A 72,089-nucleotide genomic window follows, 5' to 3' on the forward strand; every position below is an offset into this window, starting at 1 on the left:
CCTCATCACCCAGCCCAAATTCATAAATTGATGGTCTGTGGCAGGGCTGGATTTTTGGCCCTGTCCCCAACTACCAGGGGATCGATAAATTGCAGGACCACTGCCCAATAAACATCATAAAGTATGGCATACCCCGGCCACCACGATCTTTTGGCAACACCGTCTTCTTATAGGCCTTTCACTGACGGCTATACCTCCACAAAAATCTAGAACTGATCCTCTCTAGCTTCCTAAAACACAACACTGGAAATTCGATCGGGATTGTTCTAAAAATGTATAAAAACGTAGGTAGTACCATCAATTTTAAAACGTTTGATCTGCCATAGAGATACGTGCAGGTGATCCAACCTCTCCAATACTGAATTCACCATAGTGTGCACAGGATTCATATTTAGCTCTGGGATCTTACTAACTGGCACTGTGATTTTAATTCCCAAATATTTAACTTCTGAAACAGTTGTTATATTTGTTATATTTTCAGGAGGATCCCACCTATATAGAGCACCTGTGTTTTGGAAATAATTAATTTATACCCAGAGAAGGGCCCAAACTGAGACGCAAATTTATTTATTGCTGGTAGTGCAGTGAGCACAAAAATATCATCAGCATATGCCAGTGTTCTATAGTCTGCAGTTCAGCTGGTTTTATATATGTAGCCTGATTTAACTTGTTCAAAAAAACATCAATATATAATGCAAATAATAAAAGTGAACACGGGCATCCTTGCCGTGTACCTCGACCAATCGTAAAAGAAATTTGTATGCTGGCTTTCGGAGTCATATATAATGTCTTAAGTGCTGGCCTGTTCGTAGAGCCAAATCCCTTCAGTCTTGAAACCTCCCACATATATGGCCAGGAAACCCTGTCGAATGCCTTCTCAGCATCCAACAGGATTACCCTCATTGTGGAATTGGTTGCTTGTGCACAATCCACAAAAGATATCACACGCCTCACGTGGTCTGCTGTGTCCCTGCCAGGTATAAACCTGTATTGGAAATTTGACACCAGTGCAGAGATGACACCAGCTAGGCGCATCGCTATAATCTTAGGATAAATTTTACTGCCGGAGTTGATTAATGAAATCGGTCTATATGACGAAGGTAGTAGATCAGGTTTGTCCTTTTTCAAGAAAACAATGATGGTAGTCTTACGCCAAGACACTGGTGCAATCCCTTTTTGCGCTGCCTGAAATAAGAACATCAATGATGCTTTCAAAACATGCCGAAAGGTCCTATAAAATTCAAGAGGGATACCGTCTGGTCCCACCGCATTACCGACAGCCAATGATGTTATTGCTGCCTCCACTTCCTCCCAAGTAATATCAACATCCAGTTCTTCTATTTGATCCTGTGTCAATTTTTGAATTTCGATATCAGCACAGAATTCCTCCAGTTTCCCTTCAACTCCAATATTATCATCCTCAGTATACAGTTGATGATGAAATTTGCCAAACACCACCAGCACTTCACCTGGCTTATCCCGAATCTGCCCCAGATGATCATCCTGAATCTTATTTATCCTATTGGCAACCTCTTTCTGATGTAATCTTTTGGCCAATATTCAGCCAGAATTAACACCAACTTTGAAAACTTCAAACCAATAAACTGCAATTTTAGCAGCTAATTGATTGACAACATTCTGATATAACCTAATTTTTTTGACAGCTATATCCCTTAAGATTTGTTCAATGTCTTGACCATTAATAACTGCCCCCATAAGCTCATTTGTAAAAGCCGTAATTTGTTCATCTCGTCCAGCACTTCACACGGAAGTTTTCGCTGTTTATTGATAGAATAACTTAGGGTTTCTCCACGGACCCCTGCCTTGAATGCATCCCAAACCATAGGACCTGAGGCAGAGCCCCGATTATTGGTAAAAATGTAATTGATCCAATTATACATATGTTCACAATATAAAGGATCAGCCAATAGTTTACGCTCAAAGGTTCAATTTGTTGAAGACGATCTGCAGTTGACATCTAGTTCTAACACAATTGGGTTATGATCTGATATTATCGTGGGCTTAATATCAACCCTGGACGTTCTTACTTGCTCTGCTGTTATAAAAAATAATACAAATGCAGAAGCTTTCTGTGGGGTACAGAATAAAAGGTATCCCCCGAGCTCCCTTACCTTTCACCCACCATACATCCACCAACCCAAAATATTAAACGAGCCCTCTGGTGGCTTTGAAAACTTTATTTTTCGTCCCATCATAAGGATGCTCACTGTTATATCAAAACCACCCGCCAAAAGGAGATTAAAGTCTCCACAGAGGATCAGTGGAGCTAGCCATGCCACTAGCTCAATGCTCAAACCGTTTATCATATCTGGATCATCCAGATTGGTACCATATATTGAACAAATCATCATTGGGACACCCTCTATCCATAATTCAATGATCACCCACCCTCACAAAGATCTTCCTTAACGTGTTTACACTCCCTTCACCCAAATCTTTTCAGGATTTCTACCCCTCTTGTCATTGAGCCTTGCCAAGTACAACCCAAGAGCTCCACGCCCAAATCCTTCAGCCACCTCCTGTTGTTCCATCCAATATGAGTCTCTTGTACACAGAGCAGATCCACCTTAATTGAAATAAGAATCTGGCCCATGATCCCTTCTTTTGTTCGATCGCTCAGGCCACAAACAATCCATGAACTCACAGAAAATGTACCCATCATTATTAAAAATGTCTTTAAAAATACCTTGATTGCTTTGTCCCAACTCTAGAATGTTTTCCAATAATAAAGAAATATGATTTTGAAAAGTTCATTCACCATACCCTTACTACTGCATCTATACCATAGCCATTTTGTACTATTACTTGCCCCACCGCCCTCACCACCCTTACCACCCCAAGAGGGCCCTCCCCCACACCCACCTGCATGAGGCATAAGGACTGAATATTCCCTATTGGTGATGGAGAGAAAGGATTGTGTACACTCCACTGACCCCCCTACCTCCTAGCATGAAAACAAAAGCGTGAAGACTGACTATACCACAGCCTTCCCTCTATATTGTACCCAGAAATTCCCTTGCAGCAATCTCGGAGATAAATAACAGCATTTTGTCTGTGTGAATAATTTTAAATTTCAATGGTTTAAGTAGGTAGGCCTGTGCCACTTTGGCTTCAAATAAAGGAATCAGCTGGCGCAAATGCCACCTCTGCTGAACTGTGGCCTGACAAAAATCTGGTTGCACAAAGAATTTGCAACCCTTTCCCCTTCTCTTATGATCCGACCTTGCTAAATCATACCAAGACGCTCGGAGCAGAAAGTTATTCAAGCAAATCAGTATAGCCCTAGGTTTACTATCTGGCCCCCTTGTGCCTCCCCGCACATGAACAGGGAATATATGTACTCTCTGCAGCTCAAATTCCCACTCCCATTGAGTCAATTTAGGGAAGGCTTCTGAAAATTAGTCAATGACAAATTGTAGAATATATTTGCCTTCTTTTCCCTCCAGAACACCAAGTATCCGTAAATTGTTCCTTCTAGAATGATTCTCCAGGTCGATGAGCTTCCAATTGATATCATCCCTCAAAGAATGTAGAGAATTCACATCCGCTTTCCGCTGCACAATCTCATCCTCGATTATAGAAATTCTTGCCTCCGCTGCCCCGATCCTAGCAGATATCGCTGTGCAAGTCTTAATGACATGACGCACGATATTTTGGAGTTTGCGGACTGGGCGCTGTGTGGAGAAACCCTCAGCTTTAGACTCCTCACGATGTGTCATTATGGCTTGATAGATAGTAGACAAGGTGACCTCCTTCTCTGGAAAGACACCAGAAATATTGGTCTCTCCATTTGCTTCAATGCAGCCACCCAGACCGCTTTTCATCTCACCAAGTTGTGGTGAAAATGAATAATTCCACATTAGTGACCCAGCTTTATTGGGTCCTTCCTTGGACACTGATTTGGTGACTTCCCATGCCTTCCGCACCGTTCCTTTTATCTGAAGAAACTGCCAAGCTAATTTCATCATCATCCTGCAAGACCAAGCTAGTCATACTTCTATCATCTGCCCCCTCCTACACTTTAATTCTCTGAGGAGTTTGATGTATCTGACATCAAATAACATTTTCCAACGAGTCACCAGAGTCAACATCTTTTGCCACTTCTCTACCAATATTTTCCATACTAGCACCAGTCTCTTACTGTACTTCTCTAGGATTGCCACTGGCCATTGTTGAGGGCGGAACCCCCTGAAGATTAACTACGACCTCCGGTGTCTGCTGAAATAGAGCAGCCATTTCTGACTCATTATCCGTATCATTATCCATATTGTGATTGTGATTCCCAGCTGGGGATCTTCTATTTGGCAAGTGTCTAATCCAGCTCTTTCATTACTGCATCCTGAATCTGGCACACTTATAGTCTCTGCATTCACTGTTAACTCTGTTGCCCCTTGCTGTATTGACAAAAGGGGTGAATTTTGATTTGTACTGGGCACGGATATGTCTATTGATAATGCTGGTGCATTTGCTACTTTGTCAGCAAATGGAGAGGTTACTATCCCTTCTGGTGAGACTGTTTCCAGGCTTTTACCTTTCATTTGCAGATTTTTAAAGATCCCGGGAACTTTTAAATTCACAGCGGCGCCATCTACAGACCGGGTGGCCCCCAAAGGAGAGGTGACCTTTTCTTGCCAGACGCCAGCAGCACTGGTGCTTACGTTACCAGCAGAGGCTGATACATGTAAAGGAGGAGCCGATGTGGCTGCTGCAGCCGCCCTAGTCTAAGGGGACTTAGTGATTTTGGCTGCCATTACTGGCTGCATGTTCTGGCCTGGGTTTTCCAATAGACCCTCTACCTGAAGCGCAGCTTCGGCTGCAACCTCCGCCTCTCGCGCCGAAAACCAAGCACTCCAATGCGCGACCAACACCCACAGAGAAGTACAGCACATGGAGACCACAGGGATCCTCTCTTATACAGGTGAAGTAAGAACCAAAGCATTCCCCAATGTTTGACAGGCATTCCAGCGCAGTTTCTTACTTTCGATAGCCGCCAGGAGGTTATAAAGGGGGTTTAAACAGCAGAGAGCATACACAGCCTGTCTCACTTGGTCACTTAGTGACCGCCATCTTGCCTCTGTGCTCCCGCTGGCCTGCAGTGTGTTGCAACATATTTACAATGTGATGCATCTAGGGAGATGTGAAGCACGCACTACATTATTCCTGAGTCACTTTTACAACGGTGGAGAAGTGTGGCTCACTGGTTAGAGGAGGCAGACCTGGAAGCAGAGGTCAGCCCGGAACCAGGGTTCAATTCCCGGCTCGGCGGGGTCTTGAGTCCTAAAATGTCCATGGACTCGACAATTCTCGCTCCGGTGCCTACTCGATTCACGGGTTCATACTCTGCGACTCTGGGCAATAGCTTGCTTAATCTCCACAACGGCCCCTCGTGGCGGGATGCCTGGCTTTCACCTTTCACACATCTGTCTATCCTTGCGCCATGGTGGGCTGCATTGAAAGTGTGACACATCCATGGTGGCGCAAGGATGTTGTCACAGGACACAATGAACTGACACTTCTCAGCTAATATGCAGAAATGCACCTGTTCTTGTAAATCTGCCCCTCAGTACATTTCTACTGGGAACAAACCTCTGGGCTTCAACATGCATCACCATGTTGATTACTTGCATTGCTTCTTTTCCTGGTAGCAACAGGGCTCTGAATGCACGCCTGGATTCCCTTTCAATAGGTAAATCCCCTATACCAGCACCGGAACAGACCGGGACGCCCCTTTACTGGGGCAGCTGTAGCCGCTTTATAAGTCACTAAACAACAACAAACAAAAAAACTTGCCCTACTTGTCCATCTTTGTGCAATCCTAAATGAAGCTGAAACAAAGAGTAAGCAGACCATTGGAACAATGTTAGTTGCTAAGTTGATTTGAAGGTGGGTTTGTGCTTGTTCACAAAACGACTTCATAAATACACAAAACCCCTTTTTTTCTGCTCACACCTGTCGGCACCCACCACCTGAATGAAGACTGCAGTTTTTGGTCTATCATTTACTACTGTCACAGATTATACTGCACAACAAGATTGCAACTTTTGGTCTACCTGCTCAGGCCTGGGAGACTACATGCCCCAGAGAGATCATTGGACTTTTGTTAGGGTCTTAATATATCTTCTTGAGTCCTGTTTGTGTGTAAATACAGTTTTATACAGCCTCAGACATCAAGACTCCCTGCATAACAAAAAGCTAACTCTCTCCACCTAACCTTCAAATTTCAAGACTCATCATAAAACAATCATACTAAATATGTTTGCCCCATCACAACTTGCTGTGTTTGATCATTTTTATGATTGTGATGCTCCCACAGGATATTAGCTCTGCCTGCTAGAGCCATGATACAGAAAATTAATGTATACAATACACATATCCACCATGCCAAGCAGGAAGTGATGTCTGGCTTCAAAGTGCTGATTGAGAGACTTATGATTAAACACAAACATTAATCAACTCTTGTGCACAGCCCTGCAATGCAGAAAAACTGACAGCAAAAACGCCACCCAAGTATCGAGGTGCTTCACAAAACACTGGTCAACCAGCAGATTTTTGTAAACTATCTTGCATGGTAGGGCGCTGATCCCACCCGGGACTAGTGGCGGGGCACGCTGTGTCTGACTGGGCCATAATTGGTCGGCCGCTTCGCTGCAGGCATCGCCAGGGAGCCCATGGCTTGGCCGAGTCTCTTCCCTCGACCAACCGGAGCAGAGGCCTCGTCTCTGAGGGTCCTGGTATGACGTCTGGAGTGGCATGGGGAGATAGCTGCCCGCTCCCAAAGCCCAATCGGCACCCGCAAATGGAACGACACAAGGCTGGGGATTGAGGCCTACATATCGTAAGTGAGGCCTGAGTACCAGCGCTGCCCCTGCTGCACACATACTAACCGGCACCCCCCCTGGCATTTCAGTGGCAGGCCTCAGGGGAACGAGTAACACAAGCTCCAAAACAGGGAGAGACATCATTTATGCCCCACTGAGCTATCTAATCTGCCTACTACAGGCTGGGGTCCCCAGTACGAGGCATCAATATCCAAAACCTGCACTGAGTGAGCCGCCGCCACTGCGTGCCTTGCAGACCCAGACATAGTGGGCGAGTGTGACTGCCCGAAGTGCTTGAAATCTTTTGAAATTGGGCACACACCATGCCGGTGGACTTGTGAGCCCACAGAGAACATCGACAGTGGCAGTGTGTCAGTATTCGGGGATCAAAAGGAGACGAAAACAACAGAGCGACAATCAGCTCTGCAAAGGAGGATGTCCGCCTTCCCCCCCATGCTACAAACTCAGGGCAGCCACCATCACGTTTCCATCTCGGATTACACATTCTCAAACATCAAATTAAAAACTTCACAGAAAGGAAGGTCGTTCGTACCTACCAGTCATAAGTACTGTTTAGAATTAGAGATAAGCCTTTTCAGGCTAAAGATAAATTTATGCCTGAGAAATTGTTTTGAAAATGTAACTACAGAATGTTATGACAGTGGAGAAGATCTTTTACAAGATTTAAAACTGTAGAGTTTGTACATCACACCAGTCAGTCACAAAAGTTTCAACGGAGTTGAATCTCCAGTGAAACAGGACACACTGAAACTGAACTTTAAAAATCGAGAAACCTCACCCAAAGGGAATATGGAATTCTATTACATCTGGCAATAAATCCATCTCACACATGTCAAAGGGCAGACAAGGGTGGTGCCCTTGTTGTGATGAACACAACATATTATGAATCACAAGTGGGAGCTTATTTAGCAGATGAACATACATATGCTAAACTGGACACCAATCGCACAGACCAATTCCTGAACATACGTGAGTCCATTGTGAATAAAGCCATAGACAACAGGGTGATTAATGAGAAAGTCAAAAGGTTTCTGATACATACATACTCAAGGAGTCAAGTAATATACACGATCCAAAAAATACACAAAGAAGCGTTCAATCCACCTTTTTGTCTAATAGTTAAGACAAAAAGTAGCCTACATGAATCTATTGGGAAGTTCCTAGAATGCTATCTACAACCAAGCAGGACTAAATGAACTCCTACATAAGAGACACAAAAGAGTTTTTGACTAAAATAAATCAAGCTAAAATCATTGAAGAAGAATGAATCTTGTTATGTACAATCGATGTGAGGTCGCTATATACCTCAATTCCGCACCAACTAGGTATGGAAGCTATAGTCCACTCAGCCTTGCATCCATTTGAGGTTGATAAAATGAGTACCCTTGAGTTGGGTAACAATATACATCTGTTATTTCAGTGCCAAGATACCCCGTTGCTGGGGTGAACGTGCGCTTTACAAAATACACCTGTTATGTTAGAAGAAGCATTGTTGCAAACAGATCTGGATCATGACCTTAAAAGCTTCCTCTTGGAACTTTTGAAATTCACATTGAATCAAAGCTACTTCAGATGGAAAGATGAATGGTTTACACAATTAACTGGAACTTCCATGGGAAGCTGTGCAGCTCCAGCATATGCAAATCTCTTTATGAGTAGATTCGAGGAAGAACATATCTTATCCACACCCACATGGAGACTCCAAACTCAATTATTTGTACATTACCTAACCAATATTTTCACCCTGTGGAACGGTACACACTCAGAACTGTCTGATGCTTTGGTGAATCTCAATCAAGTGGATGACAGGATTGAATTTGCACATGAAATTAAGGAACATTCCATTACAGTTTTGGATAATAAAATCAAAAGAGAGGATTAGAAACAGATATCTATAGAAAGAAAACTGATAGAAGTAATTTGCTTCACTTCAGCAGTTTCCAACAACAATCTTTAAAAAACACCTTCCATATTCGCAAATAATTAGAGTAAGGAGGATTGTATCCAATACAGAAACATCTATTGAACAAACTGAAGAAATGCTAATCAGATTTAAAGAACGTGGTTACCCATAACGCATACTTGATCAAGCAAGAATACGATGTCAACATAAGACACAAGAGGAATTACTAACCACCAAAGAGGTATCTTCCGCCAACCGCATGGTTGTAGTATCCACATTTTCAACTCTTAGTAGTTCATATAAAAGTAAAATCAAATGACATTGGTCTATCTTGAGATTAGAACCAGATTTCAAAAATATATTTACAAAAGAGCCAATCTTTGAATATAAGGGAAGAAAAAACCTAGGTGAAATACTTAAAACTCCATTGACACACGTTGATCAACAAGAATATCAAGGGACCACACCCTGCAGGAATTGGAGTAATTGTCATAATATAATACCAGGAATCTACGTCAAACACCCCATGAAGGGTCACAACATCAAACTGAAAACGGCCGCATGTGATGCTGCTAATGCTGTTTACTTATTAAAGTGTCCATGTGGTAAGATCTATATTGACAAAACTCAAAGGGAGATAAAGGTCAGGATAAATGAGCACAAAAGCAACATAAGAACTCATCAGTTAAAATCAACAGTTGCGTGTCATTTCATGGAAGCTAGGCACAACATCAGCCAATTAAAATTTCAGATTCTGGAAACAGTCGAGAAAATAGAAGGAAGAAAACATCATAACTACTTGTTACAACTTTTGGATCAGACATTTGGATGCACTTAAGCCTTCAGAATTGAATGATAGAATGGAATTCCTGTGTTATCTATAAAAGACAGTTGGTTCTTACCACGTTCATCACACTTTTCACTCATTTAACTGTGATTAACTTTATATCCATTTATATTCATCTATATGGTCATGTCTGTAATGTTCATGGTTCTTTAATGTACATCGGTTTACTTGATTTACACTTTTTTTCACAAAGATAATACATGAGATTTTTCAATAGGTTTATCAGAACATTGATACATTTAATGATGGCTGCTTTTATCTACGGACACCTGAGTAACTCTTTACACTTCACACTTAGTCCTATCTTTATTCCCATTTCTGGGTGATTCGCGATACGAGACTAACATACATGCATGTTTAGATTCTCCTGTTCGACACATACAAATTTACGAACCCACCTTTAACATCCAAACTAATCATTACGATGATTCGAGTGAGTATACTTGATATGGAAAATCTAATGCGCAGTGAACTTTATTACGGCTTGATTTTGGAGACGTTACTGCACTTTTAGATATCACCTCACAAATATATAAAGATACACACTTTAATCACACCAATGTTTTTCTTTTTAGGTGTACATTTGAGTGAATGAACACATTTTATATCTCACCTTAAATATAAAAGTATGCTATTCGCCGCACCAGCCACATGACTTTCGTTTTCCTTTCATCCACATTCTTTAAGCATACAGATGAGCACTCTGGTTTATTCAACACTATGTAGAGGCTACCAGCTCACATTTAACCCACATTCACCCTTGAAGCTGTATTCTTTTTTATTCACTGGCAACAGTATCTGACTAAATCAAGTTCATTACTCATTCCTTCAAATAACTTTGTATAGGTTTCCTCACTGTATTTCATTTGCTGTTACAGATTGATCCCCTGATGAGAGGCGTAATGCCCAAAATGCATAGGGATGTCTTTAAAATTTGGGAGATTTAATTCATGCTTGAAACAGAAGATCATGTTGCATTGCATTCTCGACATTGAAGCCGTCTGGTTAAATACCATGACTTGACTTAAAAATCAATTCATTTTCTTGGAGAATAAATCTAAAAAGTAACAAATGTGAAATTTGGATTACTGTAGTTAATCAAAATTTAATTAAAATCATCCTTGATCACGGTCAAGGATTTTCGCTTTGTGCCTAGGGGGACACTCCCTAATTCTCGGAGGTGCTCTTCATTTTCTGTTTTTGTAAATGCTCTGGTACGGAGTGTGATACCCCAGAAGCACAAAACACACAGATTAAATGTGAAACATTTTTCAATTAAACTGATATACAACTAGCCGTGCACATACTTCAACGTATTGATTGATTTTTGACTAAGTTGCAATTTGGAATGTAGAGAACATTTTATTGTACTTCATGAACTGGATACATTGATGGCATAAACTTTGTACATTAAGAAATTCCGAGCAGATGCATTCTTTTTAGCCTCTCCCGGCTGCAGCAGTTAATTGAACCAACTTGTTCCTGTTTTGCCAAAGGCCTCTTGTATTTTCATTTTTTTGAGCCAACTTTGTATCCAAGCAACACTCATTTTCTTGAAGATACGTCTAAGACCCTTTTGATGGCACCAGCACACTATATTTCTAAAACTATTACAAAGGTCTTCATCACTGATAATGTTTATGTATTCAAGCACCACTGTTTGACCTATTTAAATCAGATTACCCTGACAGCACTTAACCCCGATGATTATGACCAACTTGAGAAACCCCCGGATGGGAAGAGATAGCCAAAGCCTTAGGAAACATTCTGGATGGGAAAGCGGCACGAGCAGACCACATACCGGTGGAGTTTTATATAATATTTGTTCCCCAGATTAAAAACATCCTTATTATACTGGTAGAATCTATCTTTAGTGGAGCACCTCCTCCGGAATGATGGTCTAATGCCAAGATAGTGATATTTAAAAAAAATAAAAGAAATCTCCTCTAGAAATGGGATCCTATTAACCAATTACCCTTATTAACTGTGACTCAGAGGTATTTGCTGCAAGATTATGATTGAGAATAGAGTCTCTGGTTTTGCAATGGCAACATGGGTGTATCCCTAAAAATATTACAACTGAGCACATCCGTAGAGCTATCACACTATTGGATGCAGCTCAAGTAACGGGAGACCCGATCTCGTTAATTCTACTTGACGTCGAGAAAGCGTTTGATCGGGTCTCCTGGGCATTCCTTTGGGCTGTCATGAAGAAAATGGGTTTCGGACCAAAAGCAATACAAGCCATACAAGCTCTTTATAGCAATCCCACTGCTAACTAAATAGTTAATCGGACCCGGACGGAGTAGATCAAAATATCACGAGGGACCCGTCAAGGGTGTCCGTTCTAACCTCTGCTATTCGCTCTTTATATAAACCCTTTTGTTAAGGCTATAGAAAATAGTCAAACAACTCGAGCGTTGAGTGAGCTTATGCTGATAATCCTGCAGTGGTCACCCCTAATCCTGTGTCTGCCATTAGCGCTCTAGAACTAGAGGCCAAATAATTTGGGAAAGCATCAGGATACACCCTTAACCAAGGTAAAACCCAGATTATCAACAATAATCAAATTGACTGGTCAGATACCCAGGTGGTACAGTCTGCAAAATATCTGGGGGTCACTTTAACGGCTGATACTGACCTAATTGTAGAAAAAATCTGACCCCGCTAGCTATTGAATCCAAGCGAGAACTTAAATGACTAAACAACTTGCATCTTACCATTGTAGGGAGATGCAACGTCATTAAGATGACTTACTATCCAAACCTGCTCTACTTTTTTAGATGCATTCCCTTGAAGATGAGCAAAGTATTGCTACAGAAATTTGATCATATTTTTTCCCAATTTGTCTGGGCATAGTCCCGGCCAAGGCGAGTTTTCAAACTCATATCTCTTCCCCGAGAGAGGGGAGACTGGGCATTACCTAATCTGAAATTCTACTATTGGGCAGCAGCCATGCAATACAGTGCAGAATTGCTGCAAGAACATCCAAATACCCAAGATTTAGTTCAACCATCACCCTATCAAATTCTTCTGGGGGCAGAGACCTGTGGATGCCTTTGGAGGCAGCTCTCCTATGGCTTTTTCAAGCGGATGAGATTTAATACTTTAATCAATGCCTAAAAAGTCTTCTCCAATATACGGAAAACCTTTGGGCTGGGTAGTTTAAATTATTACACCCCTCTTAACAACAACCCCTTCCTTCGATATTCAACGCTTCCTATATACCTGAATTGCATCATGCAGGCATACTAAAAATGGGAGACCTGATAGCTATCAATGGTATTAACACCTTGGCTGCGGCCGTAATTCCGCGCCGGTGCTGGACATTCCGATTGCGGGCATGGTCATGACGGCTCCTGGCCGTCATCAGCACATGCCCCCTGTGACTCATGATGACCGGGAGCCGTCATGAGCACCGAAGGGGTTAAATCATTCTGTGCCTTGAAAACTAAATTCCAATTGGAGGAATATCGGTGTTTTAAATACATAGCTATAAGAGACTTTCTAGCCCATAAGACTGGGGTGGCAGCTGGCTTCTCTATTGTAGACCTTATTGACAAACTACAAAACTCTACTCTACCCTGCCCAGGATCCGATACATATATACTAAACTAGTTAGCTTGATGCCTGATGACATGCTCGCCACTGCCAATAAATGGCAAAATAATCTAAATATCTCATATAACACATTTAATCAAGCAATTCAATCAGCTATGGGCGATTTGCTATTATACAAATTGCAGCACAATTTTTTAAAACTGCTTTCTTCTTATACATAACACCGGGTAGAGTGGCAAAATGGGGGAAGGGGACTGGAACACTCTGCCCCAGGTGTGCAGAGCTTAGCGCAGACTCAATTCATATGTGAGCTACTTGTCCCCAACTTACGCCTCTATTGGGCCAGATAGAGGACTTTTCAGTAAAGTTCTATCACAGGACATTCAACTAACACCTACAACTGTTCTGCAGAAACGATGGAGATGCACTTATCTTTGTAGCTATGACCATCCTGCGTCTCTGTATAACGTCATCATGGAAGTACCCTAACCCTCCACTATTCTCTCACTGGCTAGCTCGACTGATTTCCACTTATTACATGGAAAAGACTATATTCTACAAAATGGCCAATAGGGGGGAAAAATTGCCTTGCTATCTGGCATCTGCTATCCTCTTGGCCTAGATAGACATACTTTAGAGTGGTTTTGGGATAGCTCTTACTCCTCTGTGGGATATTCTGAGGTATATTTGGTTTGATCACAATAATATCTGATTTTGACTGATGTTAGCTGAGACATTCTTGTATTTATACTGCTGATGTCATGAATAAGGTCTAATGTTATAGGCTATATTGCACAATTGTTTTTACTTCCTTTAGATATCTTCTCTTCCCTCTTTCTTCCTCTTATCTTCTTTCGTTCTCCGTCTTTTTATTCCTGGTCCACTGTCTTCTCGATACTCGAAATATTAGTCACTGAATAACTGTAATAAGTTACTCATCAACCAATGCCTATTCTGATGTTTTTAGAGCTGGGGGGTTGGGGGTGGGGGCTGAGGGTGGCTTGTGATCGAAAAGGTTTTTTGTCATCTTTGTATTTGTGTTTTGTACTTTCAATAAAAAATGAAGGTTCAATATTTATATAAGAAGTTTCATTCACGCATCCTGCAACAACCATAAATCCTGTGCAAAATCTTTGATCACTTTATATGCAGACCCATGTGTCCATGCTACACACAATGCTGTACAGATATTAGGTCCTTTGTGTACAGCATCCCATATCCAGGATGTTAGATATTGGGTTGTAGGGTGACTGAGGAATGACTCAAACAGCAACTACAGTCCTAGTCAGGGTAAGTGTTAGACAAACCCTAATTTAACCTTATGCTCAACCTCTGGTAGTTTGGCACTGAGCAGTCAATCTTTCCTTAGAGGCAATATGTAAAGTATGTGTGCTACACTTCAAAAGGTAAAACATACCACACAAAAAGAATCTCCAACAGGTTGGACCATTAGAACGGAATTCAATAAATAAAACAAAACCAAAATGACAAAAATCCAATAGGTAGAACTTTAGATATGATTTTTTAAAGAATAAACTGTAAAATAGAACATAGAAGCAATATGCGCTTACTTGAATTCATCATCATCATAAAATCTTTATTTCGGCAGTTTGCCATAAAAGGGGAAACATCCTTTACAACGCAACTTTTACCACGCAGTGCTTTTACATCGCAACTTTTACAACGCAAACCATTACAACGCATTGCGCTGGGGGGCGCTCTAGGATAGGGAATAGATTTAATTCACTATCCAACACCTTCCCTAGTGTCCACGGGGACTGGAGTTGGAATAGAAAATTAAACTATTCACTATCAGCACCCCAAAGCGCTATGCGTTGTAATGGTATGCGTTGTAAAAACTGCGATGTAAAAGCATGCGATGTAAAAGCATGCGTTGTAATGTCATACATCCCCATAAAAGAGTACAGAAACAAATAAAAAGCAGTATTCAGGGATGATAATTCAATTCATTGTTACATACATGTTAGGTAGTTAAAAACATGCGTGCTAAAATAATACATGATTGCAGTAAGGCAAGTCTTGTCAACTAGAAACTAATCACTCTCATGCATTGACGATTAAGTGCCTACGCTTATGCCACATAGCTGCCAGGAATTGTGGAACAACCAATACAATGTGTCTGGTTGTGTCGGTTTTTAAAACTCTAAAAGCATGCATGCACTGTACAAAACCCAAATTCTTGCACAGAGGTACGAGCCAGTGCTTCCTGGAGTTACAGTAAGCTGGATAAAAAAAGAGAACGTGCAGTTCATTTTCTATGTCACAGCTACACCCAGGACAGTTTCTTGCTGCAAAGGCGAACCATTTACTAGTAAAGGCTCTTAGTGGTAGAGTACCATATCTCCATTGTACATAAAGTTTCCTGGCTAAAATAGGATAAATATCACCCATGAATTGCTCAAAATGGTAACAGACTTTAGTCATTAAAAAAGAATCAGTTAAAGTGCCGACATAAGGGTTAGACAAAGCAGCAGTAAGTTTGTTATCAGCAAATATCCTGGTGAGGGACTTGCGTGAAACCATTTTGCAACTCCTCTCAGGATTATGCCATAAGGCGGGTAATCCCAACCTTGAGCATTCATTCTTTATGAACATGAGCCAAGGGATTTTAACTGCACTATGATGGGTTAATATTTCTTTAAGTTCAAGCCTATATTTTAGCAGCTCTGGCGTTATCCAGAGCCTGCGCCAGAACCTAAGGGGTTTAAGTGCTAGTTCATCATCAATAGATCTCAGCCCTAGGTCAAGCCTCAGAGGGAGGAGCGGGGTACTGGGTGGGAGGGCCAGCAATTGTCTTGAAAATGTATTCTCTGTTTTGACAATTTCAGGCCTACAAAAATATCCCCATAACTCAACGCCGTACAGGATTGCACCCCTTGCTTGCGTTTTATAAATCTCCAGAGGGGGACCAACGGGTTGAATGTCGTGAATTATAAAGCTTGAGGATTCCCCCAGAAACCTGTGCCAATTTCATTTGTGACTTGATTTGCTGGGGGCCCCATGACAAGTTCTCATTAATGGTTTACCCCAGATATTCAAAAGTCGACACCCTTTCTGGTCTAGTTGTGCCTAAGCTGGGATTTGGGCGAGTGGTTGCGGGTGGGTTGAAGATCATGAATTTCGTTTTGTCGGCATTTATTTCCAAACCCCGGCCTCTGCAAAATTCCTCAAAGCCATCCAGTATGCGCTGTATCCCCATGGGAGACTTAGACAGCAGGAGGGTGTTGTCTGCGAACATAATCGCCGGCACCCTACTGCCTGCCAACTTCGGGGCGTCATTGTGGTGTACTTCATCTAGATGAGCGATTACCCCGTTGACATAGAGGCAGAACATGGTAGGAGCCAATACACACCCCTGCCTTACCCCCTTTTCAAAGGGGAATCTAGATGACAGCGCCCCATTCTTCTCACATCTGACTTGCGCGAAATTTGCCTTGTGGAACCTCATCAGAATAGTTAGAACTTGGGCCGGCACACCCAGTTCGAGGAGCACAGACAATAGTTTTCCCCGGGGAACTAAGTCAAAAGCAGAGTGAAGGTCCACAAACACCATATAGAGGCTGCCACCCTCTATCCTCACCGTTTTCCAGAATAGTAAAGCTAGCCAGAAAAATTGGTCCATGGTGGAGGCGTTCTTCCTGAACCCTGCTTGGTACGGGCTAAGGATTGAGTGCTCCTCGATCCAGTCCTGGAGACGATCTAAAATGAGTCGCGCAAACATTTTTTGCGGGACATCAATGAGTCTGATGGGCCTGTAGTTGGCTAGGAGCAGAGGAAAGCCCATCTTAAATATAGGGACAATTTCTGCACCCAGCCATGTGCAGGGGACCGCCATGCTCGTGTCTAAAGAGGTCTCTGTTGGGAATTAGGCAGGAATCTTGTTCTTTCTGTTCTCTGTCCTCTCTCTATGCACATGCAATTGGCCCCGCCCCCTTTCCTCACGTCCTCCTTTGCTTCCCAATGCTTTAAATACATGCTAGAGTATGGACTCCTTGCTTGGTTTCTACTCTGGTCGCATTATTTTTACCAGCGTTTGGGTCCTCGTCTTTGTTCACTTCCTAGTAGTAGCTGAGACGTTTTCACGGAGTCTACACGGATCTATGAGGCAGAGCGAGGCTTCGTTTTGCAAGACAGATTGAAGAGGATGAGTGGACTGCTTTTTTGGACTTACCTTCTTCCTGGGTTATTTTGGTGAGGATTCAGGGTTTGGACACGACCTTTATCCCACTTTGTTACCGGCTGTGCGCGACTGTGTGCAGGCTCGGGACGTGGATAACCGGGATACGCATTTCCGGGTGTTTTGGGTACTATTGTCCTTGTTGTAGGAAATTTTGGACCCTTTCACGGAGGTGAAGATTCCAGCGTCTCCGGTTGCCTTTTTGTTTTCTTTTTTCTTTGTTTTTCTTGTTGTGGCCACAATTGGTTTTTGTACCTTACTGAGAATAAGTAATGGTACATTTCTAGGTTTTTTTTGGTCTAGTGACTTTTTTTCCCCTTTTGTGGATTAAGAGGGAATTTGAACTTTACACTTCTGGACTGAGGACCATGGCAGTACGATTGAGCCAGCTTTCCATCCCAGTGACTCGTTAAAGGCAAATCATTTGTACAGTACTGGTAAGCAGAGGGAGGGGGTTGAAGTTTGCCAGACTATATGTGAATGTATGTACAGAGAGAAATTACATTGGGTCTGTTCTTATGATCTCTTGTGTTTCTTTTCTTTCTCTCTACAGTTTATCAAGTCTTAGCAGTAGCGAGTCCCGAGGGTGACGAGGTCGAACTGGGTCCATTGGTCTTTCCTTCTCTTTTGTTTTTTCCCACCTTCTCCCTGTGCTCGGTCTGTGGTTTTCGCTGTTGAAATCTTGGCGAACTACGGTCCGAGTGGGGGTAGCGGATTGGGCATCTCCTCGCTTCTGCAGTGTGGGTCAAGTTGGGTGATAATCTGACAGTCTCCCGGGAGTTTATCAAGGCCCGGGGCTTTTCCCACAAGTTTAGCAATTACGTTGCACACCTCCTCTATAGTGAACTCTAGCTCATCAGACTGGGGGATGGGAGCCGGGAGTACCGGTGTGCTTTCCGTACCTTCCTCTATAGAGTATAGGGCCTGAAAGTGATCTTCCCAGACTTTGGCATCTATATTTGGTTCAATAGCCAATTTCGGTTCCCCGCAACCTGTATTGACTATCGACCAGAATCTCCGTGCGTCCATTGTTCCAAGAGCGACGGTTAGACTGGTCCACTTTTCTTGATCCCATTCTTGCTTTGTGTGCATAATTACCTTTTTATACTGTAGTCTCCTGGCTTGAATTTGGAGTGTGTTACTACTTAGCTTTGGGCCTGCACTAACTCAGTCTTTGCCTTTCTGCATGCTGCATTAAACCATGAGCTTGCAGGAGCCCTTTTTCTCCTATTAGTCACCCGAGGATTGAATACCTCTACTAGATTGGATACTAGATCCATGTGGGGAGCCTGCATTTTAGCATCATAATCGGGAGGCGGGGGTTGAGTGTTTAGGGCACCAACCTCCACAAACAAAGGAACATTTTGTTTAAATACTTTGCAGAGTTCTTCCGGGTTTGCCACTATTTTGTCCCACCTAACTCTGTGTCTATAATTTGATAGTGTGATCGTATCGCCCAGATCCCCCAGGTTTGTCGTGCCATTCTTACTAGGGCCGGGAAAAAACAGCTCCAGAGTTAGAGCATTATGATCGCTCTCGACTCTTGTATTTACATTGAAGTCAATGACCTGAGACCACAACCGCGTCTCGACCATAATATAGTCGAGAAGTGACTCCTGTCCAGTTTTATTAAATGTGCGCTTGGCTGGAGTGTCAGAGGGCGTGCGACCATTACATACCCTAATAGAATGAATTAAAGTTGGGGCCGTGATCTGGATTGCTAGGGGAGACCATATCTTTGGTGATGGAGACTGACTCTGTGGTATTGCCCAGTGTTCATCCTCCGCCAATAGAACGCCATCCTTCCTCCCCGTTAGGGGCTCGAAGTGGCAGTTCAGGTCACCCCCTACCAGGAGATGGATATCACTAAAAAGGTATGCAAAAGATGCGACAGCTCCTCAATAATTCTTGATTCACTGGCTACACTTACAGGTCGCGAATAAACATTAACAAGGGCAAGCTTGAAAGCATTTGGCCATACAAGAACTACACACTGGACATCTTCCGAGTAGTGCAACCCAGATGCGAACCAACCCAGGTGGTGAGACCTTCTGGCGGTCGCCCCTTCCCCCCCCAACGGGCGGGAACATGGAATGCAGCATAGCCTTCACGAAGTTGTTCCTCTTGGGCCCAGGTCTCTTGAAAACAGACAGATGTCATTCTTGTCTACATAGGCTCCCCACTCGGGGCAAGCTATTTTATTGGGTAGTCCTGCGAAATTCCAGGACAATATTGTTAAGGAACCTGGGTTGCAATCCCTGCCACTGGTATCACCATTCCCCATTAGGCCTTCTTCAGACAAACTTGTCATCAAGGGATCCTTTTTTTTTTTTAAATGTATTGACAATTTTTTCCCCTTTTTTGTGACATGTACAGAGCACGACAAAATACAAAAATTATTAAACAGAAACTCTTAATTCACACAGAGTGGGTACATTAATCACATTCTGCAATACTCTTATATTATATTGGAAGAAACAGAAATCAACAAGAACAAAATCCAAGACAACATCCCAAAAGAAAAGAAAAATAACACCTAGTTCCCAATCTAAACAATGCATTCCTCTTTCCATTGCTTAATAGGGTCCCAGATTCGCTCGCCTAACTTACTTCCCTTTTTTCCCTTTCTTGCATAAATTGCAGTCTCCAGATTATAAATCTACAATAATTTAGCTAGCTATTGATGGTATGTCGGAGGTGTGGCATCTAACCAGGCTGAAGCTATATATAGCCTCAATACTGCCATTGCAACAAATATAAAGTATCCCCCTTTCATCTGTCTATCATTATTATTAACCCCAAGTAGTATTATCGAAGGGGTCAAAATAATCTCAGTTCCTAATACTCTATGGAGAAATATCTCAATGTCTTTTTGTGTTGATTGCAGATGCGTGCATGTCGCAAAGATATGTGCTAAATCAGCCTCTCTGCTTCCACATCTAGGACAATTAATTCCCGATATCCCTCCCCATTGTGCAATTCTTGCAGGCGTATAATATAGATGGTAAAAAGTTTTATAATGTTGTGAACACAAAATACTCCGCCCCATAACTAATGATAAATAGAAGCACTCTACTCCTATATCTAACTTGGTTTCCCATTTCTCCGCTCTCCTTTCCATATCATCCTGCTTCGCTTTTATCATTTTGGAGTAAAACCTCCTAATTGCACAGTCTAAGCCAGCTTGAATGATGTCCATAATTGGGATTTTTCCAAACCCTGCCGGGCCACCCCTCTTTGTGTCAATGTAGCTTCTTACTTGTAAATTTTTTTTAAATTGTCTCAACTCTAAACCATACCTTGTCTGTAACTCCAAGAATTGCATCATTCCTTGTGGGCCCCTGACATCACCAATCATCCTTATCCCCTTCCTTCCCCATTCTCCGAATACAGGGCACGAAAAGATATCTGAGGGGAGAGTAGGATTAGCACTCACCCTAGTATAGGCATTATTTTTCCCAAGTCCGAATCTCTTCGAAAACGCTTTCCAGATACTATGTGCTGCCAGTATCGTCTTAAATCATGTCCTTTTAAAATAGCTAGTATCAGTATGTTTCAAAAATAAATTCTCTGCTTCTGCCCCATACCTAAATATTGCTAATGTACCGAATTTGTCCTGCCCCTCTGCCTCTGCTCCCCCTAAAAGACCCGCCATATACTGCAATGCAGCTGCCCAGTGATAGAGCTTTAAATCTGGCAACGAACAGCCACCCCTACTACGAGGCAGTGCCTTAAATCTAAGAGCTCTCCTTGTTTTTCCCTTGGCCCAGATGAATATATTAATCATATGCTCGCAGCCCTTAAACCACTTGGCTTCGAATAACAATGGTATTGCCCTAAAAATATATAAAAACTTGGCTAGAATCATCATCTTTACAATGTTAGTACGTCCCACAATTGAGAGATGTAAGTTCTCAAATCTATCCAAATCCTTCTTCACTTTAGCCATTATTGGGGTTATATTTTTCTCTACTAAGATACCTAAATCAGAGGTAATGGTGACGCCCAAATATACTCCTGCGTGGACTACTCGGTGATCAGAACAGTCGACCTGCTGGTTTTTAATTATCTGCATCTTAGAGGTATTCATTGCATACCCTGAGACCTGCCCAAATCTCAGGGCCTCAATCTCAACCTGTACAATAGCCTCTGTGGGGTTTGATGTTATCACTGTCACGTCATCGGCATAAGCATTGACCCATACGCGTATGCAATGGGGCAACCCTTTTGCACATCTCTATTCTTCGAATCAGTGGGTCCATATACATCGTGAATAGGAGCAGGGAGCACATGCAGCCCTGCCTAGTACCTCTCTTTTTAGTTGAAGCGGCCGGGTTGATCCTGCATTAATTCGTATATAAGCTACCGGGAGTGTATATAATGCTTGAACTGCTTTAACATATCCTTCTTTAAAACCCGCTCTTCTTAAAATATGCCACAGATAATCCCATGAGACCCGATCAAAGGCCTTTTCTGAATCTAATAACTTTATCGCCTTCGGGTCTCCTGCGACTTCTGCGCCATCAAATAGCGTTATAACCTTGCGTGTATGGTAGGTAGTTCCTCTCCCTGGGATGAAGCCATGTTGATTAATACTCACCAGGGTACCTATTATTTTAGCAAATCTTGTTGCCAATGCCATAGATTAGATTTTTGTATCGGCATTCATAAGTGTAATTGGCCTGTATGATCCAGGCTCAGTAGGTGGTTTCCCCTTCTTTAAGATTATAACAATATCAGCACCCCCCCCAAGACCCTGGTATAGAGTCCCCTGCCTGTGCCTTCTGCACCGTTGTAACCAAATCCTCACAAAGTATATCCCAAAACACTTTATAAAATTCCATTGGGATTTGATCTGGGCCTGACGCTTTTCCAGAAGGGAGGTTTGATATAGCGACCTTAATCTCTTCTAAACCTAAGGGTTCTTCCAATACTTCAGATTCTGCCTCTGTCAACCGTGCCACTGGGATGTCCTCCAAATATGTCCTTATTTCCTCAGGGTCTCTACCTTGCTGGTCGTCATACAGTGTGGCATAAAATTTCCTGAACACCTCACGTATTTCATCCGAATCTGTGCATATCCTACCTGTTATATCCCTAATTTCCCTTACCTCTCCTGACGCAGCCTTTTGTCTTGTGCGTATGGCTAATGTTCGCCCAACCGTCTCACTAAACTCATGGCATCTCTCCCTTTTTGTCATAAAGATCTTAGCAGCCTTGTTTGCGATGTCCTCTTCTGCCTCCATTTTTGCCTTTGCCACCTTTATAAGAACTTGATCAAGCGAGGTCCCTATTAACACACATTGATAGAGCTCCTCCTCTGCATCTAGGGCTGTCTTAGCTAACTCCCTATTCTTAAGCTGCTTCTGCCTATGTTTAAAGATATTAAAACTTAGGGTCTCCCCGCGTACTCCTGCCTTAAAGGCATTCCAAACCATTCCTGCTGCCGCACTACCCCTATTAATTTAAAAAAAGTATTTAATCCATTGCGACATATGCTGTACGTACTTTTCTTCCTGCAGGAGCCCTCTTTCAAAAGTCCATTCCTTCTCCTTTCTACTCATTGTTAATATAGCTAGATTTAAGATCAGGGGATTATGATCACTAAATATCCGGGGGAGCCTTTCTATTTTTAAACTAGAGAGCAATGAATTAGACGTGTAAAAGTAATCCAGCCTTACACATATCCGATGAGGGGCCGAATAATACGTGAACCCCTTATCACCACGTCTTAAATTCCCCCACACATCCGAGAGCACGTTGTTTCTTACCATATTCGATAATGCTCGATGTACTCTTTTTTTCCTTCCTTGATACCTCCCAAAAGACTCTGACCCTAACCCATCCGCTCCATTGATATTAAAATCCCCACCCAAAATAACACGGGGAGCCCAGGCCACTAATTCCCGATTTAAAACTCGAAAATCTCCGGGTCGTCCTCCGTAGACCCATAAATTACCCCAAGGGTAATCCACTCCCCCCTCCACAAAACACTCCGCTAATGCCCACCTATCCCATTGGTCTTCAAGTTTCCTTCTAGATGTTACGTTCTTGTTTTTAGATAGTATAGGAACGCCTCTATTCCTTGCACCTTGTTTTGAATATGCTAACACATTGAAACCTAGTTGGTCCAGGAGATACCCCTGTGAAGCCATATTATGCGTTTCTTGCAAAAAAATGAAATCTACATTCATCTGATTTAATAATATTGAGACCTTTTGCCTTTTCTGGCGATCATTCAAACCACTGACATTCCAAGTTACCAGCCTAATGCTCATTAAAAGTTTCTGGCAATTTTCCAACCCATAAAACCATAAAGTATTTTTCCCCAACATTCTTTGAGTTTGATTCCTTTTTAAATGCTATTTTCTTAAACACAATTCTGAATGTATCCAACCATTTCCCCATCCTTCCTGCTCCACCCTTGTGCCTCCTTAATATGTCATGCCCTGTACCCCTTCTCCCCCCCTCCCCCTCCCCAGATCACCCGCCCTTCAGAACCCACCCTTACTGGCAAATAGGTCAATCCTGACCTATGTATGACAGCCGAGACTCCAGGTTGTCCCCCCTCCCCCCTCTCCCATTTCTTCACCATAAAAAATGGTACCTACTTTTGTGTGCTGACCCTGCTACAACAGCATGCCCTTAATTTTCACTAATGGCTACCTAATAGACTTCCAAGCTCTCTATTGGTGTGCCTTGCGGTTTATCTGTTTTACAGCTGCCGTCTGACTTTTCTGTCCCCTATTCTCTTTTAAGACAGCGAGGTACTCTTGAGCCATTACCTCAGAATAAAACACCCTGAACTGCCCGTTAACCCCTACTTTGAGGCGAGATGGGAACATCAGTTAAGCTTCACACCCTGCGTTTTGGAATGGGGTTATCAGTTGTCTCATATGCCACCTTCTTTCAACGGTGGCATGACAGAAGTCAGGCCGGACAAAAAAACGTACATCTTTGTATACGCGTTTAGCATCTGGCTTTGCCTTACTCATTATTTCTTCCCTTAACAAAAAGTTCCCTACGTATACCAAAATCGCCCTTGGTTTGTCAGATATGTTCCTCCTTTTCTGCGTCAAAGGGAACCGATGGGCTCGCTGGACCTCACTGTCCCAATCCCACTTAATTACTTCAGGAAACGCACCTCTAAGCAACTCTACCACAAATGCCCGGACATCTTGCCCTTCCTTCCCCTCTTCCACCCCAAGTAGTCTTATATTGTTTCGCCTTTGTCAATTTTCAAAGTATTCGAGCTTCCACAGGACATCTGACGATGTTTTCTTCTGCTCCTGTCTATCTTCCTGGAGCTTCGTGACTTCATCTTCCAGCTTCCCTGTCCTTTCCTCCACCTCGGTAACTCTTCCAGCCATGTCTGCATATAATTTATTTACTTTTCTCAATGACCCCTGTATTTTTTTGTTAGCTTGTCTAGCTCTGCGCCCTTCAGCTCTGGCTTCGCTCTGTATCTGCTTCAATGTTGTGAGTAAGAGATCAAAGTTGGAGTTTTGACTCTGCGCCTGCTGTTGTAACTGATTAGGTTGAAGAGAGCTGGCGCCAGCCCCCTCTCGATACATCTGTGATGTGACAGAGTAGTCCCAGTCTAGTTTCTTTGCTACTTCCAATCGCGCAGGGCTTAGCGAATTTTGTGCTCTTACACGTGAACTCCTTTTGGCACTATTTGACTTCCGGCATGCATGAACTCTGTGTACCGTGACCCGTTCCACTTCTGAGTTTTCCAGCTCTGACCCCCCTGTTTGTCCTTCTGATGATAATGAGGCCAGATCTGGGTCAGAGCCTAGGCTTTCACTTGACCCTGAGCCTGTGCCTGACCCCTCTTTCTCCTCCTCTTCATCATCATTGACGGAAAAGAAACACTCGTCGTTGGGTGAGCCCGGAGCTAAGGATGCCATGATTGACCCTTGTGCAGTAAGCTTGTTGCTGCTTTGCATCCCTCCATCGTTTAGCCTTTTTTCCTTCGGGTCAGGCTGTCTCATTGAGCCAGGTTCCCCCCTGCAACTCGCCGTACCAACCTAGTATCCATGCCATCCACATGAAAACCTGATATATTAGTGTCTAAGTCCTGTGCTCCCAAAGTGTCTATTAATCCTATACTGAATCTGCTCGAGGTATTCTCATCAGGGGGGGGCAGCATCTTTACAATGTAGGTCCAGCTCCACGTTATCTCCCTGCATACCAATCTCAATGTTTCTTGCCTGCGGCTGTGCTTCCGCGCTGTCCCACCGTGCCTGTACCTGTACATCGGTGAGTGTCTGACCTGCACGAAGTTCCGCCTGCTGTGACTGATGTAGCTGCTGGGGAGCGGAAATTACGGGACTCTCTTCTAGTGTATCCGTAGTACCCTCATTCCTCTCTGTACTGCTCATGTTCTGCCCCTCCGCCACCGAACCCATGGCCTGCGTTCCCGTCTCCACCTCCGCCGACTGCTCGTTGCTGCCGTAGCACGCCTCACCCTGGATGCGTGAACCGCTGCTTGGTTCCGCTTCTGCGTCGTGAGACAGGAGAGGCGGCAGGAGAGACCGCTGGCCCTGGGCTGCTCTCGGTGGTGGTACCGGTACCGGTACGGAGGAGAAAGACTCGAACAAGGTAGGTTGTCGGAAGACTAGTTCTCTTCCTACTTCTACTCCTGCTCCTGCTACTGCATCAGTCAATCGATCTTTAGCATTTGTCTTACTCATGAGTGTCTTTGCCTTCTTGTCCTTTTCTTTTTTTGGGGCGCTCTCGATCCCTTTATCACCTTTATCTCCTCTCTCCCCACCAGCAGCTCTCACCGCATCCTTCCGAACCTGAGCTTTCACCTTAGACTTTGCTCTCAGGTTATCCGCGGGCGCGCCGGGGTCACTAGATACTGCATTCTCGCTCTCATTTTCTTTTTCTGCCAGTTCTCTCAGTTCCTTCAGAGCCCGTTGATTTTTAGGGGCCATGATTCGAATCCAATCACTCCAGCCAAAGCAGCAATACGTTATGGTCACTTCTATAACGAAACTTGACCTCCGGGCGCTGGTTTGGTCTCAGCCTGTACAACCGCATCCGCTGCCGTAGAAACCAGTCTGACCAACTAAAATGTGTGGCCATTGCTGATATCCTTCATTTCAACCAACTTATTGCAACATCTCCGTTTCTCCGTTTTCCCAGTATTCACTTATTTCCTTTTTTAAGAATTTTATTTGACAAGCAAGTCATAGAAATTAACATATCCAAATACATAATCAGAAAAATAAAGTGAATCTAATTCAATTCGGTGCAGGTTCATATTGTACGAAACACAAACAAATGTTAAGAGAAAATAGATCCTAGTCAGAACACATCATTAATATTTAATAGGCCCTAAACAAAAAGAACATCCATGATCCAAATCAATGCAGGCCTTGCAAAAAATTCCCCCATATCTTGACAAACTTTCTTTTTGCTTTAATACCTCTATTCCTAGCAATAGCATCTTCCATAGTGTAAATTTCCCAAACCAATGTCCACCATTCAGTTATATGAGGAGGATTCTGAGAAATCCAAGCCCTAGCGATCACGAGTCTGGCACAAGCCAGTGTGATATTTAGCAGTTCTTTATGGATAGGGCTAACCGGGTATATGGACAATAGTACCGCGGCTGCGTTGAGTGAGAAGTTAATTAGTTGATTTTGCGTTAAAATATTTTCTATGTCCACCCAATATTTAGCTAAAGTTGGGCATGAGTATAACATATGTATGAGGTCTGCTGCCACCAGACCACGTTTAGGACATTTAGTACGATCGGTATTAAAGTTACTTTGTGCCCATTTAGAGATTTTTAGTGGAGTGTAGTAAAGTTGGCTGACCGTTCTATAGGCTTGGAAATTCAAGCTGGAAGACTGGACGGCTTTAGTGATATTGACCAAGGCAGCAGAGAAATTCTGAGTTGTCACATTATATCCTAGGCTAAGAGTCCATTTTGATGCCAGTCTAGGAGCTTCGTCAAAGCTATTCTGACTGAGACACTTGTATCCCAAACTAATTAATGGCTTTCTATGCACAGAATAGAAACAAGCCCAAATATCTGAACTTGTAATTTCTATCAAATTCATTTTCCGTACTAGGTAGTCCCGAATTTGAATGTATTTGTATCTCATTTTTTCAGGCAGTTTATACAGAAGTTTCAATGTTTCAAATTGTAAGAGACCATCAGTACTATACACATCTCCTAAAGTCTGAATACCGTAGTTAGCCCATTCTCGACCAGTTTTATCTCTAAAAATATCTGGAAGTCCAGGATTGTCCCATATTGGCAGCTCATTGTGAAAAAAAGAGGTGTTACACTTGGTCAACATCTGTTTCCATATGAATACGGCGTCCCTCGCAGTCTTGAATTTAACGCGTTTAAAGTAGTTTGGGTCTTGTACTTTTGCCAGGAACTGTTTTGAATGGTCACCAAGCATAAATTGGTGAAAAAAATATTGATTGTTAGGGGCAAAAAGGCTACGCATCCGGCCTAAAAAGGAGGCAAGAAAATAAGCTCTGAAATCTGGGAAGTTTAAACCTCCCTTTTCAGATGAGAGTTTTAATATTGCCATAGACCTTCTAGCCTTCTTATAGCCCCAAACGAAACTACTTAAAATGCCATCTAATTTTTAAAAAAATAAGTTATTAACGCGGCAAGGTATGGAGCGAAATAAATATAAGAACTTCGGCAAAATGTTCATCTTGATCAGATTCATACGGCCTATGAGATTTAATGGGATCTTGTGCCATTTTTTCAAAAGATTGGTAACTTCTTTTAGTAAAGGATCGTAATTTAGTGAATTTATATGATCAGTTTTAGATGATATCCTTACCCCTAGATATACTGCAGATTGACATAATCCTTGCACAGGTAAATTGGCCTGATAATTCATGATAACCTGTGTTTTATTTATATTTAATTTGTAACCTGAAATGATCCCGAAGTTATTAGCTTCTATCGTTATCCCTATTAGTGCATCCGTTACATTGGTAGTATAGATGGCTAAATCATCTGCATATGCGGTGATTTTTAAAGTTTTACCTTCACGCAAAATAGGGGCGATCTTGATTTGAGCTTCCAAAGCGTTTATGAATGGCTCCATGGAGAGAGCAAAAAGCAGGGGTGATAGCGGACATCCCTGCCGCGTCCCCCGCCGAATTGGGAAAATAGAGGAGAGTACCCCAGCATAACTGATTTTAGCGTTAGGATCCTTATATAGTGCCTGAATGCTTCTTAAAAAACGCCCTCTAAAGCCAAACTGTCTTAGAACTTCCCACAAATAGTCCCACCCCACTCGGTCGAATGCCTTCTCTGCGTCTAAAAGTATCATACCGAGTGGGGTGAGACTAGTCGTAGCCACGTCAAAAGCAGTAATAGCCATGTTAACATGCCAGGTGGTGTCCCTTCCAATAACAAAACCGTGCTGCTGGTCATTTACCATCTGGGGCATAAAAGGGGCTAGTCGCATAGCTAAAAGTTTAGAATAAACTTTAGCATCAGTGTTTATCAGAGATATAGGTCTGTAAGACCCACACTCCACAGGAGGTTTATTTTTTTTTAAGACAAACATAATTTTAGCTGTCTTCCAAGAATCTGGTGTGTTCCCAGTAGCACCAATTGCATTAATGACCAAACAGAACAGTGGTAAAATTTCATCTGCACAAATTTTGTATACCTCAATGGGTAGTGTATCCTCACCAGCTGCCTTATTAGATGGAAGAGAGGTGAAAGCAAGACGGAGCTCTGTTAATGTGACCTCTTGTTCTAATTGGTCAATATATGTTTGTTCCAAGTATATTGCTTCAGGTAAGTTCTTCCTAATATAAGATTGTAGCTGGGCATCAGTGCCTCTACTCTCAGGGGTATATAGATTTTCGTAATATGAAGCAAATTGTCCCAGAATTTGTGCTGGTTGAGTATATAAAACATTTTGGGGATCCTTAATAGCTTTTATTAGGGTTGTTGCCCGATCATCTGCAACTTTATAGGCCAAAAGCTTCCCGACTCTATCTCCACATTCATATTGAGATAATTTATATTTGATAATTTTCTGAGTGTTTTTCTCCCTGAAAGAGCTTTTAAGAGTTGAGCGTTGAATTACAAGTTTAGTTTCTAATTGAGTTATACTTTGCGTGTCCATCTCATCAGCTCTAAGTCTGTCTTCTAGTTGTTTCTCAAGTGATAAAATATTAGCTAAGATAGCCTTAGTCTCTTTCTTACGTATTAAGTTTTGTTTAAATACATATTGCTGCGCAACTCCCCTAATAAAAGCTTTGCAAGCGTCCCAAACTGTTAGAAGATTAGCAGTATTGATATTAATTTCAATGAATTCCTTAATATGTTCCTTTTACTTAGCTACAAATACTGCGTCTATTAGCAAATATCTAGGGAATGTAAAAAGTCTACATTCAGGCAACCTTTGAGTGATATTAAATATAAAAAGTATGGGGCTATGATCGGATGAGATCCTTGGAAAAATCTCCATATGTCCTGTATCAATAATTTCATCCGAAGCCCACGCCAGATCGATTCGTGAGCACCGTTTATGAGGTGAGGCGTAATAAGTATATCCAGGTATTTCAGGGAACAAGTTTCTCCATACGTCTTTAACGTTATGTATCCTTGCTAATTCTAAAATTGCCACCCTAGTTTTGCCCATACGTCGAAAAATACCTCTTTTTGTAACATCCTGATCATAATCTAACACACAGTTAAAATCCCCCATCAAAATTGGTTCTCCCTCCCATGCGAGCAGTTCCATGTTTAACCAATCAAAAATATATGGGTCATCGGTGTTGGGCCCATAAATGGCACAAAAAACATATTTACGATTTTCCAACTTCAATTGAGTAATTGCCCAGCGACCCCCATTATCTGCCATAGATTTAATCACTTCTACACATAGTTGTCGTTTCTTCAAAATAGCTACGCCTCGTATAGGAGCATTTAATGAAGTACATATTAGCATCTCATATCCCAATTGTCCCAATAACCTCTTGTCCTTAAAACAAATATGCGTTTCGGTTAACAAAGCCATATGTGGATCATATATTTTCAGTTCTTCATATATCAAATTTCTTTTGTTTTTATTATTCAGGCCTGAAACGTTCCAGGCTAAACATCTAAAACGCAGCATACGGACAAGTTACTAAATCATAATAGACTGCACCTTTCCTTGTATTTAAAGTCATTATTAGACTATAAGATACTACATCAATCGGCCTTAAACTTGTCTTATCTTTTTCCTCCCACCCTTTCCCCAGGTGTCCTATCCCTTCCCCACAGTCACCCTCTACCTCTGCCCCCCAACCTTTGAAGCACCCCCTCCCCGTGTCTACCCGGAAGCTTACCCCTATCTTCTGCTGCCGCTCTAAGGGCAGCCAGTCAGAAAGATCGCCCCGAGAGCCCCTTCTCTCCGTGTTAACCTCATAACAAAAAAGCATCCAAAAACACAAGCATAAAGAAAGTGTCCCAATGAATTTACAGTAAGTCTTACTATCCTAGATTTCCTTACTTTCCATTTTATTACTATTTCTAGTCTCTCTCTTATCCTCCTTTTCTTCCTTTTCTTAATCGGTCTGTTTTTAAGCATTTGAATTCATTTTAGCGAGTAATTGCTCCGCCTCCTTTACATCATTAAAAAAGTAAGTATGACCAGATTTCATAACTTTCAGGCAAGCAGGTTCTTGAAGAAAAACTGTGGCACCCTTGGATTTGAAAGAATCAATCAGTTTACGCAGCCCCCATCGTTTATCCATAGTTATCTTATTAAAGTCCGATTTAACGAAAAAAGTTATATTGTCAAGTGTCACAGGAGTATTAGGTCTAGCTTTTATTGAGACCGCTTGTCTTAGCAAATAGTTGCCGAAGTAAATCATAATTGGGCGTGGATATTTACTTTCCTTGTTTTTTAGAGTTATAGGTAATCTATGCACCCACTGCAATTGAGAGTCCCAATCCCAATCGGACAGGTCAGGAAATGCCCTTTCAAATAATTTGACCAGATAGGCCCTGGCATCTGAGCCTTCTGATCCCTCGGGTATGCTAAAAAGTCTCAAGTTCTGTCGCCTCTGTCTGTTTTCCAATTCTTCCACTTTATTCTGTAGGGACCCAATCAGCTCATTGTGCTGATCTACTTGAACAGTAGTAGTGGCTAGGGTTTCCTCCACTTCGACAGCCCTTTGTTTTAATCCATCGATCTCTTTCGTTACTCCATTCAGTTTATTAGTAACTTCCTGCAAGCTAAGTTGCATCTTGGTGTTATCTTCCCTTAATTGAAGAAATTGTTTTTGAGTCTCTTGGTGGTGTATCGTTAAAGTTTTTAAGATTAGATCCAAGGAAGAAGATTCAGGAGTTGTTTTAGGAGGGTAAGGAGATGTTACAGACTGCAGAGGGGGGACCTTGTCGCCAATAGTAGTGCTACCCGGTGATTTGTCCCTGAAATTGGACTGAGAATGGTCAAGAGATGGGCAAATTTCATCGGTAGTTGCCCTTGAAGATACCTCAGATGTCTCTAAATTTAAATCTTGATCATGATTTATCAACCCCCCATTTTTTATTGGAGGAATTTGCTGGTTTTGCTGGTTTTTCAAAATGCCCCCTTCTATGGGAGTAGTTCCTGAAGGACACAAAACGGTATATTTAATAGTCCCTCGCGGTTGCATCCACTTAAGCAGAGGTGTCTGATCTCTGATGGATTTCTCTACTATAGATATTGGTACTGATGTCGAGGGTAGCATTATAGATTTCAGTTTTCTCCCCCCTTTCTTTGCTTTATTTTTTTTTTCCTCCCCGCTTCTTAGAACCAGAGGGGTTATTGTCCTTAGCTTCGCGTATGGCATGATCTCGCTTTTTGAGTTCTCCTTCTTCTTCGAAAATCTCCTCATACTCATGCTCATCGTTAGAGTCATTAACCAATATATCTTCTGGCACGACGGCACACTCTCCAACTGCTCTCGATTTACCCAGACTCTGATCCCACACCATAGGTTGTACTGGTACTGGCTCTAGTGCAGGTGCCGGCGAGAAAACGCTGTTATTTTCAGTTATTATGCCCCTTGGAGCGGGGACCACTGTCCCTGACCGCGCAGAGATAAGTTCCTTAAATAACCTAGTATTAATGTCTTTATCAAATTGGTTAACATGATTGGATGGATGGGACTGTGGAGATGGGAGCGGAGAAGCAGCATTTATATTGGATTCTTCTTCAAGCTCTTCCCCTAGGTTTCTATCCTGTTCTATCAATATTCCATTACCCCCCTGAGTCCCCGCCGATATTTCCGTCTGTATCAAAGCCGCTTCAGCCTCTGTGTCTGTACCTGGGCTCCTGGCAGCGACCACCATTGCTTTACCAAATTCAATAGCTGCAGCCTGTACAAGACAGCCATCAGCATCTGAGCCCCTGGTATCCATAGTGCCCATAGTATCCATCATGGCGTTCCTGTTTATTAGTTTTTTGCCGTTATCCTTTAACATTAGTGTGGAAGAGCTGCCTCTGGAAGGTGTAGATAAAGGTGTAGATAAAGAGAGAGGGTACGAGGGGATGGATTGAGGCTTACCAGCATTGTCAGCATTAGTCTCTGTATTGCGGGGACTTTCAAGGGCATTAGCAACTTGCCTCGGCGCCCTCGCCACTACTGCGGGTGAGATCGGCTTAATCATTTTGAATACCGGAGCGGCACCTCCTTCAGCGCTTTCTGCCGAGGGAACACCTTTCCCTGCTCGATTCTGTCGCGCTGGGCTTTTACGCGTCATTAGCGCTGTCCCTTTCGTTTTTCTTCCTTCGTGAATCAAAAAAAAAAAAAAGGGGGGGAACCAGAGACAGCCGCAAACACAAGTCCTTAAACCAAGTCTTTAAACCTCTCTCCCTCTCTCCTCCCTCTCTCCTCTTACAGCAATCGTTGTACCGCAAAAAAAAAAAAAAAGTACAGCAACTCACCACAGCTTCGTTGGTTCGTTTGTTCTTTGGCTTCAACAGTCCAAAAAGAAACCGAAATTGTACTAGAGACAGGTGAACTTTCGCTGAAAGCCTATAAAGCTATAAGCTATAAAAACTGAAGATTATAAGCTCGGCCGTGGAAGGACTTTCCCACTGTTCCTTTGTTGAATCCTGTACAATCTCAATCTCAGTCTCTCACCCGCTTTCATGCCTCCATGTCTGCATGCTGTAAAGATGTTGAGAGGGACGAGAAAGCACTGAGTGCAGAACGCTGTGCAGCTCCCAAAGCTTCCACCGCAGTTGACGGAGGAGCGATGCACTCAACTGCAGCAGCCCTGCACAGCCCTGGAGTTCTGGACTTTTTAGTTCCGTCCAGAGGTGTCAGGGACAACACCCGAAGACTCCGGAGTTCAACCTGTCTTGGTACACAAACAAACAGAAACACGGGCTTCTCGATGGTGGCGTCAAAGACCAACGGTTTATTACTGCAGGGACACAGAAGTCGCAGAAACTACACATAGGCAGTATCTAGGAGCCTGTTCGATTTGTACAAAGAGGATTGCTCCTTATATACTAAATATTGGGCTTCAGGCAAATTCTTTACATGTTACCACAGTTCTAATCATCCGTGTCTTAAACAATAAATATTTGGCGTTGCACAGGAATCGTCGACAGTATCTGATGTCAAAACATTACGAATGAGGGGTTCCCACTAGTCCATCATACTCCCATGTCAATTTCTTCATTCAAGACCCGGACCGCCTCATCGTAAATTTCGTTACCTCCCCCTAATAAAGGCCCAGAAGGAAAGGAGTAGAGCCAGGTGTGGAAGATAGAAAGACAGGATAAGAAATGTTTGTGGGTCGTAAACGGGCACGGTTACCAGCTTCGGCCGCCTAATCATGATCAGGCCAACGAACACAAGAACCAGTATGGCAGGACTGGCCTCAGGCTGGAGAGGCAGTTCTTGCCGAGTCATGCTGCTACAGCGTTGCTGGCCTAAGGTGCACGTGTCACTAGCAAGGTGAATCGCCGGTTAAAGCCTACGTGTCCTTTAATAAGAAAGAGGTCATTGCGTGTCCATTGACTATGTGAGGGCAAGGAATACAAAATGGCTTCCGTGATCTAAGATGGATGCCATGGGTAAATTACAAATGTGTTGGTAACAGGAGTGCTCTTGCTCATAGCATAGCGAAAATACCAGGATATACTAAATGGATCATTTGCGGTTCACTGATACCAAAATTATGTATTTACGACAATGTTATGAACACGAGTAAAATCGCCACGGAACCTCAGACCCTCCTTTTGCCCTTACATAGGCAATTACTTAGTCTATATCAGAGTCAGAGTCCAATTCTATGCTCATTAGGTCAGCGACATGTCGTTGTATCATCATCCTGTCTCGTGCTTTTTCTCCAAATGCAGGTGGTTTTCTGAAACAGGTTGCAGCACAGAGACTACACAGAGCGGGACCGCATTGGATAATAAGACAGCACGAGAACAGAAATACTAGGATGACACCAATGACCATCAGAACCTTCCATCCCCACGCTGATACCAGAGTCCAAAACCACTCCATGAAGGACCAGTTTCCCTTATCTATGTGTATAGAGTCGGAAATCTTATGTAGCTTAGAGATTGCTTCATAGACTGTTGGAGCATTATTAGGAATAAAGACACAGCAGCTCGATTGGATCACTCTGCATACCCCACCTCGATCTGCAAGTATTACGTCTAGAACCATACGGTTCTGCAACGTCATGAGACGATCCGCCTGAAGCTCAGCTGTTAAGTTACTAAGGGCACCAGCAGTTTCTGTAATAGTAGATTCAACTACCCGTGTTAGTTGGCGTAGATTTCTACTGTTGGCCATAGGCCCCCAAAACGGAAGGAAACCTTTGAAAAAGTCTCCAGCTTCTTGACCAGCGGTATCTTCCTTGCTGAAGACACCTCTTGCTACTCTGGATTTGTGATAATCTGAAGAAGCAGTGTATGTCGGAGGTAACAATCGAGCAATATAACATGAACCTGAAAAGTCAGCAGGCAGCCATGTATATGCTCTGTCCTGACAAATGAAGTAGGTACCCCTAGCAGTCAGAAAGGCAGGGGAGGAGTCAGACGGAAATACGTAAGTCTCAACGCACTCGCTGCTCCCTAGCTGAGCTCTCGGATTTCTCCCATTTCCTTGCAAACAGACCTGACCTCGGTGAGGCACGACCCAAACTGAAGTGGAGCTTTTACGCTTGCTTTCTCCCAAACTAAGGCGGTACTCTGTAGAGTTCCAAGTCAAATACACCAGCAATTCATCTTTAGGATAAGATGGAGTATTATTGACGTCTTTAATCATATCAATAATTCCCTGGACTAAAGCTTTGTTGGCTGAGTTGTATTTAGTGGACCGTGGTGGACGCGGAGGATAGGTCTCAAGGGCGTATGAGAAAATGGTCTGAAAGGCCTGAAATGATCCATTATAGCTAAAAGGCAAGACTAGATAGGGAATGCCTTTATCCATAGTGTGAGGTATCAACCCACACACCCAGCAGTCTGTAGTATTAACTATCAGTTGGTGTTGATGCAAGAGCTGTACAAATGTATTGTTCATAAATTCTGAGCGTCGAGCTTGTTCGTGTTCAGGAAACGAGTGAAAAGAATGCATAGAAGAAACTGTAGAAGTAACAGGATCAAGGGGAGGCACTGTAGTTACTGGCATAAAAATCAAATGTATGCAAAAGACGATTCCACCCACCAACGTTATTAAAACAATTAAAAATATAACTGCACATTGTATTAGAAAGCATTTGCTGTGAAGTATTCTGTACAGTCTATTTCTGCGAACATAAATTACATTTTCTCGTTGTAGCTCAGGAAGCTCCATCCTCTACGACCGTTCGCGACCACTGATGATGTGTACGTAGATGAAAATGCCTCTATCAGCCCTGGGAGTTCCCAGAACTAACAGAAAGATCGACCTTGTGTCAGACCCCCGCAGATTCAACTAGGCACACAGCCACGACCCTACGGCTACCCAGACGGCAAGGCAATTTTTTAAAACAAAAAGAAACAATACAAAGTATTAGCAAACTTCCTGGCTGGAGGCAATGTTATAGCAAATTCAAATCTGAAATTAGGCAGTTTCCTGCTTTATTTGTCCATATTGCGAGAACGTAAGTTGTATCTCAGTTTTGCAGGAGCTGTCTGATCTGGAAACAATGTATTTTCAGCTGACGTTGCAATGTTCACGTTCGCAGATGGCAAATGTTCTTTTGGTGCAGATGGCAAATGTTCATTGGGTGTGGATGACAAGTGTTCAGGGTTCCAAAGAGCAGTTTCAGGAGGAGAGTCAGAATTTGGTGAATCCGTGATCAGTTCTGCATCGCTGAAAAGTATGAACCTGGGGACTTGTTCCGTTTCAGAGGTACCGATTCCTTTCTTTACCCAGTTGTCGTAAGGAAGTGGCAGAGGCACACGTTTAGCGTGTGTTGTATGGATCCAATTTCTTCTTCCGGCCACACGAATAGCAGTTCTCGTTGCTAGCAGGACTTGGAACGGGCCAATAAATCTGGGCTGAAGATTTTTCGTTCTTGCAAAATTTCGGATGACCACCTGATCACCCGGTTTCAGTTGATGGCCTGGACTCTCCGATGGCTTTGGTAATGCATCGAAAACCTGTTGGTGAATAAGACTTAATTTAGCAGTCAAGTCGAAAAGGTAATCAATTAACATTGGGTATTCCAGCTGCTTAAATTCTTTCGGTCTAGGTACCCCCCAAACATTTGCAGGACGACCGAAAACTATTTCGTAGGGACTAAGCCCTACTCTAGAATGTACAGTTGCTCTTGTTGATAGCAAAGCCAAAGGCAATGCGTCTGGCCAGGACAAACCCGTGGATGCTTGTATCTTAGCGAGTTTCAGTTTAAGGGTGCCATTGTAACCCTCGACTAAACCCGCGGACTGGGGATGATTCGCACTATGAAATTTCTGTCTAATCCCTAGGCCGGCACACACACTCTGCATAACTTTCCCTACGAACTCACTTCCGTTATCTGACCATACAATCCGTGGCATTCCGTATCTGGGGAAGTATTCTTTAAGGAGAATTTTGGCAGTGGATAAGGCAGTATTGTCCTTCAGTGGGTATGCTTCGATCCACCTGGAGAAAGCACAAACTACCACTAGAACGTATTTCAGGTTATTACAACGATCCATGTGAATGAAGTCTAGCTGGATCACTTCAAAGGGGCAGGAAGGAGGAGCGAAGTGACCTGCAGGTGTGGGGATTCCCTTGCCAGGATTATGCATCAAGCATACCATACAATTTCTCACCACTCTCTCTGCACACTTACTAATTCCGTCATTCTTCCAGACCGGAGCCAACATCTTACAAATCCCTTTTGAACTGATGTGCGCTGTTCCATGTGCCATCGTCACTACTGCAAGCACATACGCATCAGGCAACATCCAACGCTGTTGTTCCGACAAATCAATCCAACATCCACTCGAGTCCAATTTACCCGTGCTCTCTCTCCATGCAAGTTTTTCCTCCTCAGTCGCCTCTTTCTGAATTTCCTTCACGCTTTCCACTGTGTCTTCACACATTCCAGACTCAGAAATCCATCTTGCAGACGTTGCAACATACATTCCACTCATTATATTTCTAGCTGTCTGTTTTGCAATCTCATCAGCAAAAGCATTCCCACGACCAACATCATCCGTGATTGCTTTATGAGCACTGCATTTCACAATCGCAACTTCAGTCGGTAAGGTTAGAGATTCCAACAAGTCATTAACTAGCTGACCATGTTGAATCTTAGTCCCATGGGACGTAATGAAACCTCTCTCTTTCCACAAACGGCCAAAACTATGGGCCACGCCGAACGCGTACTGACTATCTGTGAACACATTCACTCTCTTTCCCTTAGCTAAAACGCACGCTCTTGTTAGCGCGATCAATTCTGCAGCCTGGGCAGAATTCTGACTCACTCTTGCAGTCTCCACAATCGTACTCAAAGTCGTTACTGCATAAGCAGCACTCACATCACCATTCTCCAATTTGAAGCAAGACCCATCAACATACAACGTGCCATCTGGATCTGACAACGGAGTGTCTTTTAGGTCGATTCGTCCTTTGGCTAGTCGGCAACAATGTTGCTGGATTCAATACATTGCATCTTTTGATCTGAATATGACTAGCTAATAGTGTCAGTTCATAGCCTGATAATCTAGCACTGGTAAGGTGTTGCGTCTTGGTTCGGTTCATGAGTGTATCCACAGCATGAGGAACCATAACTACTAGCATGTTGTTCATTACTAAACCAGCAGATTGTCGAATGGAAGCTGCAGCTGCGGCTGTAGCTCTCAAGCAACTAGGCAATGCTCTAGCTACCGGATCTAACGTTGATGAAAAATACGCACAAGGGCGTTGTTTATCACCAAATTTCTGCGTCAAAACACTCAATGCACAACCTTCTCTCTCGTGGACATAGAGCGTAAATGGCTTACTGTAGTCGGGTGTACCCAATACAGGTGCTGAACACAGTGCATTTCGTAACTCAGAAAAACTCTGCTGACATTCAGCAGACCATGGTACCGGACTCGGGACACCTTTCCCAGTCAAGGCTACCAATGGTTTTGCTAAAAGAGAAAAATTTGGGATCCATTGCCTACAATATGAGGTAATACCTAAAAAGGCACGTACTTCTCTCTGTGTGCTAGGAACGTTCATCTGTGTAATTGCTTTTATTCTCTCTGGGGTCAGCTTCCTTCCCTCCTTTGACAAGAGATGACCTAGGTAGGTCACTTCTTGGCAGCAGTATTGCATTTTTGAAGGTGACACCTTGTGATTCAAATCTGACAAGTGATGCAATAAAGAAATCGTAGCTGTTTTGCAAGTTTCCTTGTCATCGGCAGCCACTAGAAGATCATCGACATACTGTACTAAAGCAGAACCACGAGGAAGTACGAAGGAATCTAACTGGCTTTTTAATGCTTGACTGTAAATGGATGGACTTTCACAATAACCTTGTGGAGCGCGTTTAAATCTAAAACTTCGTCCTCCTAGGGAGAAACCGAAAATATCTCTGCTTTCCTCGGCTATCGGAATGCTGAAAAAGGCATTTTTCAAGTCGACAACTGAAAACCATGCTGCTGTAGCAGGAATCAACGTTAACAATGCAGTAATGTCTGGCACCACAGGAAACTGTGGGATCACAATTTTATTGACCTCCCTAAGATCAATTACGAACCTATATACTGGAGGTTTTGTAGGGTCAGTTCGTTTCAGAATAGGCAGTACAGGACTATTACAGACATTACCTCTAGTCTCTTCTACAACATCTTTCTTGATCAGGTCTTGTACTATCAGTAGGAGCGCACGCTCACCTTCACTAGAGATTCTGTATTGTGGAATTCGTGGAAGTTTGACATTTGCTTTCAAAGTTACTACATAGGGTGGAATTTCCAATAGACCTACATCATTAGGACCAGTCGCCCAAAGAGTATCAGGGAGTGAACGCAGCTCTGGTGGGAGCGCATCCATTGACAAGTACATCGGGGAGATTATTCTTTTACCCAACGTAAGCTGTACTCCCGCTGGAGAACAGTACAATGTCGCGTACAGGCGTTTTAACAAGTCTAAACCAAGCAGATTTTCGTTACAACCTGTCGTCAAAATCAGGGGTGCTTTCAATTGACGGGGTCCAACAGAAATAGACAAAGGACCAGAAACAGGGTTGTGAACAGGGGCGCCCGAAAAACCTACTGAAACGTTTGTTGAGCCAGACAAAGGTGCGCCAGGGAGTTTCGCATGTATGATAGAACTTTTTGCTGCACCAGTATCCAACAGAAACGGTTCGACTATACCTGATGTTGCTACTGCGACATAAGGCCCACTCTGATCTACTGGTACTGATACTACTCCCTCTCTTTGTCCATGGCTGTCCTAGTATTCACTTTGCTGACCTTCCTCACTGGCTTCATAATAGTCTTCGACATGATACTGTGGAGACCTATTCTGTTGGGCAGATTGTCCATTACGCTGGTCGAAATAATTAGAAGGGCGATCACTTGTCTGTGGAGGCATAGCACCTCGTCCTCGACCTCTAGAGTTTTGCATAGAACTACCACGACCTCTCTGAGCGGCTGCATCATTATTTTGCGCCCGAACTGGACAATCGCTTTTGTAATGACCTTCCTTTTTGCAATAAGCACATTGATTCCATTGGTATTGTGGCCTTTGAAAATTATAATCCGTTCTTTGATATGACCCTTGCTGCATATTAGTTTGATTCGTGCGAGGCGGATAAGCTTGCTGTAAAAGTACTTTAGTTTTTAAATCTTTCGTCTTTTTATCTAATTTTTCCTTCTCTTCTTTATCCCTATTTTCGTAGTACTGAGCAGTCGCAAGTATTTGCGCAGTCGTAGAGACAGCCCACGCACTTTCAGAATTCTTTAATTTACTACTAAGTTCCGGCGACAGATTGTGCACAAATTTATCAACAAATAATCTCTGGCCTCCTTCTGTGCTCATATCCTGACCACTATGATCTACGAAAGTCTCTTCGAATCTTGTGAAAAAGTCGGAGACGCTTTCGTCTTTCTTTTGTTTGCACGCGGACAATTTATCCCAGTTAACGCGTAATGCAGGCATTAAGGTTTTCATTAAATCGATTATTCTACCAGGCAAGTCAGCAATTAAAGGTTCAGGTTTGGAACCACCTATTTGTTGACCATCCGCTGCAGTTATAGCTGCCCAGTCACCACCTAGGGCAACTGGATGATTCTCTTTACGAATTTTAGCCCAAATTGGTTGCGGTACTACATTACCAAATAGCAGATCTATGTCAGCAAGATTCAATACACAAGCGTCAACTGTTTGAGCCAACTCTTTGTAGTACCCTGCAGGATTTTTACGCGGATCTGGCAAGGCCTGTTTTACTGCTAATACTTCAGCTCGCTTCCATGGAATATGTATCCATACTCTCTGGAATTGGGCCGGAGCGGCTGCAATACCAAGCGGTGCATTAGCTTGCACAGCTTCACGCCAAATTGGTGGAACCTCTCTCATTGGATATTGACGATTTCGTTTCGTACTACGTTTCTCTAACTCTCTTGGTGAAAGAAGGGATGAGTCGGATCTATAACTTAAAATCAGTTCCATCGCTTCTTTTATATTTTGACCCACTATCATACCTGTAGCAAACTCTTTCTGAACATTAATTAATTCTCCTAGATTTGATTCAGGGTCATCCTCTTCCAATTCCTCACGTAGAAGGAAACACATTTCATCGAACACATATCGTTGTGTCGGTTCGTTCCATTGCATAAATGTATCTAATACATTTTGTACATTATATCTTCCAACTTTCGAAACCCATCTAAGGGCAGTGGAATCTAGTATTCCTCTTTCTTCAGTACTGGGAATCTGACTACGTCTCTGCACAGAGTCAGAGGTAGGAGTCTTAATCAGAGTTTTATAGAAGGGAGATAGAATATTAGAGACAGAATCAGTGATTCTTCGTCGAACAGAAAGCGGAGTCATAATATTAGCAGAGGCAGTGAATAGAGTAGCAGTTGGAACAGATAGGTCAGGAACAGTAGGAGTAGCAGGCAAAATAGCTTGTGAAGACACAGGCATAGGAAAAGAAGCCGGCAACCCTAGAAGAGGGGTTGTCGAAGGAACATTAATATTGACTACAGGAGGTACAGGAGCTAGATTCAGGGGAGCGGGAACAGGGACACCAGGTTGTCCAGCAACCGGTAATTGGACATTCGGTATAGGTGGAGCCGTAGCACCTTGTGCATACGGTGGGGGTGATCGTAACAAGTAAGACAACAGGGGATCCTTTTCAGGGTCCTCTACTATCTTAGCCGTACTCGATGGCAAAGCAGGATAGCACTTGTCTATCGCTAAATTACGCTCTCTGTCGGCCATCTCCATCACTTTCTCAGACTCGTTGAGTTGCAGCTGCCTAGCAGACTGTTCTAAAGTCAACTCTTGCTCTTTCTGTTCTTTCTTCAGCTTTTTAATTTCTCTCTGTTTAGATTCTTTTCGCCAATAACGGAAAGAATCAAACATTGCCGGCCGGGCTTTCTTCTTAAACAACCTTCTTTCTAGATTATCGAGGACTTCAGGTTCGAAACTACCATGTAGTGGCCAACTAAGGACACCGTCTTTCTCTGTGTAGCGGATCCATACCTCATTATAAGAGATAGGGCCCACGCCAAATTTGCAATATAGATCATAAAGGGGAGTTCCAATCGGAGGAACCAAACACGAGTCCTCCAACTGGGAATCACTGTTGCAACTAAAACAAGACAACATACAATTTTTCCGACTTACCATTTTATAATCCGGAACACAAGACAAACAAGACACAAACAGAAAAGATGCGCACTCGAACCACGAACTTAGGCCTACCAGAACTGACAAATGTATCGATACCTGAACTGAACAGAATGATTATCGTAACCAGAATAACCAGTGATAATCTTACAGAACTGAACTGAACTGAGAACTAAAAGGATTATCCAAACGGGAGCAATCCTCATAAAATATTTAACTAGCAACCACTGAATACTTAACTGAGGCACTGAAGACGTCACCAAGGAGAAACCCGTCACGTTTCGCCGTACTGAGGACTGCACCTCGGGTCCAAGACAGGGCGACGGTCAAGGCAACGGAGCACTGCAGCCGTCTGAACGGGAACCCTCGTGGAAGAGAACGTCGGGGCCACTTTTGCGATATGCCGGGATCGATGAAGTGGGGCGCCTCCCTCTGAAATCTTCACACGAAGCTCCTCGAACTCTTCAGGCTTTTGGACCGGTACCGAATGACGTCGCCCCGAGTTGGGCGCCAAATGGAGTTCTGGACTTTTTAGTTCCGTCCAGAGGTGTCAGGGACAACACCCGAAGACTCCGGAGTTCAACCTGTCTTGGTACACAAACAAACAGAAACACGGGCTTCTCGATGGTGGCGTCAAAGACCAACGGTTTATTACTGCAGGGACACAGAAGTCGCAGAAACTACACATAGGCAGTATCTAGGAGCCTGTTCGATTTGTACAAAGAGGATTGCTCCTTATATACTAAATATTGGGCTTCAGGCAAATTCTTTACATGTTACCACAGTTCTAATCATCCGTGTCTTAAACAATAAATATTTGGCGTTGCACAGGAATCGTCGACAGTATCTGATGTCAAAACATTACGAATGAGGGGTTCCCACTAGTCCATCATACTCCCATGTCAATTTCTTCATTCAAGACCCGGACCGCCTCATCGTAAATTTCGTTACCTCCCCCTAATAAAGGCCCAGAAGGAAAGGAGTAGAGCCAGGTGTGGAAGATAGAAAGACAGGATAAGAAATGTTTGTGGGTCGTAAACGGGCACGGTTACCAGCTTCGGCCGCCTAATCATGATCAGGCCAACGAACACAAGAACCAGTATGGCAGGACTGGCCTCAGGCTGGAGAGGCAGTTCTTGCCGAGTCATGCTGCTACAGCGTTGCTGGCCTAAGGTGCACGTGTCACTAGCAAGGTGAATCGCCGGTTAAAGCCTACGTGTCCTTTAATAAGAAAGAGGTCATTGCGTGTCCATTGACTATGTGAGGGCAAGGAATACAAAATGGCTTCCGTGATCTAAGATGGATGCCATGGGTAAATTACAAATGTGTTGGTAACAGGAGTGCTCTTGCTCATAGCATAGCGAAAATACCAGGATATACTAAATGGATCATTTGCGGTTCACTGATACCAAAATTATGTATTTACGACAATGTTATGAACACGAGTAAAATCGCCACGGAACCTCAGCCCGACCCGTCTCCACGCCCCCAACGAGGCAGCAGCGAGCACGGCCACTCGGTAACTCAATCACCTGTGCAATTTCCACCACGATTGATAGATCGGCGGTGCCTGCCTGCAGCAGTCCTGGTCAGCCCATTCTGTCTCCTCGTCTCGCGAGCAGCGGTGCGCTCAGCCTGCAACAGCCCGTTCTGTCTCCGCGTCTCCAGAGCGGAGGTGCGCTCAGCCTGCAGTAGCCTGGTCAGCCCGTTCTGCCTCCTACCTCCACATCTCCACGAGGCTGCTGCGAGCACAACCATCAATCCATCAATCCCAGGTAACTCAAACACTTTCTCTTTACTTTCACAGTGCTTAGATAGTATACTTGATTTGGCGAAAGAAACGCCAATTCATCATGGAGTACGGAGCTCAATCAGGAGCGACCTCTCAGTGGCGTTACCAATCCACCATCTTGCTTCCCCCGTATTCACTTATTTCCAATGTCTCAGCTATGCCACTCAGTTTAGCTGTGTCCAAAACATACCATAAACATAGGTAGATAAGCTGCAGTAAGAGAATCAGCGAACTTAAATCCCAAGGAGAGGAGGGAAAGTGCGACCGTCCCTTACGGCCTAGCGGCGGCCATCTTGCCCTCTCGTGTTGTGGAGCCCTGTCGTCAAGGGATCCAATATATGACCTGTCACAGTTCTACTAGATCGCTACTGCCTGTAATAGTGCCTACAATAGGCGAGTGTGTATCTGAAAATTCCAGGGTGGACTGACTGCTGAAAATCTCCATAACTCCACCATGAAGTGCATAGCTCATTCTTTAGGTAATCCCCATGGAACCCGCCCGGTTATGCTGCAGTCAGTCTACCATGTCCAGGCAACTGTATCTATTTTGGTTACGAATGTAACTGGGTGCGTAAGGTTGTGCAAACCTACCCCTGTCTACCCTGCCCACTCCTCGAGGCTCTACTAGGGTCCAGTCACATTCCATGTCTAATGTATGGGACGGAGGGCAAAAGTATGACAGTGGGAAAGGTTGGATAGCTGACCCAAGATTGTGGTGCATCCACTTACAAATGTGCGCCACGATCCATGGGTCCCTAAAGTTTACCAGCACACAATCACCCTTTGTAGTCTTTGGCCTGTGCCCCACCCAGGACACCCTACAAACCATCAAGATTTCACTGCTGATGTGACCCGGGAGCGGTCTATTTTTATTAAGCCAATCAGAGATTTTATTTTTTAATGAGATAAAGGATTCCCTGCTAGCATCAGTTAATTCGTGGACCCCTGTTAGGACCACATGGTACTGGCTCGATTCCGGGGGCAAGTCATTTCTAATTTCCTTAGAAGAGCCTCTATCATATTGATCTTGACGATCCTCCTTTGGCTTTTCACTATTAACCATCGTCGGTGCGTTATCAAGGGAAACCACTGGTACATTATCAAGGGAAGCCACTGGTATTACCTGCTTTGTACTGGCCACATTAACAGAAGGCAACTCGCTGCTAATACAGAATTTTGTGGTGGTATCCCCCTGACCTTTGTTGGATTGTGCATTACCCAGAGTCACTTTATTAGACTTTAAACAGTCCTCAGTCGCCGTTGTTACTTTTTCAATATTGGACAACCGTAGCTCGATCTGCGAGAGTCTAGTTTCGAAAGGTTGGAGTAATGACCTTAGAAGAGTGCCCAGTCTTAAAAGAAATGGATCCTCCATTGCGGCTGTTGCGGTGATGGAATTTGCCGCTCCTAGAGTATTTACAATTAAGGATGGTGTCTGCAACATTCGAAACCTCTGGGACCTGGCACGGGGTAGTAGTCTCACCGTTAATGTTGCGCTTTGCAGCCCCTCGCTTCCTTTTAGGTATCGCCCCCTCTCCTCTCCCCCAAAACTGTTAGGCCTTTCCGGAGTGCTGTCCGTTATTGACACTGCAGAAGTTTCTATTGCTGGTGATGGCTGGGACTCACCAGCTGGAGATGTATGCCCCTGGTCCTGGGTAATCTCTGGGCTGTGCACAATCACAGGAACTTTGGCGATAGCTAGTCGCGTGTAGGCTCTGGTGTACGAGCGTTTGCAAAATGACCCAAGGAGGATCTTTTCGCTATAGCAAGATCTTGAAAAAGGCGACGCTCCATCAGGATTATTTTGTGATCAATAACTGAATTAGCTCTAATAATGAAATTATCTAGCGTCCCTACTAGGTATCCACCCGAAGTCACTGCCTTGCTCCTGCTTTCACGCCCGACATTTTTCTGGCACTGGTAGTAATTCAAACAGCTACTTACAAGGCACCGGGACAACCGCAATGTGAAACAGGTCAGATGAAAGAGGGATGGCCCGGTCCGGGCTACAACAGGCTTAAACGGGCCCGCCCTTGGCCCGAGCTTCGCCCGGCGCGCGCCCATGCTTGCCCGCAAAGCGGGTAATAGGCGTGATTAAATACAATAGGTAGGAAGAGGGCGGGAAGAGGACCCAGCTGTGTGTTATTGCCAGTCAGAAATCCTCAATGTCCCAAGGCAAGGCAGCGAGCAGTTTTATGATGGCAGGAGGAGGGCGGGAAGAGGACCCAGCTGTTTGTTACTCTGAGGCTGCTGGTCCTCGCAGTCCCGGTCAGAAATCCACAATGTCCCAAGGCAAGGCAGCAAACTACACACTGCTGCGAGCAGTGTGTACCACATATAATTGTAGTTTGAAATATCTGCGGTACAAAAGGGGGTGGTGATGGACGGAGCATCTGAATCAATCAAACACTCACACCCAGTCAAAAGATCTAGGTTTAATCCATCACCGTTCTTTAGCCCACTCTGCCACCCCAGTTTAGACATGGCCATATACAAATCAGTCTGACCCTGTGCCTCATGGGAACAGTCAAACCCGAACTGCCAAGCCATGCCTTCCCTGGAAGGGAAACAACTAGTTTCTGGCATTTCAGCTGTCTGCAATCTACACACTGCTGGGAGTGGCCCCCGCGGAGCAGGGGCCGCCAGCAGTTTTATGATGGCAGGAGGAGGGCAGGAAGAGGACCCAGCTGTGTGTTATTCTGAGGCTGCTGGTCCTCGCAGCCCCGGTCAGAAATCCTCAATGTCCCAAGGCAAGGCAGCAAACTACACACTGCTGTGAGCGGCTCGCGCGGAGCAGGGCCGCGAGCAGTTTTATGATGGCGGGAGGAGGGTGGGAAGAGGACCCAGCTGTGTGTTATTCTGAGGCTGCTGTTCCTCGCAGTCCCGGTCAGAAATCCTCAATGTCCCAAGGCAAGGCAGCAAACTACACACTGCTGCAAACGGCTCCCGCGGAGCGGGGGCCGCGAGCAGTTTTATGATGGCAGGAGGAGGGCGGGAAGAGGACCCAGCTGTGTGTTATTCTGAGGCTGCTGGTCCTCGCAGTCCCGGTCAGAAATCTTCAAAGTCCCAAGGCAAGGCAGAAAACTACACACTGCTGCGAGCAGTGTGTACCACATATAATTGTAGTTTGAATTATCTGCGGTACAAAAGGGGGTGGTGATGGACGGAGCATCTGAACCAATCAAACACTCACACCCAGTCAAAAGATCTAGGTTTAATCCATCACCGTTCTTTAGCCCACTCTGCCACCCCAGTTTAGACATGGCCATATACAAATCAGTCTGACCCTGTGCCTCATGGGAACAGTCAAACCCGAACTGCCAAGCCATGCCTTCCCTGGAAGGGAAACAACTAGTTTCTGGCATTTCAGCTGTCTGCAGTCCCCCCCTTTTGTACCTACTTGAATTATCTGGTCACGACAGCTCAGGACAAAGTCAAAGGTTCAGTCAGACTGCGTTGGAGCATGGGCCAGTTACGGATGCCTAGTTAGTAATGCTCAACAAAAGTGCCTTGAACTTGGCTGTGCCAGCAAAAATGCGGGGTGGAGCCGGGCGTTGCATCGGTGTTCACGCGCATTAGGGGTCATGTGTTGATTTTCTCTATTCAACCAGAGCGATGCACTGGATCATAGGTACAACAGTTCAGACTATGAGTTGCTCAGTTTCTCCAAGCAGTAGAGGTGATGCATCGATCTTCTCAAGGCAGTGACTATGAGGCATTGCTTCTGAAGTGGCTGTTTCGAAGGCGTAGCTACATTTTCAAAATAATTTCTGATGGAGCAAGCACCATAGACCGACTTCCTATGGTCCAGGACTGGGGTGGAACCACTTGCCAGGGTGGACTCATAGATTACAGAGCCTAGGTGTATGAACAGGCGGGATAGAAGTCTTTTATGCCCCGGAAACTTAAAATCAGTATGAAAACTAACAAGACTTGTAGCGACTCTGGGATCTGGTGATGCAGATACAGTCTTTCTCACCCATACAGGGGAACAGAAGGCAGGAGAGTGGAAGTCCTTCAGAAGCACTGCAGATCTTCTTCCTGGCAGACTGTTCGCAGTACCAGAAGTGTACTTATACCCAGGTGTGCCTTTGAAGTGGGGGAGACTTCAAACAAAGGTCTTTGAAGTACACAGAGATCCTCCCTTCCTGCCCTGACCCCAGACTCACTGCAGTCCCTTGTTTGGGGACAGGACACAACATAGTCAGGTGTAAGTTTGAGCCTGAGCCTAGCAACTCCCTCCCATCCTCCCAGGATGGCCAACTGATGAGGTGTGATTCCCTGAAACTGGTCCTAGGATGCTTGATTCCAGTCCAGGTAGCACCTGGCCGTCCAGGCTAGACTGTTCCCATGGAGAACAGGGTCAAGACTGACTTACATGTGGCTGGTTCTAAACTGGAATGGTATGTGGAGCAAACAAACAATGGATGTATGCCCAGGTCTCTGTATTGTGTTGAATGTATGACGTTACTCTTCATTCTGTCCATCAATTGTTCGTTTTGCAACTTTCTATAAGTGTAATTTTCAGACTTGCAATTTAAAATCTGACTATACCAGTGGTGATTTTAGATCATGAGGCTAGAGGCACTAACATTGAAAGTATATCTCTTGACAAATATTTATTAAATTTAAAAGATGTAATAAGTTACTCCAAAAGTTATCCTACGGTAGAGATATGCCTTGCAGTAGTGATGGACCATTTTGAGTTTTTTCACTACTGGGATATACAAAACTTAAAGGTACGTGTCCTGCCTTTTAAAGTTATTGCAGACTTTCCTCTCTGTTAACCACAGTTTACCTCAGGGGTGAAATATGTATAAAAAGGTAAGGTTTAGGCCTCACAAGAGGTTTATTGTGCCAGGTCAAAATGGCAGTGTTAACTGTACATACAGGCTCTGCAGTGTCAGGCTTGTAATATGGTTTTAGAACTATTGAACTGGGTGTTACAAGCAGTGTTGCAGGCCCATCAGTAGCCTTTAATGTACAAACCTTGGGCACCGATAGTGCTCTTTACTAATAACATATAAGTACATTAAATATGCTAGTTGGATATGAGTCGATGTTACCATGTTTTAAGGAGAGAGAGCAAATGCAAGTTGATACTTGTTGGCAGTCATAAACTGCTCAGAGTACTAAAACCAATAGAAACAAGGACATAAACAGGGCAGGAGGAAGGCAAACCTTTGGGGTAGGCCCACAGACAAGGCCATTTTCAAAGACAGGACCACCATAGAAAACTGCTCGTAGCCATATTATACGTCTCTATCAAGTCCTCAAAAGAGGCCAGCCTTCCATTATCAACAACACCCATCCCCCCCCCCCCCAAACATGGATACCTTCATCTATCCAAGGACGGACATTATGGTCTATTGTTAAACTATCAAAGGCTGGCAATGATATATATTCACTCTCCAACTAGCAATGTATGTCTTAAAGCTTAATTAGAGGTAAAATGCATGACTTTCCAAATACATTTAGACACTCTATTAATAAATCCAAATTGATGGCATTGCTGTGTTATAAGGCTTCCATTTAGAAAGATGGGATTGAGCATTAGGAAAACACAGAGAGAGCGAGTGGTGCTCCTGTACTCCGTGTGGGCTGCTGCAGATTTGTGAGAACACCTCCCAGGACTTTAATTCTACTTCTCGTGGCAACCGCTTCGCGGGTGCCGCTCGTGGATGAACTTTGGGGGGCAGTATTGTTAAAACCCTTTTCTGATCGGCGGGACTGCGAGGACCAGCGGGCTGTGCAGATTCCAACTCGCCACAGCTGGTCCTCTTCCCGCCCCCACCTCGAAAGCGTGCTGAAAGGAGAGAGCGGACTTTTTGCCAGTGGATTCCCTGCACCGAGAGAGCGAGTGGTGCTCCTGTACTCCGTGTGGACTGCTGCAGATTTGTGAGAACACCTCCCAGGACTTTAATCCTACTTCTCGTGGCACCCGCTTCGCGGGTGCCGCTCGTGGATGAACTTTGGGGAGCAGTATTGTTAAAACCCTTTTCTGATCGGCGGGACTGCGAGGACCTACTACTTTGCCACAGGGAAACTCCCAGCCACCAATTACTCCGCTTCAAACTTAGCGGCAACTAACAAGGCTATAAACAAAGCAACATCTAAAACACCGGCCCCTAATCCCTCGGTCCCTAAAGCTAATAGAAATAATTCCAGAGGTTCCGGGGAGGGCAGACTTCCAGTTGATTTGCCACCTGAGGCCTCACCGTATGTAGCAGTCATGACTGGCGTCCCAGAGCTAGCGGACCACAATGCGGAACCTGGTTGGTCCCTGGAAAACAAGGCACAACATTGGTTACAGAAGAATCGTCCCATCCCTCCAACTTTGAATGGAAGGATTTTGTCAGTCCGTAGGACACCATGGGTGGGTAAAGTCAGAAAAACGATTCCTGGGGATTGTATCGTGATTACCTTTGAGGACCCTCGTATAGCAGATTACATCTGCTCATGGGAAGATACGAACGCAAATGGAGGCATCAGTGTCAAACCACTCTCTTCCTTCTACCCTTCAAGACAATTGAAGGGCTTCTTCCAGGATTACGATCCTCCATGGGTCGTTCCAGCCCCCCGACAGGTTGATTTTTCCAATACTGGATATCATGGGGGCCCTAGATATCGTGATCAAGATAATTCATGGCGTCTAGTGAGGTGGAGGATGGGAAGAATGGAGGCCTCCTATACAGAGGATGACACATAGAGAACTGCCCCGTTGGGAACCGTGGTACAACATCCCGCTGACTAACAGATTCAGCAGACTCGAAATGGTCGATTGACCACCAACTGAAACAGAACTCGTTAATCCTAGCTCACCCCACCCCAGCTATAAAATAAATTCTCCCCCGGCATCCATAGAACCAGTAGTATTAAAAGGTGACATACCACCCATACCCTTCCCCTTTTGGAACGTAGCGGGTCTGCGCACCAAGATTGAGGATGGGACGGCCCAAAACTTCTTAGAATCCTATAAAATAATTTGTCTTCAGGAGTCATGGTCTACAACAGACCTCCATTTATTAGGATTCAAAACATTTTTCATCCCAGCGGTGCGCAGTATAATAGGCAGGCCCAAAGAAGGGCTAATAACGTACATTGCGAATACCTTGAACCAACTAAAAGTGACCACTGTCCATTCTGATCCTAATTGCCATTTTCTGTCACTTTCCTTTGAGAATAAGGAGACCATTCTTTTGACTAACTTTTATAATAACCTAGAGGAAGACCAATTTATGACTCTTCTTAGAGATGTATACGAGAGATTAAGTCAACTCTATCAGTGGAAAGGTAGTCACGGGGCAATTCACTTACTATGGGGAGGGGATTTTAGCCTTCACCCGTGCCCACTGGCGAATTCACACTGCTTTGGGATTGTGGATGAATTTGAGGTCCCATTAGTGCACTTTACTCATAGCAAGGCGGGGAATGCTTTAAACAACGTGCTTTCCGACTTGGATTTGCAAATTGCCAATCGTCCAAGTTCGGATCTAAATTACCTTAATCCGACCTACGTGGGTAGAGGTCACCAAACGACTGTTGATTACATCTTCCTGTCCCCTGGATTGCTAGATATAGCCAAAGATTTCCAGGTTATTGATAACTCTCTGAGTGACCACTCCGCGCTGAGGATTCATCTTCATCTACTCAAATATAAGCCCCAAAACACAGAAATAGCAAACACTCTTGCCCAGAATAACCTAGAGCTAGGTAAACAGAATGGTTACACAATAAAATGGGAAAAAATTAACCCTAGTGAAATCACAAAAAAACTGGTTAAACTGGCTTATCCCAACATAATTAAATGCTTGGACCTCTCGGTAAATTACGAAGAAGTCCTAGATAATTTTAAACAAATTCTAGAGAAAATTAAGGAACTACTTTCGTCTAAATTAACCTCCAAGCATTCCGGCAAGGAAGGGTGGTTCAATCATAATTGTACTATAGCCCTTACTAAACTAAAACTCGCCCTACACAACAAACCCAGGGACATGGGACAGATCCAACTTCTCAGACGCCAATACATCGGGGAACGTAAGTTAAGAACCAAAGAATTGAAACAGAAACTCTGGGAAGATTTGCATAAGAGTGCTGTCTCAAAAAATAGCGAGGCCTTCTGGCGAACGGTTAGAGCTCCTTATCTTACTGACAATAATATCCCCAAGATTGAAGTAGCCATTGACGAAGAAACTTGGGTGGCTGACTTCACTAAGATTTTTTTTAAAAATTCTATTATAGACGGTCCTGATAACACGCTTCCAAAAGTACAGTACCCTATCCAGCTCCTCTTTGATATACCCGACCTGCTAGTGGCTTTGGAAATAAGCAAAACGGGGAAAGCCCCAGGCCCTGATGGGGTCCCAGTGGACTTTTTTAAACACAATTTGGACCTCTGGGCACCCATCCTTACAAGAGTATGCACAGCCGCCGCAAACGAGGGAGTTCTGACCTCTTGGACCAGGTCCATCATGGTCCCCATATTTAAACAAGCATTTACAATGCAACGGTTTCGCCTTAGCAAAAGTTAGAGCTATTGGCATTGTAAATGACAACATTTTTATTTATGTGTTGGTTTTGAAAACAGATACATAAATGGCATTGTCATTTACAATGCCAATAGCTTAATCTCTCTCAAATGCCACACACACACACACACACCCACAGAGAGCCCCCAACACAGAGCCCTCCCCACACACACAAAGAGCCCCCCCCACACACACACACAGAGGCCCCCACACACACACACAGAGCTCCCCCCACACACACAGAGCCCCCCCACACACACACAGAGCCCCCCCCACACACACATAGCCCCCCACACAGAGCCCCCCCACACAGAGCCCCCCCACACACCCACACAGAGCCCCCCACACACTGCGAGCCCCCCACACACTGCGAGACCCCCCACACACTGCGAGCCCCCCATACAGAGCCCCCCACACACTGCGAGCCCCCACACACACTGCGAGCCCTCCCCACACACTGCGAGCCCCCCACACACTGCGAGCCCCCCACACACTGCGAGTCCCCCCACACACTGCGAGTCCCCCACACACTGCGAGCCCCCCACACACTGCGAGCCCCCCCACACACTGTGAGCCCCCCCCACACACTGCGAGCCCCACACACACTGCGAGCCCCACACACTGCTGCTGTTTACAAGGAGGGGCCGCATGTAAAGGTCAATTTGGACGCAAGCGGCCTCATGGGCCGTACATTGAGTATCACAAATTTAAAGTATACTCGCAGCAAGTTAGAACGGTAGCCGGGCCCTAAAGCAGCAAACCCATTACTTTCAATTAAAAAACGGGAAGTAATTATCACCGTGACCACTTTGAAATGAAGCAGTTATGCATCTTCAGCAACAAAAACAGAGACAATGGCACTTAACCAACAACCACCGCGCTTTTAACAATTTCACTTTTCTCACAGACTTTACCTACCTCCACTAGGGATGACGTATTCAATATTTAAAACTAGTTTTCTGTCCTGTCCTGGTTAATTTTGACAGGTCCACTTGGAGGTTTAAAGCTGCAGCAGTTAGGCTACACTTGTACGCCTTAAGTCATGGGGTCCTTCCTGTTTAGCCTAGTGAACTACATAATAGATACTGCTGTACACAGGTGACAGCAATTTAATTCCCTGCCATTGGTGCATTTTCTGTATTGTATTGGTGTATTTGTTGGCCTTACTGAAAAGTTAAATATGGCTGCTCATGTTTAATCAAGTGTATCATGTTTTAGGGGTCAAAGCACATACACTGGGAACTTGACAACACTACTTCAGTGTGCAGAGATCAAACACAGCTGCATCATTCAAAGAAAGGGGTTGACAATGGAAACAGAAGCACTTTCTCAAGCTTTTTCAAGTAAGTACACCATCTGAGCGTCAAAAACAGTGATAGTAGGTGCTTTCTTGCCTTGCGTGAGAGACGAGTGACAATGTTATAACTCACAGAATGTTTACATAACGGATGGGGCCTTAATCCACAGGAAAGTCTTGTGGCCACATTGACTTAGAGTAAGGTTGATAGGCTTAGGAATAGATTTAAATAATCCTAAATTAATCCTCTTTTTTAACCGTGTGGAAAGTGGGGGAGAAAACAAGAGAAAAATAATTTCCACCGCAACACAATTTTAATAAAAATCTAAATATGGTCCTATGTAAATACGGAACTCACTCAGACCAACTCACAAATTAACAGCCTACAACAACAGGCCCATTTTGGGACTCGTACGCTTGATGAAGAGCTACCCAGTGTTGAAGCATATTAACTCCCAATCTGTGACATTGCCTATTTTGCCCCCGTGAAATGATTACATTGCTATGATAGAACAGTTAACAGGGAGACAAAACACGAGGCGCGTGACGCAGGAGGAGTTTAACTGTGCAAATAGCATCTATTTGACAGGTCTCCACCTGCCCAGTCTTAGCTGGACATTCGTGCAGTGCTGAGCATTTTACCCGCTTTGCCACAAACCACTGCTTCAGCGAAATGCGGGTATTTTCCAGGAGCAAAAATCACTGGCATCATCTCGCAAACAGATGTTGACACCTAGTCTGAACTACAGGGTGTCGGGACATCTCTGCCCCACAAACCGCTTGAGGAATTCCTTGAAAGCTGGCGCTGCTGCCTTGTAATTAACCACGGCTACTCGAGCGTAAAATGGCAGGCACACGCCCCTCGAAACACCCCCTCTCGCCCCTACTCCGATGGGTACCCCCTCGCGCGCCTCCTGACCGCAGATACCAGGGCAGGTAGGGGAGCTCCGTCGCTCTTCTTACCTTGTTTGGGGTGGAACGAAACTTCCCAACTCCTGCTCACCAGAAGGGAGAAGTGGCAGAACAGCCCAGCCAGCCACTTGCCAGTCTGCATGGTTCCGTTATAAAAGGGTCCCGCGGCCGTGCGTGCAGCCAGCCCCGGCACACTCTACACACTCCTCCGCCTCTCGTCCCGGCTGGAATCCCCCCGCTGCGGGCAGAGCAGCACACGCTCGCGCTCTGGCTGCCTCCCGCTGCACCAGCTGCCTCGCACAGCTCCTCTGCTGCTGGCGAGCCCTCATGCCTGCCGCTCAGTGCCCACCCCCACGGCCTCAACACTCCCCCTGCGCTGCCTCCCCTATCAGCAGCAACTCCCTCCTTCCGTCAGCGCGCCGCTGCCCTCTGCGATGCCCAGTCCTGCTCGAGGTGAAGAGCGGCTGCTCCACAGATCCCTAGGTAAAGGAGGCCCCTTTCTCTGGGGTAAGTTACCCTCTCTGTACCCTGTCACCCGTAAAAGACCCATCTCTAAGCACGCATGACATTGAAAACAGCCGATGCTCTCATATTTTGCTGCTTGTGTTGAGGATAGAATGATACAGTGGCAAGTTAAAACAAGTCAGGCCCCGGGCCGGCAGCCAATCACAGCGCGGCCCGGGAATGACGTCGGGGGGGTGTCCCGGGCCGGCAGCCAATCACAGCGCGGCCTGGGACAAAGGGGCGGGATTTTAAAAAAGCCCTAGAAACGCCCCCGAATCGCGTTTTCCCCGAGAAAGCGTGATTGACTGCCACTGTCTCCCAATGGCAAGCCTCCATTTATGGAGCTAGCCAATGAGAGACAGAGGCGGGTCATCGATCCGACATACAACTCAAGAGGTTTTTTAGCGCATGCGCACTACGTGCGCACTTGCAGGCAAAACCTAAAAAGGGGACCGCCAAGATGTGAAATGCTATCGCCCCATCTCACTGCTGGACTCGCTCGGTAAAGTCGTGGGGAGAGTAATTCTAGAGCGACTTCAGCAGTGGGGTGAGGAGAGAGGCATCATTTCCGACCTCCAATTCGGTTTCCGGGAGGGGTTCGGAACAGTAGAGCAGGCCCTGAATCTTAGTCTGATAGTGGGTAAATACACACAGGCTAAGGAGAACATGATATATATGGTTTATGTAGACCTATCCGCAGCTTTTGACTGCGTTTCGCACTCAAAATTGTGGACGGTCTTAAGCCAAATGGGAGTGGAACCTCCCCTCTTAGATTTTTTGAGGGAACTCTATTCAGGAGCCTCGGACAGAGTACGTTTTGGCCTGAATGGCGAGCTGACAGCACCGTTTAGAGTGGAGCGCGAAGTCAGGCAAGGATGTGTCCTGGCACCCTTTCTCTTCTCACTCTACACCAACGGTTTGGAGAGGGAGATGTTAAGGGGGGCCCAGGACCTCCCATGTATAAAACAGCGCCTGATTCCCGCTCTGCTTTACGTGGATGATGCTGTCATTCTCGCGCGTACTCCGCGCGAGCTACAGAACTCCCTGAATAGATATACGACTTTCATGGGAGGTCTGGACCTACAGGTAAATGTCAAGAAAACGTTTGTCATGATATCAGGTACCAAGAAAAAAGGAGTTAAAGAGATCTATCTCGATAACCAAAAACTCGAGGTTACTCCCCAGTATCCGTATCTTGGTATCATGATAGAAGAACGATTGACATGGAAGCCAGCAGTAGAGACAAGATGCCATCTATTCAAAAGATCAATAGCGGCCCTGATGAGTTTCTCTCAGAGATTGGGGAGAAGGGCTCCAGTGGAGTTACTGAAAATCTACAGTGCCAAGTGTCAGGCCATCTCTCTTTATGGAGCTGGAGTCTGGGGACACACGGATACCAGCTCCATTCAAGTAGCAGAAAACGCCTTTCTAAGATTTCTTTCAGCTACTCCTAGAGGCACTTCAACCTATGCCTCACATTTGGAATTAGGAATTCCTTACCTGGAGGACCTGATCAAGATACAACCACTGATGCTGTGGCGGCGCATTTGGACATCTGTCAAAAACGCGCTGACCCAGTCCATTGTAGCTGACACAATGGCCCTTGACAAGTCCTCAAAGGTAAAATGGCTTTCCTATATTAGAATTTTTTTTAAAGATCTTGGCCTTGAAAAATACTATCTTCACCCAGAGTCCATAGTTGACTTCCCGAAGAGAGCACTAAAACAACAAGCCCTCTGCCATTTAGAGACTCTGAGATTGGCATCGGAATCTTCAAAACATTCGGTCATTCATGCGAACATGGTCCAAATAACGCATAGCATTCATCCCTATTTAACACTACAGGTGACAACATATGATAGAATGCTGATGACCAGATTTAGGTTGGATACATTTTTTAGATTGGTTGCGTTCCCTATGAAAAATGGATGGGACTCAAGTTTTCGCCCTTGCCCCTGTGATGAGAAATCAATCCAGTCTAATTTACATGTTATCATGTTCTGCAAATTCCACCATTCACATAGGAAAATCTGGCTACTGCCTACGTTGAGGAGTTGGAGCCTAAGACAATGTAGGCCGGCATTCCTTCGACTACAAATGCTTGAATCTGAGTCTGTCTGCTATTTTGTTCTTAACTTTCTAAAATGTACCATGAAGCACAGGCAAAATCTATAAAAAGTATTTCGTAATTTTACTTTGAGGAAACGAAATGGTTTGAAAATTTTCTTTTAAATAATGTCTTTGTATGAACTTCTTTGAACTTATCTTTTTAAAAATTGTATATTTGTGTAAAAAATGTAAATTGTACTTTTTTATGCCTCTTTTATGGTTTTTCTTTGTGAAAAAGCCGAATAAAGAAGTTTATATAAAAAAAATTAGGAAAACAGGACTTCTGTATGTAGAGGCAAAGTCCATCTACAACATGAGAGACTGATGGATCTATTCCCAGGAAGCTCACAATGCCTCACCCAAACCCCTAACCGTTCTAGGTGAAAAAATATTTTGGGAAAATCATACATGACCGTCTGATCCCCATGGAATTGTGGAAAAGATCCGAACCCTTTTCTTGTTTACTCAGGCATGGCTTTGGTAGATATATAAAAAATACAAAGGAAGTTTTCAATATATTTATTGAAACAATCCCATTTTTGCATGGCGATAATGAGCTGCAAATATTAGGCAGATGAAACAATGCAATATAACCATCATTATGAACATGGTGACCAGAATGAACAATCCAACCATGGCAATAATATCTATATCGAAACTTAGCACAGCCCCTAACCTGAGAGCATAGTGGGTGTACCCTCTGCTACATCTCTTAGGGTAGTCTAAGACCCCATACCTGAATGATTTTTTCTGAAGTCAATTTGCAATCCCTCTCTGCAGGATCAGGATGGAAGGGCAGCTTTTACAGAGCATCATATCAAGCACATCGGTCATTCCAGGTCCCTGATGGCTGGAATGTCCCAACTGACCCATAAAGATTCAGGACACTTATTATATTATAAAACCACTATGTCAGAGATATGGCCCTGATGACACAATGTGTTTAAATGATAAAAGTTCTCTTCAGCCAGACAACGTAAGAACAAGGATGTCTTGTACTGTTCCCAGCCTTGAGTAAGGAGTACATATTTTGTAGCAGGAAAGGCTTCCTAAAACCAAGCAGCATGCACTGTGTCTTCACAGAAGAATATCATGCAAGAAAATATAATAAAACAATCTAGGTAAATGTAGTTTGATAAATAGTTTAAAATATGAAACTAAAGTGGAGGACCAATGGGTGTCCATAGGGGCATCACACCCCGTACCCTGGTCCCTTCTCTCTTCTCTTTTTGTGCTCTGTTCTGATGCAATGTACTTTTAATATTGCTGAAACAGGTATATATTTTGTAATTTTTTTATGAAATGTATAGTGTGCACATGAAGACCTGATTATATTATGTGTGTATGAATTATTGTAATAATATTTGTGTATTAAATGTTTGATACGGTTAGTAAACTTGTGGTCCAATATTTGATTACTAGGGTTTTCTGTGTGGGTTGTGGACACGTTTGAGACTGTGTGTTATCTGAAATTCCAGTGAAATAATTCTGTGGTGAAGTTGGACTCCAAAGGGAATAATATTGTCACCCTTCAGTACACCCTTATGTGATGAGCTGGGATCCAGGAACCCAAGAGTCCAAACATTCATGATCCTAAGAGAGTGACTTATCGGAAGCATCCTGAAGCAATGGCATATTCAAAGGACAACTCCGCAAATAGACTCCATCTGTCAAATCAGCAGGATCATGTTCATAGTCTGTACCATTCGCATTGCATGAAAGATGTTGAACGTTCACTGAAAAGATACCACAGACGTGGGAACACAGGCAGCACACAGGTAAATCACACTGACCTAAGGGACAAAGGTAGAAAAAAATCCATCAACGAGGGACCTTTTCTATACGCAAAGTTTAAATTTCTCCCGCTTGCACCTTTCCTACCAAAAGCCAACAGTTTCAATGAGACCTCCTCCAACAGCTATCAGACAGAACATTTTTGACCTCCATTTCAAAATCTAAGGCCAAAGTTAAAGCATCTAACACACCTGACAATTCTGTATCTGACTCACATTCCATTACAGTCAGCCTTACCATGAGAATAGGTAAGCTCAATCAGATCACCACACCTAATTCCTTTTGGCATTAATCAAAATTTAGCAACTCTGAACTTGAATTTTCTTTAGAGGATTTGTTTCTTTTGTGGTGTGATCGTATATATTCAATGTTCTCTATTTTTCTAAATCTGTGTTTTATTTGTACTTTATTATTGTTTTGATATTAAAATACTTTACACATTGCCTCTAAGTTAACCCTATATCCTCATTCTCATAGCTAAAAGAGGTTAACCGCAGGCTTATTCAGTAACTCATTCTCTGACTCATCGCAATGCTGCATGTATCAAGAAATGAATATGGTGTTCCAAGTACTCTCGGAATATATTTCAATAAGCGAGCATGCTGCCAAACCATACAATCTTGTTAATCTTGTGATTTGAGAGGATGGTCAAATTGATGTGTGGTTGATTTAGGTATTTGCAAGTGGTGTACATTTGGAACATTTGTGAAAGAATTTGGAGGTTTCACCTGAGAAGTCCCACTAAAACTAAATGAGTACCTCTAGTTGTGATTAGAGCATAAATGTTGTAAATATTTTGGAATACATACTAACCAATCATAGGACCATTTTTGAAGGAATCTAGCAGTAGTTGAGAATGTATTCCAACATAAAGAAGGCTCAAGGAATAAATGCCATCAGAAAAAGGTGGTACGGATAGCCGGTGACTTTAATGAGAGCTAATGAGTGCCAGTATGTGCATTTCCAGACGTCCGGTGTGGTGAGTGCTTGATCACCTCATATGGTGTGCATGTTGTGTCCTGAATGTCTGAGTGTTCCTAACTACTTATGGCATCTGAGTGTCTCTAACTACATATGGCATCTAACTTTTGTGGTATTTTGGGAATGCAAACCTCTCACATAACGTGTTTTCTTAGTGCCAATCTCCTGGGGCCTGCTAGCGGCGTGACTACCTATTTTGGGTCTGATCGGGTTTTCCATGGGATAAGTGTAATCCCACCTGTGAACTGTCAATTGACAGGTTTGTGTTTGTGTCGCAGGACCTCTCTGACAACGTAACTCTGATTTGGGGTTGACGTAGAGGTCATCGCCAAAAAGTCCAACAGCAATTAATCAAGAGTGTTAGCAAGTGTAACATGGCGGTCATTGATATCATATTTACTGGTATTATCATTTATCCATGTGCAGTTGTTGCATCGTACATCAACATTGCATTCACTGGAATTCGTGTCATCATTTGGGCATAAGGTACGGTGTACATCAATATTGGATTTCCTGCTATTGACATCACCGTGCATGCAGGTTACAGGATACATCTATCTTCAATTTATTGGTACTGCCTCTGCTATGCATGCATACATCAGGGTGTACATTGCTATCGTATTTATCAATCTTAACAATAGAAAGGCGGTTTTGAACAAAATGAAATTAGAAGAAGAAAGGCAATGGGATTAATTACTACGGGCCGCATACTTGTGGCGTATTTTCCATCATTGCTTTGGGTTCACATTTTAAAAGGTGCACCCACCGTAACGAAGGAAAACACGGCATATTATGGTGAATGCGCTGTCCTCAGGGCAACAGTAAACTCGCACTGCCCTGGGGGCAGTTGATTCATGTGAAAAACAGAGCGGCTGCTTTGAAGTGCTCTGTGTTTACATAGTGCAGGTGGCAACTCACCTGCATGTTTAAAGAGGATTAGAGATCCCCTTTGAGGCGGGTGCAGTCACTGACTGCACTCACCTCCAAGGGGATATCTGTTTGGTCCAAAGGACCCCATTTCACCCTTCCAGAGGACTACTCTCAGGGGCCCACTGACAGTGCATCACGTTTTAGGTAATGCATTACCAGTGTGACTCCTGAGAGCTTCTTCACCTGTGACAGCAATAGAGCGTGGACGCAGAAGCAAAGGGATTCCCTCATTTGCATGGGACACGACTCAATGTAAATGAGGAAATGACCCATAAAGATAGCACCGGCACTGTCAGTATCACAGAATGGGCCGCACAAGTGTCTGGGGCCCATTCTGAAATACCAAATTGCCCAAGGCCACACAAAGTGGGCACAAATGCCAATTGTACCCTTAGGGCACATTGTGTAATACAGCCCTGGAAGTGGTACAATCCACAGACTGCAAAAGGTTGGGTTTATGGTGAATGAAGTGGCAACAGAGAAACCTTATTCATATTTCACAAACATCTCACCAGGACACTGGATAAGACATATTAAAAAATGATGGGCATTATATAAATTGGCAGTAAGCATACTCCATTGCAATATCGACAAAGTATGCATAATGTCTAAATAATGGTCCTCTTGTGTAATCTACTACTCTGACATAGCCCCACACGGTTTGATTCCCAACAATGAATTACCTAGGTGAACTTAAATCAATGCACCAGCACTGAATGTGAACACCACGTAATTGTAGTCCCACATAACTCCACTCAATGCCTAGTTGAAATGAAATGATGGGTTTTGGGTTACTAACAGTCAGCAAAAAAGTACAGCAGGGTGAACTTGGGATTTCTTAGTATACCTAAAATATTCACACAGGGTTTCATGAAACAGCACACATCGACTATAAAGTGAACCTTCTCCAACCTGGTTAAAATGTCATCTAAAGGCCTAGCACCCAAAATCTACCTCTATGTGCTACACTAGGAGAGCATATAGTAGAACAACTTGTGAACTAGTGTTTCTTGTGAATAATCTGCATACTATGAACTGCATACCTAGTTAAAAGGGTGACCCATTGTGAGCAAATGAGCCATGGAGGAAGTGTTCCCTCCGTAAGGCAAACACATTCTGCAGTAGCAGAGATCCTTGGCCCTTATCAACTACAGGCATGATGCATCTGCTTCTCTAGAGGCTAGAAATAACCAAGATTGGCTTTGGACGGTATATTGAGGGATAATCTGGGATACAGGACTTCTCTTTCCATGAGGTCAAACAGTGGTGCTTGAATACTAAAACATTATCAGTGATGAAGACCTTTGTAATAGTTTTAGAAATATAGTGTACAGGTGCCAGCAAAAGTGTCCTGGACATATCTTTAAGAAAATGATTGTTGCGTGGATACAAATTTGGCTCAAATAAATGAAAATACAAGAGGCCTTTGGCAAAACAGGAACAAGTTGGTTGAATTAAACGCTGCAGCCGGGAAGAGGCTGAACAGAATGCGCCTGCTCAGAATCTCTTGATGTACAAAGTTTATGCCATCAATGTATACATTTCATGAAGTACAATAAAATGTTCTCTACATTTCAAATTGCAAGTGTGTCGTAAATCAATCAATAAGTTAAAGTATGTGCACAGCTAGTTGTATATCAGTTTAAATGAAAAATGTTTCACATTTAATCTGATTATTTTGTGCTTCTGGGGTGTTGCACTCTGTACCAGAGCATAAACAAAAACAGAAGATCAATAACACCTCCTAGAATTAGGGAGTGTCCCAATAGGTACAAAGCGAAAATCCCTGACCGTGATAAAGGATGTTTTTAATTGATGTTTTGAATAACTACAGTAATCCAAATTACACATTTGTTACTTCTTAGATTCATTCTCTAAGAAAATGATTTGATTTTTAAGTCAAGTCATGCTATTTAACCTGAGGACTTCAATCTCCAGAATACATTGCAACATGATCTTCTGTTTCAAGCATGAATGAAATCTCCCAAAGTTTTAAGACATCCCTTTGCATTTTGGGCATTCCGCCCATTATCAGAGGATCAATCTGTAATAGGAAATGAAATACTGTGAGGAAACCTATACAAAGTTATTTGAAAGAATGAGTAATGAACTTGAATTAGTCAAATACTGGTGCTTGTGAATGAAAGAGAATACTAATTCAAGGGTGAGTGGGGGTTGAATGTGAGCTGGCAGCCTCTACATAGGGTTGAATAAACCAGAGGCTCATCTGTATACGACGAAAGGAAAACGGAAGTCATGTGGCTGGTTCGGCGAATAGCATACTTTGTATTCAAGGTGAGATATAAATTGTGTTCATTCACTCGAATGTACACCTAACAAGATAAACATTGGTGTGATTAAAGTGTGTATCTTTATATATTTGTGAGGTGATATCTAAAAGTGCCGGAAAATCTCCAAAACCAAGCCGCAAAAAAGTTCACTGCGCATTAGAGCTTCCGTATCAACTATACTAACTCGAATCATTGTGATGGTTAGTTTGGATGCTAAAGGTGAGCTTGTAACTTTGTATGTGTCGATGAGGTGAATCTAACCATGCATGTATGTTATTCTCGTATCGCGAATAACCCGGAAATGGGAATAAAGATAGGACTAAGTGTGAAGTGTAAAGAGTTAGTCAGGTGTCTGTAGATAAAAATGGCCGTCTTTAAATGTATCAATGTTCTGAAAAACCTATTGAAAAAGCTCACGCATTATCTTTGTGAAAAAAGTGTAAATCAAGTAAACTGATGTTCATTAAAGAACCATGAACATTACAAACATGACCATATAGATGGATATAAATGGATATCGAGTTAACCAAAAATGTAATCACAGTTACATGATTGAAAAGTGTGATGAACGTGGTAGGAACCAGTTCTCTTTTATAGACAACGCAGGAATCCCATTCTATCATTCAGTCCTGAAGGCTTAAATGCATCCAGATGTCTGATCCAAAAGTTGTTGTGTTGTAACAAGTAGTTATGATGTTATCTTCCTACTATTTTCTTGACTTTTTCCAGAATCTTACATTTTAATTGGCTGATGTTGTTCCTAGCTTCCATGAAATGACAAGCAACTGTCGATTTTAACTAATTAATCCTGTTCTTTATCTACCTTTCAGTCTTGCCAATATAGATATTACCGTATGGACACTTTAATAAGTAAACGGCATTAGAAGCATCAAATGCTGCCGTTATTTTCAGTTTGATCTTGTGACGCTTCATGGTGTATGTGACGTAGGTTCCTGGTATTATATTATGACAATTACTGCAGTTCCAGCAGGGTGTCGTCCCTTTGTTTTCTTGTTGATCAATATGTGTCATTGGAGTTTTTAAGTATTTCACCTAGGTTATTACTTCCCTTATAATTAAAGATTGGTTCTTTGGTAAATAGATTATTGAAATCTGGTTCTGATTTCAAAATAGACCATTGTCATTTGATTATCCATTTATATGAACTTCTAAGAGTTAAAAATGTGGATACTACAACCACGCGGTTGCCAGAAGATACCTCTTTGGTGGTTAGTATTTCCTTTTGTGTCTTATGTTGACATTGTATTCTTGTTTGATCAAGTATGGGTTAAGGGTAACCACGTTCTTGAAATCTGATTAGCATTTCTTCAGTTTGTTCAATGGCTGTTTCTGTATTGGATACAATCCTCCTTACTCTAATTATTTGCGAATTTGGAAGGTGGTTTTTTAAAGATTGTTGTTGGAAACTGCTGAAGTGAAGCAAATTACTTCTATCAGTTTCCTTTCTATAGATATCTATTTCTAATACTCTCTTGTGATTTTAACATCCAACTGTAATGAAATGCTCCTCAATTTCATTTAAAAAAAAAATTTTTATTCGAATTCCCCCCCCCCCATTTTTGTTGTACAGAGCACATGAGAAAATTCAGTACAGTTTAACATGCAAGATTTGTCACAAATCATACAAAGATATGCAAATAGAACGAAAATACAGGTAAAAGCAATACAAGGAAATAAAATAAATTAGTTCCTAGACCCCTTAATTTTCTATCCTACCCCGGACCTCTCTCCTTCCACCTCTGTATAGATTTCCTTTCCTAGTTTCTTGCCTTTTCCACCCCTCCTTGCATAGATTGCTTTCTCAAGGTTGTAGGCAGCTAGTAATTTCATTAGCCATTGGTGGAACTAGGTGGTAGACGATCCAGCCATGCCGTCTCAATGCACAGCCTTAAGACAGCCATAGCCACGAAGATGAAGTATTCATGCTTGGTCTGACTAACATTGTCCTCTATTCCGAGGAGTACAACTGAAGGTGTTAAGGTGATTTCTATCCTTAATGATCTTTTAAGAAATACTTCAATTTCCTCCTGGGTCGTTTTTAAATGGGTACAAGTAGCAAACATATGGGCTAAGTCAGCCTCAGTGCTATCACATCTTGGACACGTGATGCCAGCTACCCCTCCCCATTGTGCCATCCTGGATGGGGTATAATACAGAAAGTACCGTGTCTTAAAATGTTGTGCCTGAAGCGATGCTGAACAAAGTAGTTTCTGTCCTAATTTCAGTGATCTACGGAAATTTTCCATCTCTGCGCCCAGCTTCTGCATCCATTTACCTTCATACTTTTCCAAATCATCTGCTTGGTGCTCTCTTAATTAAAAATAACATCTTTTAATTGTACAGTCTGTACCGGCCTGTATAGTATCCAAAATGGAATTCATTGCGAATCCCGCCGGCCCTCCAGTTTTTGTCAGGATAAAGCTCCTGATTTGCAGATACTTAAAGAAATGGGTTGCGTCTAGTCTGTATATTGCCTGTAAACTGTTAAACTGCATCACCCCCTGCGATCCTATCAGATCACCCATTTTGCTAATCCCATGATTACTCCTGAAAATATATCACCAGGGAGATCAGGATTATTACTCAATCTAGTGTAAGCATTATACCTGCCTAGGCCAAATATTTTCGCAAAGGAAGTCCAGATCTTGTGGGCGGCCATGACCGTTTTAAATTTAGTTCTCTTGAAGTAGCTGTACTCTGTAAACTTCAGTAAGAGGTTCTCAGCTTGGTCTCCTAGCACTAGTGAATAGATTGCTAAAGTTCCTAGCTCATCATGTCCTTCACTCTCTGCCCCTCCAAGTAAGCCTGCCATATATTGGAGGGATGCTGCCCAGTAATATAGTTTTAAGTCAGGTAGAGCCCACCCCCCTCGCTCCCTCGGCAGTGCCATATATCTGAGCGCCCTTCGAGTCTTTCCATGTGCCCAAACAAATCGGTTTACCATATGCTCAAGAACCTTAAACCACTTGGCCTTAAACATTAAAGGTATGGCCCTGAATAAATACCGAAACTTCGGGAGAAAGATAATTTTAACTATATTAGTTCGACCTACTATCGAGAAATGTATTTTGTGTAGCCTGTCTAAGTCCTTCTTGGCTTTATTTATTATCGGTAATATGTTTACCTCCACAAGGTTATCTAAGTCTGGCGTTATTGTTACCCCTAAATATACTCCACTTTGCACCGCCCGGTGATCTGTGCAATCCACCTTGCTGTTTTTAATAATCTGTGTTTTTGCAGTATTGAGGGCATAACCAGACACTTCTCCAAATAGTTGCGCCTCTGCCTCAACCAAGCCTATAGCTTCTGTGGGTTTGGGTGTGACAATTGTCACGTCGTCGGCGTAGAACAGAATTTTGCATTGGCCCCTATAAGTCTTTACTGGGCAGATGTTATCATTTAGATCTATGCGCCTTATATATGGGTCCATATAGACGGCGAACAAGAGCGGGGAGCAGGGGCACCCCTGTTGTGTACCCCTCTTTATCTGGAATGGTAGCGTATACCCTGCATGTATTCTTATACGAGCAGATGGTTCTGCATATAGTACCTGTAGAGCTTTCACCAGGCCCCCCTCAAATCCCACCCTTCTCAAAATAAACCAAAGAAAGTCCCAGGAGACTCGATCGAAAACTTTTTCAGCATCTAATAACATCACTGCGAGCGGGTCTCCTGCAACCTCTGCGGCATCAAATAAAGTGCTGACCTTTCAGGTATGGTGGGTGGTACCCCTCCCTGGTATAAACCCATGCTGATTAATACTGACCAGAGTATCAATTACCTTCGCTATTCTAAGTGCAAGTATCTTAGAGTACACCATTGTGTCTGCGTTCATTAGGGTATTGGCCTATATGATCCACGTTGGTTAGGTGATTTTCCCTTTTTTAAGATTATTACAATGTCAGCCCCCACCCAGCTGTTTGGGATTGATGTTCCTATCTGCGCTTGCTGCATTGTAGTGATGAAATCCTGCCTAATTACATCTCAGAATGTTTTAAAAAATTCCAATGGGATTTGGTCAGGACCTGCGGCCTTCCCTGATGGGAGGCTGGTTAAAGCGGTCAAAATCTCTTCTGAGGTAAACGGGACCTCAAGCTTAGTAGCCTCATCCTCCGATAGGGTAGCTGCCGGTATATCGCGCAAGTAATTACATATTTTGGATAAATCGCCTGGGCGCTCTTGATCGTATAAAGCAATATAGAATTTTCTAAAGACTTCTCGGATCCCCTCTGGATCTGCAACTATTGTACCCGCATCATCCTGAATCTCCCTTACTTGCCCCGTGGACACATTCTGCCTCGTGCGAATAGCAAGGGTGCGGCCAACAGTTTAATTGAATTCATAATACCTTTCTCTATTCGCTAGGTATGTTTTAGCCGCCTTATTAGTTATACTCTCCTCCGCCTCCATCTTTGCTTTCGCTGTTCTAATCAATACCTGATCTAGAGGGGCCCCCCTCACCACACTCTGAGTTAGTTCCTCCTCTGCCTCTGCCACCGCTTGGACGAGCTCTGCCTTCCTTTGTCCATCCCTGTGAAAAAAGTGTAAATCAAGTAAACTGATGTTCATTAAAGAACCATGAACATTACAAACATGACCATATAGATGGATATAAATGGATATCGAGTTAACCAATAATGTAATCACAGTTACATGATTGAAAAGTGTGATGAACGTGGTAGGAACCAGTTCTCTTTTATAGACAACGCAGGAATCCCATTCTATCATTCAGTCCTGAAGGCTTAAATGCATCCAGATGTCTGATCCAAAAGTTGTTGTGTTGTAACAAGTAGTTATGATGTTATCTTCCTACTATTTTCTTGACTTTTTCCAGAATCTTAAATTTTAATTGGCTGATGTTGTTCCTAGCTTCCATGAAATGACAAGCAACTGTCGATTTTAACTAATTAATCCTGTTCTTTATCTTCCTTTCAGTCTTGCCAATATAGATATTACCGTATGGACACTTTAATAAGTAAACGGCATTAGAAGCATCAAATGCTGCCGTTATTTTCAGTTTGATCTTGTGACGCTTCATGGTGTATGTGACGTAGGTTCCTGGTATTATATTATGACAATTACTGCAGTTCCAGCAGGGTGTCGTCCCATTGTTTTCTTGTTGATCAATATGTGTCAATGGAGTTTTTAAGTATTTCACCTAGGTTATTACTTCCCTTATAATTAAAGATTGGTTCTTTGGTAAATAGATTATTGAAATCCGGTTCTGATTTCAAAATAGACCATTGTCATTTGATTATCCATTTATATGAACTTCTAAGAGTTAAAAATGTGGATACTACAACCACGCGGTTGCCAGAAGATACCTCTTTGGTGGTTAGTATTTCCTTTTGTGTCTTATGTTGACATTGTATTCTTGTTTGATCAAGTATGGGTTAAGGGTAACCACGTTCTTGAAATCTGATTAGCATTTCTTCAGTTTGTTCAATGGCTGTTTCTGTATTGGATACAATCCTCCTTACTCTAATTATTTGCGAATTTGGATGGTGGTTTTTTAAAGATTGTTGTTGGAAACTGCTGAAGTGAAGCAAATTACTTCTATCAGTTTCCTTTCTATAGATATCTATTTCTAATACTCTCTTGTGATTTTAACATCCAACTGTAATGAAATGCTCCTCAATTTCATTTAAAAAAAAATGTTTTATTCGAATTCCCCCCCCCATTTTTGTTGTACAGAGCACATGAGAAAATTCAGTACAGTTTAACATGCAAGATTTGTCACAAATCATACAAAGATATGCAAATAGAACGAAAATACAGGTAAAAGCAATACAAGGAAATAAAATAAATTAGTTCCTAGACCCCTTAATTTTCTATCCTACCCCGGATCTCTCTCCTTCCACCTCTGTATAGATTTCCTTTCCTAGTTTCTTGCCTTTTCCACCCCTCCTTGCATAGATTGCTTTCTCAAGGTTGTAGGCAGCTAGTAATTTCATTAGCCATTGGTGGAACTAGGTGGTAGACGATCCAGCCATGCCGTCGCAATGCACAGCCTTAAGACAGCCATAGCCACGAAGATGAAGTATTCATGCTTGGTCTGACTAACATTGTCCTCTATTCCGAGGAGTACAACTGAAGGTGTTAAGGTGATTTCTATCCTTAATGATCTTTTAAGAAATACTTCAATTTCCTCCGGGGTCGTTTTTAAATGGGTACAAGTAGCAAACATATGGGCTAAGTCAGCCTCAGTGCTATCACATCTGGGACACGTAATGCCAGCTACCCCTCCCCATTGTGCCATCCTGGATGGGGTATAATACAGAAAGTACAGTGTCTTAAAATGTTGTGCCTGAAGCGATGCTGAACAAAGTAGTTTCTGTCCTAATTTCAGTGATCTACGGAAATTTTCCATCTCTGCGCCCAGCTTCTGCATCCATTTACCTTCATACTTTTCCAAATCATCTGCTTGGTGCTCTCTTAATTAAAAATAAAATCTTTTAATTGTACAGTCTGTACCGGCCTGTATAGTATCCAAAATGGAATTCATTGCGAATCCCGCCGGCCCTCCAGTTTTTGTCAGGATAAAGCTCCTGATTTGCAGATACTTAAAGAAATGGGTTGCGTCTAGTCCGTATATTGCCTGTAAACTGTTAAACTGCATCACCCCCTGCGATCCTATCAGATCACCCATTTTGCTAATCCCATGATTACTCCTGAAAATATATCACCAGGGAGATTAGGATTATTACTCAATCTAGTGTAAGCATTATACCTGCCTAGGCCAAATATTTTCGCAAAGGAAGTCCAGATCTTGGGGGCGGCCATGACCGTTTTAAATTTAGTTCTCTTGAAGTAGCTGTACTCTGTAAACTTCAGTAAGAGGTTCTCAGCTTGGTCTCCTAGCACTAGTGAATAGATTGCTAAAGTTCCTAGCTCATCATGTCCTTCACTCTCTGCCCCTCCAAGTAAGCCTGCCATATATTGGAGGGATGCTGCCCAGTAATATAGTTTTAAGTCAGGTAGAGCCCACCCCCCTCGCTCCCTCGGCAGTGCCATATATCTGAGCGCCCTTCGAGTCTTTCCATGTGCCCAAACAAATCGGTTTACCATATGCTCAAGAACCTTAAACCACTTGGCTTCAAACATTAAAGGTATGGCCCTGAATAAATACAGAAACTTCGGGAGAAAGATCATTTTAACTATATTAGTTCGACCTACTATCGAGAAATGTATTTTGTGTAGCCTGTCTAAGTCCTTCTTGGCTTTATTTATTATCGGTAATATGTTTACCTCCACAAGGTTATCTAAGTCTGGCGTTATTGTTACCCCTAAATATACTCCACTTTGCACCGCCCGGTGATCTGTGCAATCCACCTTGCTGTTTTTAATAATCTGTGTTTTTGCAGTATTGAGGGCATAACCAGACACTTCTCCAAATAGTTGCGCCTCTGCCTCAACCAAGCCTATAGCTTCTGTGGGTTTTGGTGTGACAATTGTCACGTCGTCGGCGTAGAACAGAATTTTGCATTGGCCCCTATAAGTCTTTACTGGGCAGATGTTATCATTTAGATCTATGCGCCTTATATATGGGTCCATATAGATGGCGAACAAGAGCGGAGAGCAGGTGCACCCCTGTCGTGTACCCCTCTTTATCTGGAATGGTAGCGTATACCCTGCATGTATTCTTATACGAGCAGATGGTTCTGCATATAGTACCTGTAGAGCTTTCACCAGGCCCCCCTCAAATCCCACCCTTCTCAAAATAAACCAAAGAAAGTCCCAGGAGACTCAATCGAACACTTTTTCAGCATCTAATAACATCACTGCGAGCGGGTCTCCTGCAACCTCTGCGGCATCAAATAAAGTGCTGACCTTTCAGGTATGGTGGGTGGTACCCCTCCCTGGTATAAACCCATGCTGATTAATACTGACCAGAGTATCAATTACCTTCGCTATTCTAAGTGCAAGTATCTTAGAGTACACCATTGTGTCTGCGTTCATTAGGGTTATTGGCCTATATGATCCACGTTGGTTAGGTGATTTTCCCTTTTTTAAGATTATTACAATGTCAGCCCCCGCCCAGCTGTTTGGGATTGATGTTCCTATCTGCGCTTGCTGCATTGTAGTGATGAAATCCTGCCTAATTACATCTCAGAATGTTTTAAAAAATTCCAATGGGATTTGGTCAGGACCTGCGGCCTTCCCTGATGGGAGGCTGGTTAAAGCGGTCAAAATCTCTTCTGAGGTAAACGGGACCTCAAGCTTAGTAGCCTCATCCTCCGATAGGGTAGCTGCCGGTATATCGCGCAAGTAATTACATATTTTAGATGA

This window comes from Lissotriton helveticus, chromosome 4_2, assembly GCF_964261635.1.
Source record: "Lissotriton helveticus chromosome 4_2, aLisHel1.1, whole genome shotgun sequence".
Taxonomy (NCBI): domain Eukaryota; kingdom Metazoa; phylum Chordata; class Amphibia; order Caudata; family Salamandridae; genus Lissotriton; species Lissotriton helveticus.